We start from the raw sequence: 72,089 nt of genomic DNA, 5'->3' as shown, positions 1-72,089 counted from the left end.
AAGAGCTTATAAAGAAATATTCATCTGTAATAATAAAGTTAATAGTGTTGCAGAGACACGCACTACAAGCTTATAAACTACATTTTTTAAGCGTTTGTTCATATGCAGTATTTACATTTTGCATTAAACTATACAATTAAATACATTATATGTATGCATATATGCATCCTATAATAAGTAGTATTATATTGTTATAATGCAAATATGTGAAAAGGATAATTACACGCCTTTTAATAAATTAACAGATTTGTAAATAAATTTATTTAATAAAATATTTTATATAAAATTAATCTAATTTAATCGATAAAAGGGGGAAATTTCCGGAATATGCGTGAGTGTGTATTTGCCTCTACCTCTTAATATTTCAGAGTAGGGTAAAGATGAAGGATGTCAAATTCTCATAAGGAAAAGAGACCAGTTAAAATAGACACGCATACACTCAACTCTTCGTGTTCACTTTTCAAAACATAAACATACAGCATACATAAACATTACGAAAATTATATGGCTGGAAAGGATTATTTGTAATTTCCTTCTCCATTTTCACATTTGGACCTCTTTCTGTTAATGATCTTGATTTTTGTCTGAATTGCTTCTGTCGAAAGAGGTTCTATTATGGCCGTATCCTTTGGTAATTCGAACTTCCAATATTTCGGAATTTTTCATTCTCGTTTCTGCGTGGGTTCCTTTTTTTAAATGGATATTAAGAGGGAAAGTCTCACAGCTACAAGGGCCCCTTGAATCGTTCGGAGGCAACGCTCGTCGCCTTTTGGGACCAGTTGTGAGATCTACGACGAAAACGAGAGGTGATTACAACAGCATCTTTCCAGCCATATTATCAAGTAACCTTGCTTTACAGGAATCGTCCATTAATTACGTGTAGTTTTGAGACATTTTATACTCCCTCTCTGTTGTTTACGATAGTTCACGAACTCCCGAGATTGACGAAATAAATTTAAAAAGTTTTCCAAATATTTCCCAACTCTATATTAGAATACGGGAAATTTTAACTATTTAGGGTCATATTTATAGGCAGATAATGAGTTAGATGTTGACAAATAGAATAAATGTAGGAGGGAAAGAACTCAAACAGTATTTAATATTATTAGATATTGGCAGTAATAACGAGGATTCGTAGCAGGGAGCCCAAACATTAGGGCACGTGCCGCCCTTTTTTCTCTGGATTGTCCTTTTCCTAATCACCAAGAGGCCCCAAATTTCATTATCAAGAGACAACAGAAAATTTATGACTTATACGTAGACTATTCTGCAAATATAAAAGAAACTAATAAGCAGTATTTGTCAATTGTCTCACGGAACTTCGTATGTTGAACAAAACCACAATCCTTGTTTATAAGGCCAAATTAACCCCGAGTGCAATCAGTGCCATCAGCTGATCCGACGTTGAGTCATAGTTTGAAGCTTCTTACATAATGTACGATGTCCTTTTTTATAGCTTGTACTCTTTTTTTTACTCTCTCGTACTTTAAAGACACATTACTTGGTATTTTAGTCATATGCAGTATATATATAAACAAGGAAATGTGTTAGTAGGCTATCAATAAATCTGCATTCATATTCTACTTGTAATGGTGCAGAATCTCTTTAAACTACTAAAATATGTAGACTCAATGTGAATGTCATAACAAATGTAATTTCTCACGTCAAAGATTATCCCAAATACTCTCAATTCAACTAATACTGATAGAACTGGATGAGTCTATTTCATTCGGTATGTATAGTCTACCAAGAAATATATTTTTGTAAATATAAATTCGTCCTGGCAATTTTTTTCAACTAATACTGTTTTCATTGTACCGAATCAAGTAAAATTGTATACTTTAATATTATAACTAATAAGTTTGTTTTTATCTGGGTTAAATTTCTATGACTGTTTAAATGCATCAGAGCAGCATAAGCTATGGTTTTCACAGTTATATTGTTATAGATGAGCAATAAAACACAACAGAAAAATACAAATGCGCCTATTTATTAAACAGATATACTATGTACAAAAACAGAACATTGAATGTAGTGTCTAGCGTGGCTAGAAGCTACATGCAAGAACTTTCGAATGCCACTTTTAACAACATCCTAGAGATGTTCAATGGGATCGAAGTTAAGGTGCTTGGGAGGATTAGGGTGCATTCTAGCAACTTCAGTTCAATGACACTAAAGTTTCTTGAATGTTTCTCCAGCCATATTTGAACCCACCGTGTGTTGTGTGGAGGTTATTTGTCCTGTTGAAAGAAACAATTGCCATTCACGTGTAGGGTCATATGCATATGATTTACAAGAATGTCCAGGTAATTGTTTCCAGTAATTGTGGTGCTAAGAAGCTTCAGAACCAGTATCCGTTAAACTAAAGCCATTCCATATCGAAACACCATTCTCAGCAGTTTGCACAGTTTCCTTGTGGGATGACAGGTCCATGGCTTTACGAGGTTTTGTTCGGATGTGTATTCTAGGATAACTACCAGGATAGCCCAGGAAATGTTTCATTAGGTTGCTAACAGCTCTTCACCGTGCTACAAGGTACGGTGACGAGCTGTTAGTAGGGGTACAGAATAAGATAACTTCCAAATTCTAGCATCGTTATAGACATGAGCATCCGCAGAAAATTTTCCAGGGGGAAAAGCTTGATGAGAAATAATTACAGCAATAAATTTTTATTTAATGTTTTGTTTTATTTTAAGACAGAAAAAACATCTCATGGTCGAGGATTCAAGGTTACAAATCTCAATCACTTTTACGATACGACTTTTTATGGAATTTTTTACTCGATCTCGTGGGAGGACAAGTGCTTCGTTTGCCTCCTCTGTGCACAGAATTAAAAATGGCTATGATGATCTGATAGTTTTTAGAATCTGTGACAACCGACGAAAGCCTCGAACATCAAAGTATTGTATCCGAGACTTTTCACCAGATATCAAATAATCATTGTATGCTCTTGATGTAGTTGCACAGAAAAACCCAAATATAGCAGTCACCTCTGACATAGAGTAGCCAATCTGTTTTGCACTTAAGTCTGCGATCAAAGTCACATTTTGTTCTTAGCCTACTTATCTTGATCTGTAACTTAAAAACGATTTACATGTTATTAAATTAACATTAATAAATAGCTCAAAATTTTGCAGTAATGTTAGCTGACTCATCTAAGTAGCGGTGTTTCTATTTTTCTGGCATGACAATGTATATACGTAATTGTGATAAAACGCTGTATATTCATTTTACAGCATATTTAATCGATTTAAAAATGTGCTGATGCACACATACTCAGCACATTCTTAAAAAGAATACGTTGACAAAACTAACGCACATTAGCAGCTGTTTTTAACATTTTCGTTGTTAATAATAGTATAATATTTAAATTTACGTCAAATTTTTAATAATTTACTAAATGTTACAATCCAAAGTGTCCTTTGTTATTTCACGGTCTGAAAGTCATGCTCGTTCCTCTCTCTCTCTAAATGTCTCCTGTTTCCAGTAATGTCTTAAACTTATAGATAAAGTGCAAATATCAAACGGAAGTTTGATGTATTTCCTTCAACGTTTTTCTGATTCACTTTCCAGCATGAACGGCTCGCTAGAGATGTCAAATTGGAATCAAAGTACAGATTTTACTAATGTTACTCTGTTTATAAATGATTCTGTTTTAACGAACGACAGTTCTGTCAGTAACGTAACAACTGTTCCGCTTTTCGAAACGTATCCAAAGGAGTTACTGTACTTCGCAGCAGCTGCTTGTATTGTGTTCGTCTTTATTGGAGTGCCAGGAAACTTCGTGACCATCGTAGCCTTACTTAAAAGTCCTCGATTAAGAAATGTCACCTCGGCATTTATCATCAATTTGTGCGTGGCAGATGAACTGTTTTGCATGTTTAGCATTCCGCTAGCAGCATCCCTATTCATACACAAGACGTGGATCTACAGTGACTTTCTTTGCAAGATTTTCCCTCTATTTCGTTCCGTAAATGTTGCCGTTTCTCTCTTCACCATTATTGCCATTACAATCAACAGATACGTCATCATCGTCCACCCCAAAAACTACACTAAGATCTACACTAAGGTGAGCATTTCTGTTATTATCGCTTTTATCTGGTTGGTATCCTTTGCATTGTTGATACCCACTGCTCTTGGAATTTGGGGAAAATTCGCTTTCGATCCCGAAGTGGGGACGTGCACCGTCGTGAAAGTCAATGGAAAATCGTCGAAAACTTTTATTCACATCCTGGCATTTGTTATACCGTGCTTCACTTTGGTGTTTTGTTACTCCAGGATATTCTGGATCGTTAGAAAATCGGAAAGAAAATTAAAACTCGGGCATGGATTAAAGAAAGAAGGGAATGATGGAAAGTTTAAATTAAAATGTTGTGGAAAGAAAGAGGCAAAATCGGAAAACGAAGGAAAGCAGAAGCAATCTAAAGATTTAAAACTGTTAAAAGTGATTCTGGTGATATTTTTAGCTTTCGTGTTCTGTTATACTCCCATTATATTTGTGAAAATCTTTAAAAAGGAGAAGAGCCTTCCCGCATTGAACATTATAGGCTATCTTGGAGGTTATTGTACCGGTTGTATCAATCCTATTATTTACGTCATCATGAGCAGAGAATACAGACGAGCTTACTCAGAGTTATTCAAGTGTAAGAAGACGGTTCACAGTGTTGCAGAGACACACACTACAAGTTTATAAATTACATTTTTTAATGCTTTACATAGATTTCATTTACTGTTTTTTTTATGTAAAAATAGGAGTTTGTACAGCAAACCCTGGACAAATGTATAGAATAATTAATAATGTAAATATAGAAAAAATAATTAATAACTTTGTAATAAATCAATTAATTTGTAAATAAATTTATTTAATAATCACTAAAAAACATTTTACATGAAAATTAATCTAATTTACTGATAAAAGGCTATCATATGTTACTGTTTCCTGTCCGTTTATCATTGTATAGTGAGTAAGGGTCATTGCAATTAACTCAACGTTAAGTATTAATCATAATTATAAAATTATACAAAGTTTAAATATATTAAATATAATTATAAAACATTAAATTAATCTGAATAAGACCGTTGCAATGACATGGTCTTTCAGTGTCCACCAGTAGCGGAGTGGATTAGAGTGACCATATTGTTTATTGAGCAAACCGGAAAGATGAGTCTAAAAGTGAGAAAATTTAGATTATTTTTAAAAATTTATTTATTTATTAACTTATAAATCGGTTTTATTACATTAGAAGACCTATAAAACGCTTCTATTTAAAGTTTTATTTTATATTTGAGGGTTAAAAACGTGAGAAATGCGTTACTGTCCCGGGATGTATGGTCACCCCAAATTTAAACCTCCAAACACTGGTAGCTGGTCTCACGAAAAGTTTTCCAGATTTTTTTTCACGTGTTTAACACGTAAACAGAGGTCAATTTTCCACGGAAAGGCCCTGAAGGCCCCAGATATTCCTATCAAGTTATGATCGATTGCCAAATGATCGTTTGAGAGTAGTGTCTTCGTAAATGTCCGTAAATTTACTGTACAGCACCGAAGGCTGGTACCGAAATGATCGACTTTCCATCTTATTTCGCTTAGTGTTAGAGAAGGCAAAACACGTGGCGCAGCAAAACTATTTAACATAAAATTGAAGCAGTGAAATACAGATTTAAAACAAAAGATGTGGAAGCCAAACAACACTTAGCAGCATTATTTACTACAAGATTTAAAGAGTGACTTTTTCAGCTGTGGATTAATATCCAAAAATGTTTGCTCTGCACCACTACTTGTACCCTTCAAGTTGTTCATTATCATATCCTTGTCCAATTAAGTTTCCTATCGGAAAATGACATCTTTTCTAAGCTCTTAAGAAGTATTTTAGTTAGGTTTAGCATCAGTGTCTCAGTAAGAGGAACAAATATCAAAAATGCTCTTTATCCATTGAAAATTTTCCCGGGAGGCAGATCGCGCCATATTGAGTTGCCTTAATCAAATCGAATAATCTATATTAAAAAAAAAATTAGTATATTCGTTCTCTACGGGGGAATGTGTGGAATTACGTCGAAGGCTTCGACACACACTGACCTCTATTGCTAGAACTATGAACTATCATTAGGTAAAAGAAGAAAATATTCGCTAATAGGTATTGCTTGCATGCAGGGGCGGATCTAGATTTTTCGGGGCCTAGGGCTTATTGAAGTCTAATGTGGCTCCATTTTTTTGTTAATATAAATAATACTATAAATTTTCATTATTATTATATTATTTAATATTAACTATTTTTTTTATTTTACGATAAGTGCTCATTGTTAATGAAAAAGTATTAAAAATTTATGATAAAAATTAAATTTTTTTGGACTCTTGACACTCGGCCAGACCCACAACGGGCAGCCGGGTGGTGAGGGATAGGATCCGACATTGTTGTAGAAATTATCCAAATCATCTTATAGTAGTAAACTAGTTAACAAATACGTCCACCTCCGGATTACGACGCTCAGGAGGCCACCGAATTCGATCATATTATCGTACCTGAGAGAAGTACTTGTCTCTCAATCTCAATATTGTGATTCTTGGTAATATGTTAACGTTGTGATTAAGTAAAGGTATTAAACTTCCGTTTGATGTACTTCCTTTAATGCTTTCCTGGTTCACTTTTCAAGATGAACGACTCGATAGAGGTATTAAACTGGAATCAAGGCACAGATTTTATTAATGTTAATCTATTTATAAATGACTCGGTTATAAAAAACGACAGTTCTGTCATTAACGTAACAACTGTTCCGCTTTTTGTTCCGCTTTTCGAAACGTATCCAAAGGAGTTACTGTACTTCGCAGCAGCTGCTTGTATTGTGTTCGTCTTTANTTATCTTACATTTTATTTCTTGTTAAGATAGTATTTAAATTAAAAAAATGTTTTCATAAATAAAATAAAACGTAAAAACATTATTTTATGGTTTGAATTTGTTGGTAATACTGAACACCAGGGGAGTTGGGTTTCATATTAAAAGCACCAATGGGGTCCATATTTCACGCATCTCCATCTTGGGTTAACTTAATTCCTATCGGCACCAAACTTTAAAAACGTGAAAATCAAACAGATTAATATGTACCCCTAAGTCTCTGGAACGGAATACATGCACCAGTGAACTTACAACTACACGATTTATATTTTAAATGCGGACAACCGTTTAACTGAAGTAAAACGGGTTTTCCCCTTGCTATGGATGTCTGCCTAGTTCAGTTCAGCCACATTCCGCTACAGTTCGCCTTTATTATCAGTTCGAAATGGCGTGGTTCCATAATACCCGCAGTGTTCCATAATACCACCTTCTCTTCTATCATTACTGTGAAATCACGTTAAAAAGTTCTCTTTAGATGAGGGTTCATCTATTAGGCGACAAATCTGCAGAGAAGTTTGCTGTGTGCTAAAAAACTTTTGCGTCTCGGTAATGGCAAATTCACTGAAGATCCAGATACTAATTTGATAACACTACATAAACCACAAATGGATATGCCAGAGAGCAACATTCGCATCTAAAAACAAATGCGTTGCCGAATGTACTGTACCTAGTAGAGTTTTTAAATTCCTTGGATCTAGCTGCATAACCACCTCATAACCTAGAGCTGTAGGTTGGAGCACACTAATGGTCTTGCGAAATTTGAATTACTAAAGTTATGCAACGGAACGAGAATGATCTTTTATCTTTGTCCTGCTATCTTTGAAAGACAGAGCAATTTTTTCTTTTTTACAGTTTCATTATTATAAATACTCAGGTCAATAAATGACGTTTTAGTTACTAGGGCCATTGTTTTATCACACTCTCTCAATTCCGCACCCCCTCAAAAACCCGAACGTCGGGCACACATTGCTAGTATGTAATACATAATATATTATATACAATATATATATTGCATTTGTAGGCATTTTTAGCATAATATACGGCTTATGTAACCCATTCAATTATGCAAATGACTAAAAGCAGAGTTGAAAAAATTGCAAATTTGTTATAAAAAATAGATTCGTTTTGTAATGATGGATTACGTAAACAATTTACATATTTAAATTATTGTGCAATTTAAATGAGCAAGTTAAATTTGCAATTTTTTTCCTCCGTTCTGTGAGCATTAATATAGCTTTTTTCCTGTTCGTTATGGTTTCTGCCAGGCCCACAATGGGACGGGTTGGTGGAGAGGGATGGTGGCCGAATTATCCGGGAAGATCACATCTATAAGACTTCCTGGAGCTCTCCTACCGCTATTAGAATTAATTTATTATGTATATTTTCTAATTTCAATCTTCGGTTTGGTTTATTCATATACAGTAACGCGACACATGAACGATCTTCCAAGTGGGATATCTCCCGGAAATTTTTTTATGAGGAACTGCTCCTGTTTAGGCGTTATTAACGTGAAGAGAACTCGAAAAACTCCACATGGCCAGCTCGTTGAAGTGGCGCAAACCGGCGACTAGCTACCAGTGTTTAGTGGTTTATCCGCTCTGCCACTAGTAGGCACCAATTCTCGAAAATTCAAATAAATTAACATTAATGAATCGCGATGCGAAAATTGTTACATCCGTTAAACACAGTTCCTTCTCGATTTTACTACATTCATTCATCCTTCTACATAGTGGTGCACTCAGACGGGGCCACTGTGTAGAAAGATTGTGCCGAAGAAAGTCGTTACTGGGAGGGCCTTCCGAAAAGACTCTCTTCAGAAAACTGGCCCCTGTTTAGGTGCTAAATATGCCAAGAAATCCTGGAAAACTTTGCATGGTTAGTCCATTAGTGAGGAGCAGACCCATGATCAGTATTCAGTGGTTTTATCTAATTTGCCATTGGTAGGCTCTCGGTGGGATTTCAAATTTATGCCACAAGAAGCTTCAAATNCGGAAAGATGAGTCTAAAAGTGAGAAAATTTAGATTATTTTTAAAAATTTATTTATTTATTAACTTATAAATCGGTTTTATTACATTAGAAGACCTATAAAACGCTTCTATTTAAAGTTTTATTCTATATTTGAGGGTTAAAAACGTGAGAAATGCGTTACTGTCCCGGGATGTATGGTCACCCCAAATTTAAACCTCCAAACACTGGTAGCTGTTCTCACGAGAAGTTTTCCTGATTTTTTTTTCACGTATTTAACACGTAAACAGGGGTCAATTTTCCACGGAAAGGCCCTGAAGGCCCCAGATATTCCTATCAAGTTATGATCGATTGCCAAATGATCGTTTGAGAGTAGTGTCTTCGTAAATGTCCGTAAATTTACTGTACAGCACCGAAGGCTGGTACCGAAATGATCGACTTTCCATCTTATTTCGCTTAGTGTTAGAGAAGGCAAAACACGTGGCGCAGCAAAACTATTTAACATAAAATTGAAGCAGTGAAATACAGATTTAAAACAAAAGATGTGGAAGCCAAACAACACTTAGCAGCATTATTTACTACAAGATTTAAAGAGTGACTTTTTCAGCTGTGGATTAATATCCAAAAATGTTTGCTCTGCACCACTACTTGTACCCTTCAAGTTGTTCATTATCATATCCTTGTCCAATTAAGTTTCCTATCGGATAATGACATCTTTTCTAAGCTCTTAAGAAGTACTTTAGTTAGATTTAGCATCAGCGTCTCAGTAAGAGGAACAAATATCAAAAATGCTCTTTATCCATTGAAAATTTTCCCGGGAGGCAGATCGCGCCATATTGAGTTGCCTTAATCAAATCGAATAATCTATATTTTAAAAAAAATTAGTATATTCGTTCTCTACGGGGGGAATGTGTGGAATTACGTCGAAGGCTTCGACACACACTGACCTCTATTGCTAGAACTATGAACTATTAGGTAAAAGAAGAAAATATTCGCTAATAGGTATTGCGTTCATGCAGGGACGGATCTAGATTTTTCGGGGCCTAGGGCTTATTGAAGTCTAATGTGGCTCCATTTTTTTGTTAATATAAATAATACTATAAATTTTCATTATTATTATATTATTTAATATTAACTATTTTTTTATTTTACGATAAGTGCTCATTGTTAATGAAAAAGTATTAAAAATTTATGATAAAAATTCAATTTTTTTGGACTCTTGACACTCGGCCAGACCCACAACGGGCAGCCGGGTGGTGAGGGATAGGATCCGACATTGTTGTAGAAATTATCCAAATCATCTTATAGTAGTAAACTAGTTAACAAATACGTCCACCTCCGGATTACGACGCTCAGGAGGCCACCGAATTCGATCATATTATCGTACCTGAGAGAAGTACTTGTCTCTCAATCTCAATATTGTGATTCTTGGTAATATGTTAACGTTGTGATTAAGTAAAGGTATTAAACTTCCGTTTGATGTACTTCCTTTAATGCTTTCCTGGTTCACTTTTCAAGATGAACGACTCGATAGAGGTATTAAACTGGAATCAAGGCACAGATTTTATTAATGTTAATCTATTTATAAATGACTCGGTTATAAAAAACGACAGTTCTGTCATTAACGTAACAACTGTTCCGCTTTTCGAAACGTATCCAAAGGAGTTACTGTACTTCGCAGCAGCTGCTTGTATTGTGTTCGTCTTTATTGGAGTGCCAGGAAACTTCGTGACCATCGTAGCCTTACTTAAAAGTCCTCGATTGAGAAATGTCACCTCGGCATTTATCATCAATTTGTGCGTGGCAGATGGACTATTTTGTATTTTTAGTCTTCCTCTCGCAGCGTCCATGTTCATACACAAGACGTGGATCTACAGCGACTTTCTTTGTATGATTTTCCCTCTATTTCGTTCCTCAAATGCTGCTGTTTCTCTCTTCACCATTATTGCCATTACAATCAACAGATACGTCATCATCGTCCATCCCAAAAGCTACACGAAGATCTATACTAAGATGAACATTTCTGTTATCATCGCGTTTATATGGTTGGTATCCTTTGCATTGATGACACCCACTGCTCTTGGAATTTGGGGAAAATACGCTTTTAATCCCGAAGTGGGGACGTGTACGGTGGTGAAAGTTAACGGAAAATCGTCGAAAACTTTTATTCACATCTTGGCATTTGTTATTCCATGTTTCATTTTTGTGTTTTGTTACTCCAGGATATTCTGGATCGTCAGAAAATCGAAAAGAAAATTAAAAATCGGGCATGAATTAAAGAAAGAAGAGAAGAGTGTGAACCTTAAATTAAAATGTTGTGGAAAGAAAGCGGAAAAATCGGAAAGAGAAAAAAAGCAAAAGCAATCTAAAGATTTAAAAGTGTTAAAAGTGATTCTGGTGATATTTTTAGCATTCGTGTTCTGTTATACTCCCATTATTTTTGTGAAAATCTTTAAAAAGGAGAAGAGCCTCCCCGCATTGAACATCTTAGGCTATCTTGGAGGTTATAGCACCGCTTGCATCAATCCTATTATTTACGTCATTACGAGCAGAGAATACAGAAGAGCTTATAAAGAATTATTCGTCTGTAATAAAACAGTTCACAGCGTTACAGAGACACGCAATACAAGTTTATAAATCAGCCTACATTTTTAAATGTTCTTTAATATTTTTAATGAAAAAATTATTTTATTTAATTTGAAAAATGACATTAATACTTATTTTATTTTTATGTATGTATAACGTTTTAAAATATTTTTTCATACATTTTAGTTTAAAAATATTCAGTTATTAATTGAATAAATAATGTATAATAATTATTTACGGTATATAAGTAGCCTGTAATAAATATTTAATGTTGTATTGTTATAATGTATATACTGTATGTAAAAAGTAATTATTAATCTTTTCAAGTAATTTGTAAATAAACTTGTTTAATAATCATTAAAATATTTACATAATCTGATTATCGATAAAAGACAGTGTTAAATTACTGTTTCCGTCTGTTGAATCATTCAATGGTGATTAATGGTGGTCTCATTTGACTTAACGTTAAGTATTAGTAATTATTATAAAATATACTCATTGAGAAAAAATTTCGCACAAAGAAAAGAGTGTCAGTCGGTCTTAAGTGATTACAGTATCACAGCAAAGCAACAATTTTGTACAGAGTGACGGTACAATTTAAAAAAAAACCTTTCGTACCATTTAGGACATTCTCTTTCCTGAATACAGGCGGTGTCATAGTAGAATGTGGAGGCATATAGATATCATCCTGCTACAGATTTCCCACAGAAGTTGCTACTGCAACTCCACTATTAGTCGAATTTGACGTTTTATTTGGTCCCATAAATGCTCAATGATAACAAATGTAGAGTCTGGACAGGCCGAAAAGGGTGTAACGTGTAGGACACTTTTTTGGAAAAATCTGTGTGCGAAAATTATCTTGCTGGAAAATTGCTGTTTGCAGTCATATCATGAATGACAATACACGAGGGCGTAGGATTTCTTGAATATACATCCTGATAATATTAGGGATGATCTAGTCGTACGAAATATAGTAAAACCTCGGGTTTTGAACTTAATTTGTCCCTAAAAGTTGTTCGAAAACGGATTTGTTACTAAAGACAATACATTGCCAGTCGGTAGTAATCCACACATTTATAAAATAGCATTACAGTACTGCAAAAAGACGACAATGCTAATGACAGGAATCGCATGCCAAAAGGGTTCTGTAGCGAGATTTGTACCTGTCTCTAAATGGCGAGGAAAAAACACTGTTGCAGCTGTTAATGCCTGCCTCAAAAGCTGATTATCTCTCTTGATAGGCTGTCTGGACTTACAGCGCTCGCTCGCTGCATGTGTGCCCTAACATATTCACAGCCCTAACTGCCCACAATCAAGTCAGAACGATCAGACGATGGTCAATTTGAATGGCCATCCTGTTTCTTTCAGCACGATGATGAGACCTTTCCCAAACTCCGTCAGCTGTATGTAACGTTTTTTCTGTGTCGTATAGACATTCCAACGTTCGAAGATCACTATAACAACATGTATACTGAAAATTCTGAACACAGAACCTCTGAGAAGCTATCAGTAAGATGCTTGGTTAGCGATTTTAACAGATAAGTTCTGTTTTACGATCTTACAATCGCCAATATGAGCCTTATATATGTATTTACACTTACTATGATCTTAAGGAAAACATATAAATACTTTCTCTCCATCAAATAACGATAAACACATATTGTGTTTGAGAATCATCGAGGCCTCTCATAACTTAAAACCCTAAACTTTAGCTCGTTTCAGGTTTTGCTGTAAATTTTTATAAATATAGGCTTACTATATAGAAACAAAAGAAAAATGTACAACAGATCTCGCTTTAAACCTCAACCGTCGTAAAGCGAACCTTTTATATTTCCCTTAAGTTCGATGTCAAACAGGATGATTAATTAATTAATTAACAATTTAATAATATTAATTTGATCATTTACTTTTCAATAAAATTAATTTATTTTATAAATCTTTTCGTTGTTTTGAAACTTCCTTCCTTTATCAGAATTTTTATGTCTTTCACGTAACATTATTATTCAGCAAACGTTACTACATCCGTTAAACACATTTCCTCTCATATATTTTCATTTTCATTTAAGTTTCTAACATGAACTACTCGCAAGACTCCTCGAGTAACAATTATAATTTGAGTAATAGTACTATCGTTATTAATCTCTTCGATAAATATCCTCCTGAGTTACTGTACTTTGCAGCAGCTTGTTGCATCTGCTTCGTTGTTATTGGAGTGCCTGGGAATATCATCACTATTATCGCTCTTCTCAAAAGTCCTCGATTGAGGAATGCAACGTCAGCATTCATCATCAATCTATGCGCTGCCGATGGATTTTACTGTGCCTTCACTCTTCCACTTGCTACCTCCACATTTATACACATGACATGGATATATGACAACTATCTCTGCATGATTTATCCGTTGATACGTTACTCTAATGCTACAGTATCTGTTTTGACAATTATGGCCATTACCATTAACAGATACGTTATCATCGTCCATCCGAAAATTTACTCTAGGATCTATACTAAAATTAGCATTTCTATCAGCATTGTCTGCATCTGGTTGGTATCTTTTCTCCTTTTGGTGCCCACAGTTCTCGGTATTTGGGGAAAATTCGCATTTAATCCCCAAGTGGGCACTTGTACCATGGTTAATGTGAATGGTAAATCTTCCAAAAACTTTCTTTTTTTTATGGCATTTTGTGCACCCACTTTGGTGTTTGCATTCTGTTATTCGAGGATTTATTGGGTCGTCAGAAAATCGGAAAAAAGTTTGCAGGCGAGAAGAAAAATAATAAAAGAAGAAGAGAGAAGCATCTGCAGCAAATTAAATTGCTGTAGAACAGAGAAGAAAACTTCAAAAATTCAGGAAAACCGGAAAACTTCGAAAGATTTAAAACTGTTGAAGGTAATTCTGGTGATATTTTTGGCTTTTATCTTCTGTTACGTTCCTTTGATAATAGTTAAAATCTTTAGAAAAGAAGAAAGTTTACCTATTTTGAACATTATAGGATACATTGGATACTTTTTTACCGGTTGTGTTAATCCTATTATTTATGTCATCATGAGCAGTGAATATAGAAAAGCATACAAGGAACTATTCATTTGTTCTGAAAAGACTAGAAGAAATAGAGCAGCACATATGAGTCACTTATAAAATAATCTATAATTTATACAATATTCTATATATTTGATAAAAGTCGAGTGATAAATTCTTTCTAATAAGATTTATAAAGATGAAAGCGAATGTAATGGTATCAGATTATCTTGTTTCTTGCTTTCTAGTTTCTCGCTCTCGATAAAATTGCCATACAATAGCCTGAATTCTTCTTTTTCTTTCAAGGTGTAAAATTAAAATGGTCAGAAGACGACGTTCAATACCTTTATTTCGAATAGTTTTAAATCGCTTATTCTATATTTCTGATTACTCGGTAACGGACTTGTGAATTAATAAATCTCTCGCGAAAGAAATTTTAATCGTTTTTCTTCTCTCCCCTAAACGCTGAAGAAGTTATGTTTGAATACTTCAAACACCAGAAATGAGTAAGAAACTAATGCACAAGCGCAGTATAAAGCAAAAACCCTCAAACCGCGATAAAAATCAGTGTCAGATATCTGAGAGAGCGAGATTTTTTGTCCCGCGACTAAGCGATTCCATTTCGCGCGATGGTTTCGCTTTCCGAGAGCAATGGTCATCTCATTGGAATCTATCAAAACTCGTGAAAGCCTTTATAAGCTCATGCCTGATATAAAGGCTATCTTGTTACCTACGGGACGGAAATTTAAAAGGAAATCATAATTAAAGTAGCTCTATTTAACGATGTCTTGAAGAAAATTCTGCAATCCTAACCTAACCAAATTTACCATGTTGATATTCCAGAACATGCACAGAACCAATCCACGAAGGAAAGTTCAGTTCAAATACTCACTACTACGGGATATGTGGTGCTGAGAACGGCAAAAAAAACTTCATAAATTGTCCTTAATTAAACAGGCGTGCATCATGCATACGATACTCTTTTGTCGCTCACACCGTCACATATTTCGTATTGGTGAGTTTGCATGTAATAGAATGACTAAAACCTACATTAGAGGAAAAACCAAATTAAAACGTCAGCAAACCTGTATTTACCTTGTACTACTATGGATAAATTCACTAGACTGTGGATGAATAATCAACTCTTAGGTATTGTATTGTGTATACATACGTATAAATACGTTTGCCACATTCAAATCTTTTCCCTGAACTTAATTGATTTTTTTCTTAATTTATTTACGAAGCTAAGGAGCTCGGGGGACCGACCCCTCCCCGGTTACGCTAATGGAAATCTCTTCCGCTATGTCTTGCAATCACTCATGTGTTGCGTTACTTTATCCCATTAATTAAACCATATTGAAACCAAACTAAAAAATTGTTTGTTACAATGTTATTTTTCAATTGTAATTAAATAATTTTTGAAATCTAATACTGTATCTATACATCACCAACTCCGCGCAAACCGCATTTTATCGGTAGAATTTTTGAATTGAAATTTCTCTTAAAACAATCCGCCATTTTTGACGAATTTAACAGTTGTTTTAATATAAAATTGTAACTTAGAATTTTATAGTTGAGATTCTTTTGGCAGGATGCATCTTTCCGAAATTTCCAAATTTGTGTATAGAAAATTTCCTCATAAGTAATTTCCGTTTAGTAACAACTGGAAACAAACCTTCATATTTCACTACATTGTATAATTATAATAAATAAAATTGATACTGAATGCTAATATTCGTTTCTAAGCTCGAATTCGCGTAGACACACCGACAGACAAACAATATTTATTTTACTTACTGTTAATTTATCGTTTCTTTATTTAATAATTCTTCGAAGGATTCCAAATTCCCTCTTCGAAACTTCCAATTAATCAGCATTAATGAATCATAAAACGAAGGTTGTTACACCCGTTAAATATTTCCTTCTAAATTTTATTACATTCATTTGTTCTTCAACATGAATTACAAACAAGCTTCCAGTGATAATTATAATTTCACTAACACCACTGTTATCTCTTTTTTCGATACGTATCCTCCTGAGTTACTGTACTTTGCAGCATCTTCTTCGTTGTTATTGGATCTTTACTGTACTTTGCTTGTTGCATCTTCTTCGTTGTTATTGGAGTCTTAGGAAACATCATCACTATCATCGCTCTGCTCAAAATTCGTCGACTGAGGGATGCCACCACAGCATTCATCATCAACCTATGCACTGCCGATGGATTATATTGTGTCTTCACCATTCCACTAGTTACCTCCATATTCATATACCGAACATGGACGTACTACAGTTTTTTATGCATGATCTATCCGTTAATACGTTACTCCAACTCTATAGTATCTGTTTTGACCATAATCGCCATTACCATTAACATATATATCATCATCATCTATCCTAAAAGTTACTCCAAGTTCTACTCTGAGATCAGTATTTCTATCATAATCTCCTGCATCTGGTTGGTGTTTTTCTCGTTTGGATGCCCACGGGTCTCGGTGTTTGGATAAAATTCGAATTTAATTCCGAAATAGGCACATGTACTGTACCATGATTGATGTGAATGGTAAATCTTTCAGAAATTTTCTTTTCATCATTACAATCGGTATACTTGCTTTTCCTACTTTGGTAATTGCTTTCTGTTACTCGAAGATATTCTGGATCGTCAGAAAATTTCAGAAGAATTTCAGGTATGGTCAGCAACCGATTAAGAAAGATGATAAAACATCTTGTAATATCTTGAACTATTTCCAAGTAAACATAGAAACATTAGAAATTGAAGTAAAGCTGAAATCATCGAGTAATTTGAAACTGTTGAAGATAATTATTGTGATTTATTTAACTTTCCTCTTCTGTTACTTTCCACTGCTAAGTGTTAATTTTTTAAAATACACAAAATTCCACCTGTTTTAAATATTATATACTGCATTGGTTACTTCCTTACCGGTTGTATTAACCCCATAATTTATGCTATCATGGATACCGAATACAGGAAAGCATACAAAGATTTCTTTAGTTGTAATAAAACGACAAACATTAATTCCGAAGCAATAGTCATTCGCTTATAGATTGGTTTAACGAGCTATATTTTAACCCGTTTGTATATTAAATTTAAGCAATTTCGTGTTTCTTTAATAAAAATTATTGGAAATTCATCATCTTGTGAACGTTATTTCTACTTTGCATAATTCAATAACACGTGTAATCAATTATAAAACGAAAATTAGTGAAATAATTATTAATTTATTTGTATTGTCCATGATTTATTATTTCCAAATTATAATAAAGATTGAATATGACTTCGATTGATGCTAATTTTAATATTGAATATTGAACGACTATCTAAACCACACGAGAAACTTTGAACGATTTTCCGAACCAAACCGAACAGTCAAATCTCGGTTTTCGAACCACTTCACAAACAGAATTTTTAACGCCATATTTGCTCCGGTTTCCGTACCATAACTCGATTTAAGAACAAGCAACTCGGCAGAGCAGGCCGAAGAAGGTCAACTTCCTATACTTCCTATGTTAAGGAAACTCGAAGGCCCGACCAATCAGCGACAGGAATGCCAATTCAGAAGTTAGTGCCGCTGAGATTCGCATGGTGTCATTAAACGTCACAACACAATCATCGATGATGACGTTGTTATTTAAATTAATTTTCAATGCACATGAGGGAAAGATACTTGTTGGTTCAAATCAATTCTTGTTGGTTTGTCCTTTATACAATTCTTTATTCTTAAATCGATCTGGACCAAAGTTTATATCAGTATTACTTAGACTCTGGAATCGACACTAAGCTATGTATTACCCTAAAATATAAGGGTAATACATAAATTAAGCATCTTTAAATGTAACACCATCTGTTGGAAAAATAATAAATAAATGCTAATTGTTGGTTTGTTGATAATACATTGTTGATTTTTGCATTATTGATAATAAAGTGTTGGTTTTTTTTCATTGTTGATAATGGATTGTTGGTTTGACTGCCGACAACTGCCGAATAGCTAAATGTCTGCCTAAAGGTAGAGGAGAAGGTGGTATTATGGAACCCCAATTACATTTTAGTGAATTGTAAACAAGGTATATGATAACTACACCCACATTTTTTGTGCAAAAAGTACTTGTAACTATTAAACTAAATGTTCCTAATTGGATTTTTCGTTAGTGTAACTATAAGTATGGTTTTTGAAGGCTTTTGTACAAAGAGGCAGAAAGTAAACTTAGAGAAAATCGGGTGGTAATATGGAACCTTACTGTATATTTTCAAAAAATGCTTTAATGTAGCCAAAAACAAATAGGAAAGTACAAAGAATGTTAAATAATTCGAAAATCATTTACTCCAATGTATTTTAACGCAAAAATGAAAAGTCATAAGATGGCAACTACTTTAATGAGAAAAATAGTCTAATGTTTTTATTCTCAGCAACTACAACATTTGGTAAAATATAGACTAGTAGTCCACAAAATTTAATTTTTGAAAAACGTTTTTAAAAACAAGAAAATTTAATATTTTAAAATTAGTCTATATGTAAATGCACCATCTTACCCCACCTATGAGGTAAGATGGGGATTTTATTTTTATAGACTATAGACTACAAGAAGGACAAATTAAAATGGTTAAACTATCGCTTTCTTCAATATTGGCACAAGAACAGTGTGCCCATTTATCACAACTGCTACATTTATTGTTATTTTTCAAATAAATAAACATAAAAGTTTGAACTTACTTGTAGACTATTTACTTTACCAGACGATACTGTCACTTCGCGCATGCTCAGTTTCGCTATTTTGTAAGCAGACGATATTTTTTTTTATGAAAAAAAAATCGTATACTTACAAAATAGCGAAATAAACATTTTTCATGAAAAAAATGCTTATTTCGATTGTTATCTTACATTTTATTTCTTGTTAAGATAGTATTTAAATTAAAAAAATGTTTTCATAAATAAAATAAAACGTAAAAACATTATTTTATGGTTTGAATTTGTTGGTAATACTGAACACCAGGGGAGTTGGGTTCCATATTAAAAGCACCAATGGGGTCCATATTTCACGCATCTCCATCTTGGGTTAACTTAATTCCTGTCGGCACCAAACTTTAAAAACGTGAAAATCACACAGATTAATATGTACCCCTAAGTCTCTGGAACGGAATACATGCACCAGTGAACTTACAACTACACGATTTATATATTAAATACGGACAACCGTTTAACTGAAGTAAAACGGGTTTTCCCCTTGCTATGGATGTCTGCCTAGTTCAGTTCAGCCACATTCCGCTACAGTTCGCCTTTATTATCAGTTCGAAATGGCGTGGTTCCATAATACCCGCAGTGTTCCATAATACCACCTTCTCTTCTATCATTACTGTGAAATCACGTTAAAAAGTTCTCTTTAGATGAGGGTTCATCTATTAGGCGACAAATCTGCAGAGAAGTTTGCTGTGTGCTAAAAAACTTTTGCGTCTCGGTAATGGCAAATTCACTGAAGATCCGGATACTAATTTGATAACACTACATAAACCACAAATGGATATGCCAGAGAGCAACATTCGCATCTAAAAACAAATGCGTTGCCGAATGTACTGTACCTAGTAGAGTTTTTAAATTCCTTGGATCTAGCTGCACAACCACCTCATAACCTAGAGCTGTAGGTTGGAGCACACTAATAGTCTTGCGAAATTTGAATTACTAAAGTTATGCAATGGAACGAGAATGATCTTTTATCTTTGTCCTGCTATCTTTGAAAGACAGAGCAATTTTTTCTTTTTTACAGTTTCATTATTATAAATACTCAGGTCAATAAATGACGTTTTAGTTACTAGGGCCATTGTTTTATCACACTCTCTCAATTCCGCACCCCCTCAAAAACCCGAACGTCGGGCACACATTGCTAGTATGTAATACATAATATATTATATACAATATATATATTGCATTTGTAGGCATTTTTAGCATAATATACGGCTTATGTAACCCATTCAATTATGCAAATGACTAAAAGCAGAGTTGAAAAAATTGCAAATTTGTTATAAAAAATAGATTCGTTTTGTAATGATGGATTACGTAAACAATTTACATATTTAAATTATTGTGCAATTTAAATGAGCAAGTTAAATTTGCAATTTTTTTCCTCCGTTCTGTGAGCATTAATATAGCTTTTTTCCTGTTCGTTATGGTTTCTGCCAGGCCCACAATGGGACGGGTTGGTGGAGAGGGATGGTGGCCGAATTATCCGGGAAGATCACATCTATAAGACTTCCTGGAGCTCTCCTACCGCTATTAGAATTAATTTATTATGTATATTTTCTAATTTCAATCTTCGGTTTGGTTTATTCATATACAGTAACGCGACACATGAACGATCTTCCAAGTGGGATATCTCCCGGAAATTTTTTTATGAGGAACTGCTCCTGTTTAGGCGTTATTAACGTGAAGAGAACTCGAAAAACTCCACATGGCCAGCTCGTTGAAGTGGCGCAAACCGGCGACTAGCTACCAGTGTTTAGTGGTTTATCCGCTCTGCCACTAGTAGGCACCAATTCTCGAAAATTCAAATAAATTAACATTAATGAATCGCGATGCGAAAATTGTTACATCCGTTAAACACAGTTCCTTCTCGATTTTACTACATTCATTCATCCTTCTACATAGTGGTGCACTCAGACGGGGCCACTGTGTAGAAAGATTGTGCCGAAGAAAGTCGTTACTGGGAGGGCCTTCCGAAAAGACTCTCTTCAGAAAACTGGCCCCTGTTTAGGTGCTAAATATGCCAAGAAATCCTGGAAAACTTTGCATGGTTAGTCCATTAGTGAGGAGCAGACCCATGATCAGTATTCAGTGGTTTTATCTAATTTGCCATTGGTAGGCTCTCGGTGGGATTTCAAATTTATGCCACAAGAAGCTTCAAATTGCAAAAATTCTGACAAATTATTTAAAATATAAAATATAATTTCTTATTTACGAACTTTGTATATCTTAATGGATCATATGTAACCCATTTAAATAATTTTAATATGGTATCCCTGAAAAATTAATGTATTTGTAAAAATTATATTTTTTCCATTTATATTCTAAGTTTTGTTAAATTCATAACATAAAATTTCCTACAATTTGCATTAGAAAAGGGAAATAATGTAAATGTAGCTGTAATTCTCGGGAAGGAAAGGTGGTTGTAAAATGTTTACTTCCTTATAATTACAAAAGAATGCGATTTTTCTTAACATTTAAATTTATTTCCTGTAATTAAACTTAGTAAATATTTTAAAAATTATACATTATAAATTTATAATTAATCTTTACGATCATTTTTCTTGTGTTATACTTAACATATCTTAAGATTACATATTTAAAGGATTGCCTGTATAAGTAATAACAAAATATATAAATGTTAACATTCTTAAGTCTATGCTTCAACTAAAGTAGACTTATATAAGTTAAAATAGTACAAAATATATCTTATATACAAGAATTTGTACTGTTATGTAAATAACTAAAGGCATTCATTGGCAATTTTCTTGCAAAACAAGAGCTGAATATACAAATTATTCAATTGCAATTATACAAGAGAATTATGTTATTGTCCAATGTCCAAAATTTCACACATTCTTCACAGGTTTCATGCTTTGGCATTTTTTTCGTTGTTTTTGTTAACCAAATCGTCACCGTTAATTCCTGATTTTGAATTGAGAGTATGCATGACTGTCCCCATTTGAGTCGAACTATCTTGACTTGTATAAGAGGATATCTTGGTTCCGACGCTCAAAACTCCGTCTTTCATCCAGATTAATATGCTTTTGTACGCTTTTCTGTAATGTTTGTTAGTCACACCATAGATGAGAGGATTGATGCAAGCGCTCATGTATAAGAAAATGTAACTCACGATGTGCAAAGCGGGATACTTCACTCTTTTATCAGCCACCTGTTATAATATTTTAGGAAACGAATTAGTAGATTAAATGCTAAATTATCTTAACAATTACTTAATTTTAAACTTACCTTAATAATTGTAATAGGTAAGTAACAGATGAGAAACGAAGAGAATATTATTAGAACCATTTTGGTGATTTTCCAATCTTGCTGCTTCTTGGGATCTTTTTTAACTTGTTCGTTGCTATCTGAAGTACTGTGCTTTCTGACTCTAGTTTTGCTTCTAACAATCACCCAGAAGATACGGATGTAGCAGAATACTATGACGATACATGGCAAAAGAAAACCGAAGATAAACAAGAAAGTTTTAGGAGATTTTCCTTTGACTTCTAAAATGGAGCAGTTCATGATCTTCTCGTCGAAGCCGAATCGACCCCATTTTCCAAAGAGTGTCGGTAACATCAACGATATGGAAAACACCCAAAGTGATAGTATCATGGAGAAAATATATTTCTTCTGATAAATGCGCTCATACCAAGATGGATGAACGATGAAGACGTAACGATTTACAGTGATGGCAGCTATGGATAACAGTGATAAGCCAACGTTAACGTAACGCAAAAAGGGGAAAACGATACACAAACTATCTCCATGAATCCAAGTATGGTGTATGAATCTTGAAGCACTAAATGGTAGATTAATGGAGCAGAATAAGAAATCTGCAATGGATAAGCTCATAATAAATGCGGATGTCGTATGTTTTCTCACTCGAGGATGCTTATAAAGCGCAATTATGGTCAGCAAATTCCCAATAATTCCAATTATTGTGATGATTATAGTAAAAACCGCTGTAGCATACAGCATAACAGACAGGTTACATATCTTCGGAATCGTAGCGTTAGAACTCGAGTTAGACATCATTTCAGCTCGTTGCTACAATTTATCTGTGAACATTTAACTATTTTATTTTCTCTCGGACTACATCTAAACCAATGTTTTTCCGGAAAAAAGCTGTGATCTTCCGAAACATTGACTTGTTCGACTTCCTTTTATGAGGTTGCATCCTCCCAGATCTACACATTTTATCAACTGTCTAGCAATCTACACAGGATGGATGTTTCCTGTGCTTAGTTTCAGCAATTTATGACCTTTATGAATCATTTGTCCGAAAACTGACAAATTTATAAAACTTTCTTACAAATATTTAAAATATTTTTTAAATTTAAATATTTTATTATCTGAATTAATAAATGTATAAATGTTTTTATCCGCGAGGGGGTGTTTGTTTGTTTGAAAACGTGGTTAGAAAAGCACGTGTTTATGTTTTCTTGGAAGAAACTCGCCTTTTCTCTTAGTACAGCTACAGCTGTTATAGGTTTGATTTATTATCGTTAAAATTAATAAACTTTTCCATATTTTTTTGTTTTATAAAAGTAATTTTGAGTCTATTTTCATGAAAATTTACTTCTAACACATTTGCATTTCTTGCTAGCGACTCAATACTCACTTAACATAATGCCTGTTTTGTGTTATTAAAGTATAATTATGGCTTAGAAAATATAAAAATGTATACGACTTAATAACAAATTTAATTACAGGTGTTGTCTTGCTATATAAATTTTTTAGAAGGAAAAAGGGTTTGCATCATAAAATTTATATCTGTAGTTGCTTAGAAGATTGGGAAAAGATTGAAGATGAATTTACTTCAGCATGCATTACACNTTCAGGACTCTATTTTACTTTGAAAAATATTACAAATTATTTTTTTTTATAAACTTAATGAACCCATTAAAATTTTAATGCAATCCATAGTTAGAGAAATAAAAATAAATTTAAAAACTCATGCCAATGTTGTATAACTTATAGATACAAATTCACTGAGTTCAGCGTTAATAAAGTTCCTTTAGTATTAACACGAGTACTTTCGACGAATGTATAATCGCCGTCTTCAGGTGAAAAGAACAAATTTTAACAAGCCAAACGTGCAGGATGTTCCAAAGAAACAAAATATTTAAGTTCAAACAGGCATCCGGAAATTCCGTTAAGAACATGCAAATAATTTTTGATATGTTCGAATTTTTATATTTTACGATGTTAGCGGCACATGCGTGGAAATGCTACCGCATTGGCGATATGATGTTAGGCGCGTTTCGCTTTTTAGGCGCCGATATAAGGCAGTCCACACCCCGGGTAGATCGAGGGTGGGAACATTGCACGCTTCTGAAGTAGCCGTGAGAAGCACTTCCCAGATAAACACAAGCCTTTGATTGTTGCAGCATTTAATTATTTCCGTTCTGGACCATAACGGGTTGTAGCCTTGCTCGAGAACTTTTTTAGCGAGCTCAGTAGAACATCTTNCATAGAGCTCGTAAAATTGAACTCTTTCTTATATTGTTGATTATAATATAACTAAAAAATTTAATGTAGTATATATAATTATGTATTTATAAACTAGGTAAAATATGCTGCACAAGATGCTATAGTTTCTGCACGAATATTTGAAGAGATAATGAGGTGGAAGTTGTCAAAAAACCTACCACAACATTCAAGTTCAAAGACAGAAGCAGATATGTTATATGAAGAGGCTCTCTTTATTTGTTCTGATATTATTGATCTACCATATAAAAATAAAAGTAAACCTTCTTCAATGGTTAGTCATTATTTAATTTTAACTTTGTTAAAAATTTGTTTATATTAATGTTTGGATGGTTAAAATAAATTAATTCTGAATTGCAATTTTGATTTGTTTGCACCTATACATTGTAGCTAAACACCAATACAGTCAACTCGCGTTAATACGAATCACTATGAGAACAGTAGTTAGTTTGCTGTAATGAAAATTCATATTAACAATTTTCAGGGTCAAAATCAAGGATGTGTAATTTATGAAGTTAAGGCTTAGATGATAAATCCTCTGAAGTATATTTTGAATTAATGATCTACTAGATGATTTTCAAATCAAATAAAATGAAGAGAAGACGGTATTTGCCATTTAAGTGTGGAGCAGTATGTCAGAGTTGTTAAACAAACCAAAGCTAAAAGAAATCTGTGATGTTTTTCTGATGAAGATTGATTGAAAAAGTAGAAAATATTTTTTGGTGCTAAAAGAAAAAAGACCCAAACTTGGCATCACTATATGCACCCTTAATAAGCAAACTAGTATGTGTTTGCATCGGACTACATTCATATAAAGCAGTGTTTTTCAATCGTTTTTATCTCATACAGTTGAACCTATAATTAAATTTCTGTAGAAAAAATCACATGATCTAAAGTTGTGTTTGTAAACACAACTTTATTGCCATATTACTTGCCACTTAACCCAATTTTTTTTGTCTATATTTTTTGTGAATTAAATAAAACTTTATTATTGTTCTTTAAAATAGCAGCAGGTTACAATAGTTATTAAATTAATAATTTTCATTTACACAAGAAGCTTTTCTTATGAACTTAATTAACATAGTCTTGATTTGCATTTAAAAATGACATGATAATTGCCTTTAGAAACCTGCCCAATGTCCCACTATTTCTGTTAAAATAATTTGTACTAAATATGGACAATTATGGATACATTTTTTATTTAAATATACGTTTATTTATTATAACAATGAAAAACTTGTATAATCAATTTAAAGAGGTTTTACTTTTGACATATACACTTACTGTTCTTTGGGCTCCTTTCGAAAATAATTTATCTAATAACCTTCAGAAATTTTTGCAGCACACCAGTGTGCTCACAGCAACATCTTTATATCAGTGATTTTCAGCTGGTGTTCCATGGCACATCATCTGAATATAAAGGGATGGGCATCCTTAAACTTTGATTCTTATTTTCTGAGTACAGTAGAATGATCTGCTAAAACCAGATGTTTGAATTACTCTACAGTCAGGGGTTGTACTTGTCTTTGCTTACTAGGAGAAGAAAATTGTTCTACTCAAAATAGAACATTTATTACCATACCATTTTGCTTTTTACACTTTTTGACATGAATAATAAAATCATTATTGGAAATAGGGTTATTTCTTCGGGAATGTGAAGTTAATTTACAGTTCAGTTTAATAAATTCTTGCAAAATTTTTGTTCACTTTATGCAATAAAGTGGACAAAAATAACATTGTGACAATGGCAAAATTCACTTTATTGGTGTTTATTTTAAGGTGAGTTGACTGTATTAGATTTGTTTTATACTATCAGGTGTATTGAAGACTTTGAAGGTATTATTTATTGACACAGTTAAAGAATGGGGAATGATGCATCAATCTAAATGATCTACAGTAACTCACAAAGTAAAGAGTGTGCTCATATTAAAAATGCCAGCACTATGCATGAACAAAGACAGAACCTATTCCTTGGGGACATGACATAACAATTCTCATTCCTTTAATTCTTATCACTGATCCTAGAAGCTTTTCAATAAAAGTTACTCTAAGAACAATGGATAATCACAACTAATTATTTATTATTAATATATTCTGCATTTCTCAAACTTTTTGCTCCTGCGACCCAATACGTTTGTAATGGTTCCTCAATCCAAATGTTTATAATATAAAATTTTTAAAACCCTGGTAAACTGGAGTCACTGAATATTAATTAAGTAACAAAATAGAAAATATCATCAATAATGCATAATTTTAAGTGTAAAATGTNATCTTGTAAACCCCTGACTTTTCTAAAGTGGTTAGCCTGTCCCGGTCGTTGCAGATACATCTGCGCAGGTTTGGTAGGGGGGTTATGGGTAGTATGAAATTATGTCGTCGAAATATGTGGCTGACGCGTATAGAGATTGGTCCAAGATACGGCAATGATGATTGGATCACAGATGCTTTTTCCTTTCTGTACAGCCTGGTACATGGGTATAGGGCCTCTTTTACTTTACGGAGCACATGCTCATATTTGCCATATGTAAATCCTGCAAGAGATACCGCCACTCTAATGATGTCTAATTCCATTTTTGTTGCTAGCTGTGTCGATGGAAGCAGTAATGCTCTTCTAACAAGTGCAGCAATGGAGGCATTGATGTACTGCGACAGTTGGAAAGCATCTTCCGGGATAATATACGGTAACAGGTCTGATTTGTGGTGAACAGCAAATTGCGGCCCCTCAACTGACTTTTGTATACACAGATCCAGGAACGCTATTGAATCCTCATGCTCCCTCTCCCAAGTAAAACTGATTGTAGGGTATATGCTTGAAAGTTGCTGCACAAATTTGACAAACTCTTCCTCTGTATTCTCCCATATTATTAGGATATCGTTGACATAACGTAAGTATAGCGACGGATAACTGATGGTAAGAGGGGAGTCGAAAATTCTATGCTCGACTTCTCTCATAATGAGCTCGGCCAAGACTGCGGATAGTGGGGAGCCCATAGGAACTCCTCGTTTCTGCAAGTAGATGCTCTTGTTAAAAAAGAAATAATTGTGCTCGGTGATGAATGTCAGCGCATTACGTATGTCTAGCACTTGTTGTATGTTGAATCCCTTTTTGATGATCAAGGAGTTAGCAAGCATTATGGCTTCAAAAACAGATACCGATGGATATAAGGACACCACATCCAACTTGTAGAAAGTATAGGAATCTTCATGCATACCCCTCATGCTGGAAGCAATGGTGGACTTGGCAGCTATAGACGACGGGGTAACATATGGTGATTCCGGAAGAAGTTCATGTAAAAACTTTGCGAGCGCCTTTTCAAGGAAATATGTAGGATGCGATCTCTTGTTTACTAGTGGGCGTAACGGCCAGTTTGCTTTGTGCGTTTTTGGTTGAAAGAATAGCCTAGGGCATGCTACGTTGGTGGGAGGATCAAGGCAGCCAGTTAGAATCGAAGCTACTCCTGGTAAAGCTATTATTTTCTTTGTCCTTCGCAGTACTGTTGGTGTTGGATCATCATTTATCATCTGTGATTGTGATTGCGATAGGAACTCATTGGCTCTAAAGATGAAATCGTCCTCCTTGCACAGAACGAATCGTTTATCCTTATCAGAAACCAGAAGCCTCAAGTTATTCGTAACTAGGAATTGCTTTACTGCTTGGTGGTTTATGTGGTACTTAGGCGCGCTGGACACTTGCTTCGCCACCGCAAGCTTTGTGACGATTTCTAACTCCATTTGTGGGTACATGGCTGCTACCTGGCAGGACTTCAATGCTGCTAATGCTGCTGGGACTAACTGGTTAAGATCGGTATTATTAGGAGGGGAAATATATTTGGGTCCCTTTTGTAGTATGCCATGCACTTCGACGGGCACGTCCTCTTCCGTATAATTATAATACGGAGTGGTTATTACCAGCCTTCTTTGTATGCGCGACGAGCTCATTAACCATTGAAGTTTTTACTTAATTTCTTTCTTATCACCTGCGTAGAATTAGATGCTATGCTCTGTATTTTTCCTAATTTGATGTATAGCGTAGCAGGGTCACACGCTTTACAGAATTGCAGATGCGTCTGATATGTTTGTAGTTCCATTTCCACGAGGCACTTGTGTTTATTCCTGATTAACTTAGCTAAGAAGGATTTTTCTACCTTCGGAAGCATCCCTCGCAGGCACACCGGGAATGCCTTGCGTTTGAGTTAGAGAAATGCTGAATATATCTATAATAAAGTATGTAAGAAAATTAATTGCACCTTACACCCCAAATAATCTAGTACAATGTTATGATATAATAGACTTTGTCTTATGGCATTAAAACCAACATTTTATTCAAAATTGCAAGTACTTTTGATAGCTTAAAACTATCCTCATCAGACTGATTCAAATATAATTGAATTGAATCAAACAAGATTCCCAAACTATGAATATTATATATTTAAAACTACAGAAGATTATAAAAAAGTGTTTCAATTTTTTAATAATATTCTGAAGTTTTAAATATATAATATTCATAGTTTGGGAATCTTGTTCTATTTGATTCTAATAACTTACAATTTCAGATTGATTCAATCAAAAATACTTGCAATTTTGAATAAAATGTTGGCTTTAATGCCATAGGACAGAGTCTGTTATATTGTAACATTATACTAGATGAAGTATATATGCATCCCTTCAAAAGTCAATACTTTTCCCTGCCAATATTGGGAACAATGCTTCTTCTATATAGTCATAACACTGCCCATAGTATCTGATTTAGCATTTTCAAGCTATTTGTGCTTTCTCTTCATATCTCCAGAATTGTTTAGAATCTTCTACAATCCTAAAATTAGAATCTATATAGAGGAGTATGATTACAAGAAGAGATTTTCATCTACAGAAATGAGACTTTTAAAACTTGCGTATTGGTACAATAAATTATGAGAGTCCGGATGACATTGAGATTCTTTCCTCAAACAATGTTAGAATGATTCGTTTTATGTAGTTTCTAATCAACGATTTGTACTTTCATATACAAAAATGTTATGTAGTACATTTGAATCATTATGAGAAGGAATTATGAAAATTACTATGAGAATAACAAATGACTTAATTTAAAAATAAATTTTTTTAGATTTTAAAGTTTAAAAATAATAATTTAGTCTCTAGATTTTGCTTCAGAATGATTTATGTTTTAATTTATTCTCATTCATCATTATTCAATTTATTGGGTTGAATTAATCAACGTATCGTTTGGGTGAAGTTTAAAGAACACTCTGTTAGCATTTTCAACTTGGTTAATGAGCTGTCTTCAGGCATAGACAGTTGAAAGTGCAATGCTAGTGACAGTAAGAAAGAATTATCACCATCCCTTTTTTTCTTAATGACACTGGCATTGCATTTTCAACTATCTACCTGAAGATGAAAATGTTAGCATTTTTTAACCTTATCCTCTGTTAAAGGTGCATTGATTAATTTAGCTGAATAACTCTATCCTTATTTAATTTATTTTACACAAAAGCAATTATTTAGTTTTTCCCTTGCCTTACAGTTTCATTCAGAGATTAATTTTATAGGATATATATTAATAAATTTAGTTATTGTCAGTGATGGATTGAATTGTTCTGCATACAAATGTATGCAGATATGGATATATTAAACTTATTTGAAACTATAAATTCTGCTTCAGCTTTTTCTGTAATAAATTCTACTGCAACACAATGTGGTCCAATCTAAATTTAGATGTAATATAATATTTTATAGTGCTTTTGCAACTACCCTGAAATAAATCATTATATAAATCAGTTAATTTTACTGATTGAGTGATTACTGATACTGCTTCACTGAAATATGGAGTCTTCCAAGATGAATGCTACCATTTTAAATTTTTGTAATTATGTTGGTTATTATCCAAGAAGTATGTAATCTATAGTACATGTATGGTATATCAATTAATAGAATAACTATCCAAGTTTTGTCTCCCATGTGCATTCAAACGTCTTGTTGTTACCTATCTCTAGGATACGCCATAAATGAAAATGGCAACTTCATATTGGAGAAGGCACTTTGTGTTCTGCAGCTTGCAAAGTCAAAATCACATCATTGTGCAACACAAGTAACCTATGGGAGCTGAAGAATTGCGACTGTCTTGGGAAGAATGATGACAGATATGTCATGTCATAGAGAGTGTAGGAAGAATTTGAGTATTGGTCAGACATACACCATGTGACATGAGGTGCACACATTGAGAAATTTAAATGGGCAAATGTAAAAACCTGGATGGTTTTCCAATGTTTTAAGGTACATTATGATATTCTCAGAGAATAATTAATATTCTATAATTACAATAATTTGAAATGGTAGAATTCTTTTTGGAAGACACTATATGTACTTCTATACAAACTAAAGAAAACTTAGAGGTTATTTGTGGATTATCTCAATTATAATAGGTTTACAGTTAGTCTTCAATTCTATAAAATTAAGAGATACAGGCATAAACTCAAAATTACTTAAATAATGTTTCAAATACTTCAAAATTGCATATTAATGAAAAATTGAACTCTAAATTCTCTCATATTCTATACAGAATGATCGATTTGTTAATATAAGTTATCACCATATTACAGCTTTATGTCCAATTGTTTTTCCATTACTGGCATTGATTCACAATTGGATCAATCAAGATGAATAAAGGATGAACAACAATACTGTACTGTGATCTATGTTTTCCTTGGTAAATTTTGGTGTGCAGTTTGAATTCAAACTTGGATGCCTACAGCTATGACCAACATCTTATTCATCTAGCCAACCTATGTAGGAGGAAGAAAGTAAAGAATTGTTGGATTGTAGAGATACAAAAATTAAATTTATTCAACAAATTTAATGAAACAAAGATCTTGCTGATCTTTAAGCTATATTATTTTGTACTTTTTGAGGAAAAAAAGAGGATTTAAAAAATCAATTATTAACGTCAAGGTTTGATTTTCATTGAAAATTCTTTTAACATTGAATATTAATAGTTTAAAATTCAGTTTTTCTAGTAAATATACTATATTTTGAAAACAAAAGATAAGGCCCACAACTGTCTATTGGCATTTCAGAGACATATCTTTCGTTATTAGTATCTGGCACGTGTTGTTATTTATATATTATAATTTAAAAATACTGTATTATATTCAGTGCTATATTCTTTATTCTTTTTTTAAATATTTTAATTTCAGACATCTCAAAGTAAGGATGGATTAGTGAGAAAATTTGATGAAAGTAAAGGCTATTCCACACGCAACAAACCATTTTATCATAATTGTCAATTGCAAGCACCTGATGGTGAGCCTCTTTGTGTATGTAATACCAAAAAAATCAATTGGTACTTGAGTAAAAATTTGGCAAGTACGTTCCTTTCTATTTACATTATTATAGAAAACAGTAAACAGTTTTATACTAAATCATACTTTGTTTAAAAGTTAAAATACAGGATGACCCTTTAATTGTTCGTCTCAACTTTGAACCTGCCGGAAGACCTATATTGGATAATGTTTATTACACTCACGAAAAAGAAAATTGTTGTGTAGTTTGTGGAAAATCAAATTCTTTTATTAAAAAGAATATAGTGCCTCATGAATACAGAAAGTAAGATATAACTTTTATACAGAATTATTCGTACAAAACAAAACCCAAATATTTAGCCATAAATCAAGAAATGATAGACTGGAAGTAAAAACTTTGAGTTCACTTCTATCTTATTATATACTGAAAGTGCCAAAAGAGATCTTGTATGAAGTGGAAGTGTCCTCCATTTTGCATCAGACATATTGTTGTATGTTTTTAGGAGAATGTCTTAGCATCCACCTGTCAGTTTATCTGATTCTACTTATGATGTTTTCTTTCAATGCATTAAGTGTGCAGGCTTATTACAATGTACTCATTTCTAAAGAAAAACTTCACAAAAGAAATCAACAGACTGTTTTCTTTTTGTTGACTGGACATTCTAAAAATTGTTTAACCCCTTAACACATGCTTTTCTTGAAAAATATGCTAATTTTGAAGTCAGCAAACCGTGCTTCTTCAGCTGCTGATGATCCCATCAGTGGCTGAATGAATAAAACCATTAAACACTGATAGTTGGTCATAGGTTTGCACTTGACCAACAAACTACTTAATAAACTATGCTCTACATATTTAGAAATATTGGACTAAAATGCTATTCATTATAGTTGATAGTTATATAATTGTCTGGGTAATCAGTGGAACATAAATTTATAAGGAATTTTATTTTATGCACATACAATCCCACATAAAACAAGATCATACTATATTTTTCTGGACATAATCTCTTGTCAGTTCCATATCATCCAACCGTTCCACAAAACATAGAATTTGTAATTTTGTCAGAAAAATGAATGCATCAAATGCCACTCCAGATACAAGTACATCATGAATCAAATGATTCCTGAAATAAGAACCTTGGTCCATCACTCTTGCTTATATCAAATATTTGTGTTTTGTTCTGTACAAATCACCCTATAGCTCTATTATGATCATTAAATTTTATGAAATAATGTTTTCTTTCCAGATATTTTCCAAATCTGATGAAAGATCACTTGTCTCACGACATCTTGTTACTATGTGTTAGTTGCCATAAAAGAAGTAACGCTTACGATCTAGAGTTACGTAGACAACTTGTAAAAGAATGTGATGCTCCCCTGGGTTCTCAAGATAACATCAGACTCCAAACAGATCCAATTCGTTTAAAGGTTCATTCTGCTGCAAAGTGAGTTCTTCTGTTTATCAATGATTTAATTTTTTAAATTGAATTAGTAAGATTATATGTATTTTTGATAGAGCATTGGTCAGGAGTGGAGCTAATCTCCCGAATAATCGAAAAATAGAGCTAGAGAGCTTGGTCAAAACTTTTTATGAGTTGGAAGAAATCACCCCCGAAATTTTAGAAGAAGCAGCGAATATGAATACTAAGTAAATTTAATTTTCATTTGATATATAATTTTGCGATAAAATGTGAATTTTCTCTTCGAATATTAAAAATTTAAATACAGTAAGAACCCGTTTAACGTTCCTAGACGACAAAGCGCTAAACGAAACAACGTTAAACGAGGCCATTTTAAATAGAGTAAATAGGGAAAAGGGAACACTCGACCGACCAAAAATAAAGAGATTTTACTTTAATTTTAAGTTATTTTTATATTAATTTGCATCATAATATGTGTTAAATAACACATAAACATATGCACGCAGAAATGTAAAGTTAATTTTTTGTGATGAAGGTCCTGACTTTTCTGAAATTCTTGTTTTTTTTTTTTTTTTTGCAATAAAGTCGTAAAGTTTCACTTGTCGCTTTTTTCTTTTTTTAAGCAAATGTCTGTAACAGAAGATCGCATCCAAAACGCTCGTCTTGCTTTTGCACTCCTTTCAAAATCTGGATCATTCGCTACAGTTTGATCAACGATTTCGGTTATCGTTACCAAACTTTTATTAAGGAAATCTGTAGAGAAATTCTTTGGGTTCTTCGTTTTCAGAATCACTATTTTCCAGTTCTACATGAATTCCTTTTTCTGCCAGTTTGTGAAGGTTGTCGTTGGTAGGGCTCTCACCAGAAACCTGCGGTAACTTCTCAATATCCTTCTCGTCTACATCTGCTGTATCAATTAAGTTGACCAAATTGTCAATCTAACGATACAGCGGTAGGTTCTTCTCGTTGAGATTCTTGGATACCTTCAGCCATAAATTCTTCCACGCTCCGTTCATGCATTTATCAGTTAATTCTTGCCATGCCAAGTCAATATTTGGTATGGCATCTATGATGTTATATTTTTTCCAAAATTACACAAAACAAACATAGATTTAAGGAAAGTACAGCACTTCGAAGAATTTCCACCTTTTGCTGATTGGTTCGTGTTCGTAAATAATCATACTATATACGAATCAATGAAATGCCGCGATAATTTGAATCGGCCTAAATTTTGAGCATTTTTAGGCTTCGAGTAGACCGCGTTATATCGAATCAGCGTTAAGCAGGTCTTATTGTATTAAACTTTAAGTATAAACAGACTTTTATAATTTAAATTATCTCTCACTAACTCTGATTGGCTAGATAAATGGTTTTCTTAACTCTAATTGGTTGAAGATATGGTTTTCTTTACGGAAGTTCATTGTTTTTATTTTATGGCGATTTATTATTGCTTTCTTGCTTACGGAATTATTTAAAGATAAAATTATTTGCAGAAAAATTTAAATAATCAATCACTATTTTTTTTTCCTACGGGCACTAAGAGGTTTTTTTTCAGACCCAATAAAGTGGCTGGGTGGAAAGGAACGGGTCCCGATATATCGGACGGATTATCCACAAAAATCTTTTGTGGATAATTCGATTGAGAAGGTAAAAGCTTGTTGTGAATTGTAGCGAAGGTAAAAGCATCACTTTTACTTATCAATCGCTATTAAAAATGTCGTTATTATATCTTGTTTATATTGACGAGAACTGTCTATGTTAGCAAGGATATTTCTCGCTTGTGATATATAGATATTTTATCTTTTATTTCTCTCATTTTATTATTTTTTATTAATGGATAGACTTTTTCTAATATTTTAAGAGATATTTACAATATATTTTTATCGATTTTAGGGTTGAGAATCAGAATTATATACCACATGGTCAAAAAGTGGTTGAACACGTGTCGAAGAACGGGGGTTTAATAGCTTTCGAAAGTAGGTGGAGAAAACACTTTCTGGACACAATGAAACCTGAATATCTTCCACAAATGTGGTCTGTGGATCACAATCATCAACGACTTTTACTTCAAGTTAAGAAAGGAAATGTTGACTTTGACTTATCCGTTCTTGGTATATCGCAAGATGATATCGATGGCATCCATGATGGTGATGAATGACTGTTTATCCTCATCAAAAAACTATAATATTTTAAGTTGTACAAATTTTGTTTTTTACATATAATTTATTTTGTATTAAAACGATTCGGCATTAAAATAAAATCATTTAAAAAAAATATATAGTCGTGTTTTTGGTTTAAAGAAATCAGGTGGCGCTACCGTTCTTAACCACGTGGTCGGCGGAAATGGCGAGCAGTTTGATCGTTAAATCGATAATTCCCTTTTTCTAACTTTGCTGAAATTTAAGCGGCGCAGTTTATATAAATTAAAAGATAATAATAATAATGCGCGCTATTGTGCAACGAGTAACCGGAGCTGCCGTTAAAGGTAAGCTCTTGAATTTAACACAAAATTGATTTATAGAAACTTAATATTTATTATTACAGTAAATGGAGAAATTATAAGCTCAATCGGAAAAGGGATATGCGTGCTCGTTGGTATAACACGCGTCGATACGAGAGATGACCTGGAATACATGTAAGCATTTTTGATGGTAAGCACTCCTATACGCGGTGAGAATTAAATGCACTACACATTATTTGCATTACTTCAATTATTTTTTAATGAAATCTATATATTGTTATAAAGTTGGCTTAATAGCTTGCCAGATAACGTTGCCAAGCTATTAGGGTATTAGGCCCTAGTTCTCTCTCTCTCTGGATGGACCTGAACAGTTGACATTTCCAGAAGGATTATTTTTCCATTGAATGCCCCTATATGCATTGAACAATGTTGAGTATCACATTTAGTAGCAGAATTCTTTTATGCTTTCTTTCCTTTGATATCTTTAACTACTTATAGATGACTGCATCCATACAACACAGTGAAGTAAATTTTTAAAGTATAAAAATGTGCATTATGGCAATAATGTACTTACAAATCTGCAACTGCTACTGTAAGTGCTAACTTTGTTTTTCCTAAAACAACTTAATCTGAATACAAACAGAATCTATAGTATTTGCTAATCACTTGCTTCAACTCTAAATCCATCTACTATGAATATGTAGAAAGAACTATTTCTAAGATTAACAGCACAAAACCTTTCTCACTAATTTCTAGCCTTATTAACTGGAGTACAAACGTTTTCGGCCTTCTTAATAGGCCTTCCTCGGGTACACTGTGGAGCGTCAGTTAGAAGAAGTTTAAATGCTGCCAATGTATCAACAGCAGAGATGCGGACTCGCTCTCCTCCGCTTGGAAATCATTCTTCGACAACCCCTTGAAATAAATAGACCATCCCACCCTCACTGCGTGCAACCGTTAGCGCTTTTTACTTGTCGTGTTTATTTCCAATTCTACCTTTTAATCGTAACCACCTTCCCATCCCCTTCTAATCGTAACCCCCCCTCCCTATCCACGGTCGTTCACACGCCTCTTCTTACCGTAGCGTTGAATATTTACAGCCTCAACTATGACGTCACTCCCCACTAACCCCCTGTTGTGACTGTGCATCTCCTGTACATAGCGCGCTTACTCTTAAATCTTTTTCCCCAGCTTTAGCAAGTTTCCTATCTGCACACCTCCCTTCTTTACCAAAAGTCTGTATTTTTCGCCCTCGGTATCGTATACCTATCATCGACGATGACGTCACTGGTAAGACGATGCCTGGGTAAACATTGGCAGCATTTAAACTTCTTCTAACCAACGCTCCACAGTGTACCCGAGAAAGGCCTATTAAGAAGGCCGAAAACGTTTGTACTCCAGTTAATAAGGCTAGAAATTAGTGAGAAAGGTTTTGTGCTGTTAATCTTCTAAATCCATCATTTGGTGCTGAATCTATTGAATGCAACCAATGAACAATTTCTGCATCAGCAATCTGTCTTATACTGTATAAATGTTTTCAGTTTGCTTGTAGAGAACAATAAGAATGATTTAGAGAATTTTCAATTTTTATTTTAAACTTTTATGAGTCATTCAACAGTACAAGAAATAGATTTTGGAGAGTGTATCTTTATAAAAATCATTCAGATGGCCATCATATAGATTTTGTTGTATTGAGATGTGTAATATCTTCATTAAGATTGTGATGATGATTACCTTTTATAAGCGTCATCTTAAGACATTGTTTACGATAACTAATTTGAAAGAAACAAGACAGCTTACAATTGATTGAAATGTTATTTGCTTACAGAATTGTCAGTTCTTAAATTGGGAAAGACTTGTTTTAATTTGCTTAACTTATATAAAGATGCAAATGAATATTTTGACCAAGTGGACACTGCTTTGGGCATTAAGATTCAAATCAGACTCCAAACTTTATCAAGGCAATACTGGTAGGTATTCCTATTCAACACCTGTACTAATCTGATGTTAAATGTGGATCCAACACTCAATAAGAAGCTAAGTCTATCAGTAATGGGCAGAATTATTGGCAACTACAATGTTCAATATGTTTCCCATGCTGATGTTCAAGCAGCATGGGAAACATATTGATGGTGCCAGTGCCTATGAATATAGAGAGACTGATCCTTCTGGTTTCTCTGGAAATTTTCTGATTTCCCGGTGGCCCTATTTGCCACTTTGTATCACCATTTACAATGCAAAAGTGAGATGATGTAAGAGACTGCATCTGTTATAACTTAAAAAATTTAAGTTGTTTAATGTCTTAATTTCCAAGAAATCTGTTGAATAGATAGAATAAATACAGCATTTATTATTTATAACTGCAGATTTGTTTACATACAAAATTAAATTTATTGACAAAGAAACCATCAACATTATTAAGTGATGACTCTACTATAATTTTTAAAAAACAAACTGAAATGATTGTCTTTATCGCATTTAATTTTCAATTTTTTATTGTGTTTTTATCATCATATTTTAAATAAATTTATAAGTTTCTGAAAATATTTCAGGGTGAGAAAATTGTTAAATTTAAGGATATTTGAAGACGATAATGGAAAGCGTTGGAGCCACAGTGTAAAGGACAAGCAGTATGAAATCCTTTGTGTCAGTCAGGTAATTTTAATTACATTATAAGAAATTGCATGACAAAAATTATAAAATCAAAATAAGTCTATATTTGATTTTATTGACGAATTGCATTATACATTACATTAATTATATAAATTGCAATATAATTAACAGTACAGACCAAGGAAGTTACAAATGTCTCATTGTGAAATAATTATTGAAATGGTCTAAACAAAATTCTTGTTACTACATTGGTCAAAGTCAATTAATTAAGGAATATACATGAAAGCCTGAACCTAAGGACTACCTCAGGCATTCATGTATATTCTTTAGGTTCACACATTCATCTTTTAGCAATTTACACTTTTAATTTACTGACTGTGTGCTTTTATACATTTTTCAGCTGTTGCAATGGCACTATTGGCCAGTTTTGGTTTTGATAACATCAAAATCATCTATAAAAATAAATTTTTATTGTCTGTTTTACGGTTTNAGACGAAATTATTACGAAGGTTTTTTCTAGCCCTTGATATAATTATATTAATTAAATTATCAAAAACCGTGAGGCAGATAATAGTGAGGGCTTATCAGACCAATGATGGGCCAAACTCTCAGGGATCAAAGTGAAAACAATTTTAATATACTCAAAATTTATTACATAAGTGTGAAAATGAAAACCCAAAGTGCATAGTTTAAAAACATGCCTCACGGTTGTTCATAATTTAATTAATATTTATTACATAAGTGTGAAAATGAAAACCCAAAGTGCATAGTTTAAAAACATGCCTCACGGTTTTTCATAATTTAATTAATATTTTATGTGAGAAAAGAATACTTTCTTACGTTAATAAGAGATTTAAAATTTTTCTGTTAAGCTCTCTGCAATTAGAGGCCTTTTCATAACATGCAGCTCTATTGCTCAATACTTTTTTGGAACACTTTATGCCCAAAGATTAAGGATCACCCTTAGGTGTTAATCTTTGGAGCATTATGTTCTAATGGTTACAAACTCCCAAAATAATTATTCTTTGAATACAATCATTAATTATTATGTATTTCTTCTGTACATAATTTAATGTGAAAGTTTATTGCTATTCATGGAAAAACAAATGAAATGCTTAACTATTGTGCCTTATGATTGATTGAGGTTGATAAAGGTTCATAAGACTTGGAAAAAGTTAATTTTTTGATATGAAGTTAAACATGTAAGTTCTTAGAACTCTTGTATACACACGTAATTTTTTTAAACATTCCAAATAATGTGTTTAAGATTAGGTTAGCTTACCCGTTGCGCATTGCTGCGATCTCAGAAGAAACGAAATTCAAGCAAACTCGTTATGATAAAATTAAATTTACATTTTATCATTTTTATTGAAACTTATTATTATTCATTTTCATTGGGAAAACATTTCAAAGCGTTGTTTCAATTTTATTTATTTATTTGAGTGCTTTTGGATACATGATATGTTTTGTTTTTCCGTCTGGTGCATACACGAATAAATTGGAAGGTTTTCTGGCGCGTGAGCTGGCCACATACAGTTGTACATGTGAGAAGCACGGATTCTTTAAATTTAGCCCACATACTCGCAGAGATTGTTAGAAGTGTGGTATTCCCCATTTTTATATATTTTTTAAAATCCTTTATAATTTTCCTTCCTCTCTTCCTTGGCATGTTGTGAAATTTCTGATAGTTGGATAATAAACTGTTTTATTGTAATTTGTCTTTTTAAATTATTTTGAGTTGATATTAAAATTTGGAAAAGGGGGGATCCCTAGATCGGTAAAATAGGCGAATTTCCTTCTACAACTTCGGTTGTTGTTCGGGGTACAGTTAAGGTTTTAACAAAGTTCGAGCGAATACATAATTAGCAAAAAAAAAGTTGAAATAAAGTGATTAAACAAAATTATTACAAATATCGTAAATAACAAATGCATATATAGAGATATTTTTTGGAGGGGGGAAATGGTCTTCACAATTTGAAATCGATCAAACACACAGTAAAATGCTCGTATACACGCGCGCCATATATCGTAGGGTAAATGTACTATGCAAGAAACCTTCGCAGGAGTGTATTAAAAAACTTCCTAAAGCTTCGTGGCAATCGGATAAATGGTGTGGTAATGCATGAAGGACATACACACAGACATACATTCATTTTTATATATATAGAAGATATAACTTACATACAGGTTGTCCTATTTAAAATCAGCTCAATTGAGATAACAAAATATTAGTGATGTAAATTTTATAAGGAAATTTAAACTGATGAAACATTAGTGATGAGAACTTTATAGGGGATATTTAAAAAGGAAAAGTGTATAAGACCAATCATGGAATTGTGTTTTACTGAAGGAAAGCATCCACAGAAGCATTGAGGCTGTCACCATCAATAGGCTGTTTTCTGTAAGATCAGTAAGAACAATTCCATAGCCAGGAATAAATCATTGTGGGTTAGAGGGTAAATTGAAAAAATTGTGACCAGTATTTTTATTTTTCCAGCCAACACTAGTTTGTAAAAAGAGTAGTCTAAGTTTACAATCAATAACAGTAGACTTAAGTTTACATAATGAAAACAGAAGCATATATTATATATACTGCATATGGGCTCTACCGACTAAGCTGAGTGGCTTAACTGTCTTATTGCCCCCCAAAGCTATGGATCTGGTTGAACATTATTACTAGTAGATGCACAAGAACATCACTTTTACCATCACCGTCATCATCTGTAAGTTTCTGTATGTTTAAGTAATGTTAATATAAAGTTTCTAATGAGTGTTCTTTGCTTAAATTCATCTATATCATTTCCAATGGGAGCTAATTTACATGGGACACCAGTATTTATCTATTAAGAATTATAGCCTCTTAAAATTTGCACTTTTTAATTATAGCCTGTCCTACAATATCAGTTTGATATCTTCCTTTTATATTTTGTATCTCAAGCCCTTTTAAAATAAGATAAATGAAGAAATTAGTTTTTAAATACTATTTCTTAAACTTTCTTATGTATATATACAGTAAAACCTGCTAATGTGTCAACCTGTGTAAGATGACCACTTTGAGCTGGTCTCTTCAGTGGTCATATTAGCAGGTTTCACTGTAATTATTAAAGGTTAATATCTTTTGTGAGTTTCATAAAGAAGCTGAATATTGGTGTTATTGATTTAAACTCTTGTAATTTTGTAACTGAAATTTGTAAAAGACAGTTTTATAGATAAAATAATTTGAAGAGTTCTGGATTTTTATCCCAGTTTGAGAAATAATTTGGTATTTCACAAGGTATTATGTCATTTAAATTTTATATTTATATTTACAGTTTACTTTATACTGCACGTTAAAAGGTAACAAACCTGATTTCCATCTATCGATGGCACCGGACAGATCCCAGCCATTTTATGAAGAATTTGTGGAACGGCTAAAGAATTCTTATAAACCTGAACTTGTCAAAGGTGCATTATTCTGAATATCCAAATTTTTTATAAAAGTTTTATATTTGAGGCATTAAAATGCAAATCATTAAAGAACAAAGTTAAAATTTAAAATTTTGCTTATTTTAAATATGTAACTTACATAATCATGAATCATTACTATATTTCAAAAAGTATTTGAAAATGAATTAGTTATTAGATTACCAGAACATCAAAGGGACATTTTTAACAACAAGAATCAAGATTTCCCTCTTGCTTGTAATTTAATTGTGTTCTGATGATTGTGAATGGACGTTCTGAATACGTCAAAACATGTTTTTTTGTATTTAACCTTCAACATTGTAAACTGTAATCTTACTTATTTATTTGGTTTTTAATGATTCACGATCATGATATTTATGAAAAATAAATCTGAATATAATTTTCATTTTAGTGCTGATAATTCATAAACGATGCTTTTACTTTCTCTACATTATGGCTCAATAACTATATATTTTGTCTGCATTGTAATCTGTCAAACTTATTTTTATTTACAGATGGAAAATTTGGGGCTTTCATGAATGTCGAACTAAAGAATGAAGGACCCGTGACAATACAGATTGAATCTCCATCTAATCAACCCAAGGTAAATTTATAAAATGATATGTTTGTTTAGTAAAAAAAATATTAAAAATTACTATAGTGTCTGAAAAAAAAATATTAAAAATTACTATCTATAATGATAAGGAACAAAGCTGCTTATTTACAGATATTTCTTCTCCATCAATTCACAGCATGATGATCTTGATTATATTATGGATGCATTTTTACATTCCATTACATGCTGTTGAATCAAATTCTAAAAGACCACCAAATTGGCAGAAAGCTCATTACAATCTTCCTTCCAATAGACCTTTAATTATTTTTGCATAAATTTTAAATTATGACAATGAATAAAATCTTCCTTAAATAAAAATGCAGAAAAATTGATAACAATTTGCAACATGTATTTTGTTGCAAATGTATAATCACACTCAACAGTGATACACTGACTTTTTTTTTTTTTTTTTCAGTGAAGAGACTACTTGAAAAAATCAAATGATATACTTTATTGAGTACTGTTTGAATGCTTATAAATCTTCAGTTGCAAAATTATGGAAGCAATACACACTTTCAGTGATTATTATTATCGATAAACTTTATATTATTAATGCCAAAAAAACAATAAATTAATTTCTGAAAATGCCATAAATTCTTGGTTAAGTATCATATTTTATACAAAAAAATTCATTGCTTGAAGATAGACAATTAAACAAATTTCTAATAAGAATTACAAAATGCTAACGGAATTCATTTTTTTCTTATTTTAATATGCTGAAAGAAGTGCTATGATGTAAAATATGTCTGATTGACAGGCTGTCTGCTAGGAGTTTTCCAGAGCTTCACATGTCTGACACCTAAATACGCATTGGTTTTTCATAGAAAGTACTCCTTGGGGCATAATCTCTTGACAGACCACTGTTATGTTGCACTATTCAAGATTTTATTCAATATTCAAGACATATTAAATAAATTGTTGTAATAAATATTTAGTGTGGCTACACCTGGCCGCAGAAAAATATTTTCTAAGAATCCCTAGACCAGAATATTCAAAAAAAAAAAAAAAGAATAAATAATAATTGTCTGATTACAAGTTTATATATCAATTTGATATTTGGTCAGATATGCTTTTAGTATACTTCATTTTTAGGATTGATATGACACATATGAAGTACTCTCTCTTTTGAAATTCTTATAACTTATTTTTTAGTTATAAAATGGAATCAAATGAAGACAAATATGGGAATTTGTGTAGGTAAATTTCACAAAATACAATAGTACAATCACAGTTGTGACAGTTGTCAGCTTTTTAATGAAAATAAGTTAGAATTTAAAATAAAATTCTATGAATAAATACTGAAAATTTTGAATTTTTTTAATATTTGTGACATTATCAGATGTTTTGCCAATTCATCGATTACCACTCTTTTACTTTCATTGTAATGAATCTTTGTAGGTTTACAAACTACAAAAAGTTTCCTTAGTTGAGTTTGGCATTCAGATCAAGAGTGAGAGAATTTTAATGTAAATTATTCTTACTTTCAATAATTTCAAATTCAGTCATTTGAATTTTTTGTGTAAATGTTGTTTGAACATTCCTTTACACATTTTATTTAAAAATATATATATATATATAAGAAAATCATTGTATTTGGTGAGAAATTCTTAAAATTCATTTTGTTTCTAAATTTATCAAAGACAGTGCATTACAACTACATCTTAAACGAACCACAAACTCCATCATCCGCACCCCACCCACTGTCTATATTTACGGTCCATTTGATCCCCTCCTGCTCTGTTACAAATGAGTATAAACTTGACAGACAACAGCAAAGGGACTGTCACTTGTGGCACATTTTGTTACTTTGACTTTCAAACTCTTGTCCTTTTAAATTGAAGTCATTTTGTTCTTATTCCAGTACAGAATGAGCAGTTATATATACAAGTAATGCTATATTTTCTCTTGATTTAAATAAAATAATTTAAAAATTANAAGGGACTGTCACTTGTGGCACATTTTGTTACTTTGACTTTCAAACTCTTGTCCTTTTAAATTGAAGTCATTTTGTTCTTATTCCAGTACAGAATGAGCAGTTATATATACAAGTAATGCTATATTTTCTCTTGATTTAAATAAAATAATTTAAAAATTACTACACAAAATTAATTTGCTAACTTGAAAATGTTTTGTCAGGACATAACAATCAATCTAATCATTTAATTATTAAAAATATTCATATCTAAAACAATTAGCCAAAATTAATAAATTGATAGTTCTAATGCTTGCCTCATACTTGTGTCAAGTACTTCATAATGTCAAATAATTTTTAATTAAATTATTATATAATGTTATTTGTACATTATATAATAATTATTTGTACAAATATGGTCAAAATATTGTTAATCAAATTTTTAAAATACTTGATTCTCTCAGACTATATTTTGATTAAACTAATAATTAATGATATCAAGTAATTTGGTTGTACAGCTATAGAGGTGAGAGTCATGGAAGGTTATGGGCCTCAATTGAGTCACTTATTGTTATTTTTTTCCCACTACTATCCCATGACAGGAGTGGGTAATTTGCATGGCTGCTACCTTTCCTGGATGTGGTAGCCAGGTTCCTTCTCCAGAATTGAATTATGATTTCCCATTACCCATAAAGACCAAGGTAAGCATCAAAGTGCTAATGTTTTTATATTCCAGTACCATAAAAATGCATAAACATGTTAATACGTTTCACCTCATAAATGCCATATAATATATCAATTTATCAACTTCTAATAAAGTATAACACCAAAAAAGTGAGAAAAGATATATTTAAAAATTATTTTGTATAAACTATTCTTTACTTTGTTAGATAATGTNCCATATAATATATCAATTTATCAACTTCTAATAAAGTATAACACCAAAAAAGTGAGAAAAGATATATTTAAAAATTATTTTGTATAAACTATTCTTTACTTTGTTAGATAATGTTTAGTTGTATACTGCAACATGACATGGGCAATCTGCTGAAGGGTATCTCTTGGGTGGACTTTCTGTACAAAACTGCACCTATTTAGATGTTGTGAATGCAATAAAAACCCAGAAAACACCATGTGGCCAGCATGTTGAGGTGAGAACCCACAAGCAACCACCAGTATTTAGTGGTTTTATTTACTTGGCCACTGTTGAATAATAATGAAACAACAATATGCAAATACGAATTATACAGGGTGTAACTAAACTCCGTGTCAATATTTTAGGGGTATAATCTAAGGCTAAAAATAAGACAAATCCTCTATAGAGGATCAGCTCTAGAATGAGAAATTGATATGGAGTTGATATAGATCAACTCTATATCAACTCTAGAATAAGGAATTTAAAATAAAAAATATCATTTTTGGCAGGCCATATCACAAAAACAAAGCAGATTTTGAAAAACTTTATAAAGGATTTTAGAGGGTTTTTTTATTACCTTAGAATCAATCCCTAAAATATTAGCACCAAGTTCTGTTACACACCATAGTCTCTTCCCCAGGAATAAATCATTGAGAGGCTAGAGGAGCAAACCAAAAAAATTGTAACCAGCATTTTTCTTTTTTTCAGCCAGCACTAGGCCTATTAGCTATTGTTTAAGTGTAAAAATAAGTAACAGTAACCTAAGTTTACATATTGAAAGTGAAAGCATGTTATATGTATTGTACGTGGGCACCACCAACTAAGCTGAAGGGGGATTAGCCACCTTGTAGCTGATACAAGTCTGATTCTATATACAACATACTATCAGCACATATTATGTTACATTTAGTTGATATACAAAACAGTGAAAGACTGCTGCTTGCTGAGTGTTATCTGCTTCCAGTAAAAACTTTGAAAAATATATATAACAAATTTAATTACAACAAGAAAAAAAAAACAAGTTTTCTTCAATCCAATCAACCATTAACCAACACACAAAGATGATATGCTAGTGTTTATACAGTCAAGAATAAACTAAACTAATCAGTTTTAAGTGGGAGTTATTTATATATAAAATAAACTTTTGAGTTCTTTAACTTGTGTAAAGATGTATCATTAGCATCGGTGGAAGTGGAAGTAATTAATTTGTTAAGGCAATAAACAACGTGCAGTCATTTACATTTTCAACAGAGTATGTGGTGAAGTGTTATTTTACTGTTATTATTTAATTTTGAGTGTATAATTATGGTAGAATCAAAATCATAGATAAAAGTCTTTTTTTAAGCCATTTTGGAGCATCTGTAGAATGTGCATTGAATGCCAGAAACTTTGCTTGGCATTAAAGGTATTTTATTACTGTAAATTTTTTGTTTTAATTGCAAATTTCAAAGAGAATGAAGCATAAATGTACGTCTTATAATAAATTTTTTTGTTTCGGGAGATTTTTATACATTCTTATTTTCTTTTATCAGAAATTGGAGTATGTAGAGACGGCATCGAACACCGAAATAGAAGAAAAATGAATCTGTAAAAATTTAGTGTATACGACAATGTATTTATTTCAGAACTCGTGTAATGAAAATTAAATAAATGAAAATTTAATTAAGAATGTCTCATTCTTAATTAAATAAATTTAATTGAATTTTCATTATATTATTTTAATTTTATTTTTTTAAGTAAATAATAAACTTTCCACTTATCAAATTTTGTACTATTTTAAGTAATTATAAGTTCTGCACCCTCACTCAAGTAATTGAAATAAAACTAAGATCATCATTGGATTATGAAGGAGGAAGATTTGTTAAAGCTACATGTAAGTTTAACTAAAAGTTCATCTGTCTAAACAATTTCTATATTTAGATTATTTTCATTTAAAAATTAAAAACAAAACAGTTTTTTAAATATAAAAACCACATTATACATCCAAAAATCATTTTGAAATTTCATGGTGAAAACATCATCTGTGAATGGTGATTTTTTTAAGAATAATTTGAGCATTTTCAAGTAGTTATGAAGCCAATAAAGAAAGGTAAAGGCTATTTTAGCATTAGTTGTGCTAATTAACTGAATGTGTAATGTAATTTTTTACATTTAAAGGATTCTCTCCCTCCCTCTCTCTCTCTCTCAAAAAATCATCATTTGCATGTATTCTCATATCATTTCACTATACACAGTGAAACATTACAGCAATTACATGACTGAAAATAAATATTAATTCCATTTTTTTAGATTAAAACTACACATTATACATATGTTTCCTAATTGATTCAATCCTAAAAGCTTTCCTTTAAGTATTATTAAAGTATATCATTAATAAGATCTAAATGTTTTAAATCTTTAAATACATTATATTTTTGTACACTGTATTTGATAAATAAGTAAATAATGACTTCAAGAGAATAGAATGCTGATTATAGAACTGATAAAATCTGAGCTAATCTTGTAATTCTAGAAACTAACAACATGAGAATTATTTGTGTCACTTCTTTTATTTCCTTTTTATTTGAGTCCACATATTTCTAGGATTACTGTGAGATAAAATTGTATGTTATTGCTTTGATATCATAAAGTTTTTGTTTAACGTTTTCAATGTAATTCTCGGATGTTCTTTATCAGTAGTCTTACTTCCAAGATGGAAAATAAGGTGAGATCTGAAAAATAAAATAAAAAAAGGTTTTAAAAGGATTAAATTTTTGAGTCTTTAGTAGTTTTCTTCTGCTATAAAGCTGAAAACATTTATTATAATTTACGGCAAGCTATAAATTAAGAATATACTAAATCACATTGTACAACTTTGCAATGTATTTTGTGTAAAATGCAAAGAAGTGCCGATGTTTACTTCTTTGGAGAAACTCAAAACTAATTTATAAACTTGGTGCAAATTCAGGATGCATTTGTATCTGTAATGTGTCAAGATTCCTGTCTCGACTCAGGGTATCTTTTTGTAAATAAATAAATTGTTTAGTAAGAGTATCCACATGACCTATTGTTCTGATATTTGATAGTTAGGAGCCAGCCACATTTTTGTTACCAGTTTATTTGCTCTTTCTCATCTCTGCCAAACCTACGGCTATACTTCCATATTTACTCAACACAAAATCCTCTTATTAAGTAATCAAACCCAGAAGTTTAGCCAGAAATTTTAGCAAGGGAGTGCAACTAAAAAAATAAGAAATATCAATTATTGTTTGAATAAAACTGCAATGCAAAAATATACAAATTATGCATTTACAGTATATGTTATTGTATATGATTGGTTTATAGCAGTGGAATCCTGTTATATTAATAATAATTACATGAAATCCCTGAACAAATTGCTCACACACAGGTCTGAGTCATTAGTTTCATACAACCCTATGGGAAACAGGATGGGCCCTGGTAAAACTTTCAGGTCTTTGGCTCCTGTAACCCCATTTCCCCATCTGACCAGCCAATCTTTTTATTTGGTCCTTCCTTGCGAAGAAACAAAGAAATTTACTTTGAAAACTAGTTATTGGGCCCATTGCTATAGCAACATTATCCCTCTTGTCAGGGCTGATTTCATATGAATCTCATTTCCCGGAATGTGAAAGGGGACAATATAATTTTCCCCTTTCGTATTCCGAGAGGAGGTCAACGACTACTAATGAATATTTGAAAAGTGATCCGTGTTATACAGGCACATGATTGAAGTTGCTAACCTTAACGTCTGAAAGACTTTATATAAGACTTGTAAAAATCGGAGATTAATTGCTTTTATGTGATAAGAAAGTGTTTATATTGTTGCAACCGATTGTATCAACTACGTGGGAAGTATGTTCTCGTAAATATCGCGTTTATAGAAAAATTATTGGGCTGCAGTTAAAAAGAACTGTAGGCCTATAAATTTCCACTGTCTGTCTTTCCGTAATATCGAGAAAAGAGTTAGATAGATGAAAATCGAAACCAAATATGGAAAGCTTAGGGTAGGAAATCCAGATTAACTATATATGAACTTCCGGTTTGGACAGGAAGTCACGTTACTTCGATTCAAAAGTTCCCACTTGACAGAGTTAGATAGATGGCCAGCACGACTCTATTGCTAATGGGAAAAGTATGATGAGCAGGGGCAAGATGCCAGTAAAAGAATTGAGAGAATTGTGACGATATCACAATAAATAATCACTTGTTAGAATTAATTCGGTTTTATTTTGTTAGGGCAACGCCACACTTGAGTGATCAGCCGAGGAGAATGGACGGGAAGACTTTTATGTAAAAGTGGCTCCTCGTTAGGTGTTACTAACGCGAAGAAAACTGGAAAACTACAGGTGGCCAGCACGTTGGCCATGCCCGAACCCACGACAAACTTCGGCCGTAACCTCACTACTAATTATCGGTGTTCCGTGGTTTTACCATTCGATACTGGAGGGCACTTATGAATATTAAGAAAGTATTATTCAGAAGTGAAAAAGCCTGACTGGCAAATGCTGTATGCTACCTGTCGCAGTAATATTAATATGTATATTTTTTAAATTATATCCTTTTTTGTAAGAATTATATTTAGTTTATGACTTTGTTAAATTTTTTCCAATAGATGGCGATACGTGTAAATCGGCAAATTAAATGTAGATAGAAATTAATTGATTTACAGAAATTCGGTAGATATTTTGGAGTGTGATGTACGACATTTTCCGAGTTAGAAGTATGTAAACGTAACCGCCGAGTTTCGTTGCAATTGGTTGAACAGTCTAGGAATGTATAGCGAACAAACATCGTCATTTATATATATAGATAGTGACTTATACTAGGTTACTTTTACTCTTTAACAAATTTCAATTGTTAAAGAAATGGATATTACTAGCAGGAGATGCAATTGCTTCCTTGTATCTCCAAGGTGTGCCACTGATATAACCTAACAGTTACTTCTCATTAACAACAGATGTGATAATCCTGCCAAATATGTTTAAAATTTGTCTACTCAAATTTAAACACAAAATAAACTTTTTTAGAAAATTTTAGACATTTTTTTCCATGAAGTAAAGAATAACAGTTGAAATTTCACATTGTTGCTATCTAGAATAGTTTTGTCAGAACCAGGATGATAGAATTATAGGTGTTGTCACATGCTTAGATATTGTTTAATGTTAATAAGTAAACAATGATCACTAACAAAAACTAATTGTAAACTGCTTATTGTTTAAAGGATAACAACAAATAGGATCAGTGCCAAAGGGTTGAAAATTCTGTCAACACACATTACAAAACCGATGAATGAAACAGTTAAAATAATAAATATCAGCAAAGGAAACTGAATGGAGATTAAAGAATAATTTCTAGTTTAAATTAATGTTACATATCCTGCTAGACATTCAATACTTCTCTTATTCTATTACAATTATGTAACAAACCCAATTATTGGCCATCTGCCAATTTAAATATTGTTAAAAACCTAATAAAGCTATTAACTAGTTTAGTAAGGGGGAGAAGAACACTTTAATGACATTCTTGTGTCTAAAATGCAGTTAAGTCAGAATTAAAATGGTATATAAATGTTCATTTCTGTCCACAGGATGGCAGTTTGAATTGCATTTGGGAAGAGATATTTTTATATTTGCTATCCTCTGATGAAGTTTGCCAATGGGTTAAGCAATTCATTTCAATAATAGTGAGTCACTTATATCAAAATTAAATGTGTTTTTTCTGCAGATAAGAATGAAAAAACAGTTACAAAATATTGATTTGGTGTGTGGTAGAAGTCCTGAAAACCAATTATTTACGCCATGATTTATCAAATGAATAATTCTAAAAACATGAAAAAATGTAAACACATTTATTTACAAGGTGAGGTGGAAAAAATTAATATAAAAACAAGCAGAAATCTACCAAAAAAAATTATATATATATATATTTACTTGATAAATCTGAATCATAAAATTTTATGAAATATAAGGAACATGTCATGTGTTTTTAATGAAAAGGAAAACAATTATAACTTCCTAAAGCTATAAATTTAAAAAAAAGGAGGTGATAACTATGTTTTATTCCCTTTAAATTACATTATTCTTGTCAAAATTGATAAAAATATAAAGAAATGTCCCCATTGAATCAAAGAAGGATTTTTAGAATTGTTTAATGACTAATCGAGTTAATTTTCGATTTTTATTGCTCAAAAGAATGTTTTCCAAGTTTATTTTCTTTAAAGGTCGTGTTTATAAACGAGGAAGAGAATCTACAAAGAGTATTGTCATATGCTAACGTCCTTAACGTTACTTGGCAGCTTATCTCTCTCTTCTATAATTAAAACACTTGCCATAAATAAAGCTTAATGTGTCAGTAACGGATGGGCCTTAACAGATTACGGAACGTTTATTGTTTAATTTATGAAGTTTCTCTACTAAATTCAAAATGGCGTCGAAGTTTCTGCGTGTTTTAATTATAATTTACATCACGTCTCGTTGTAATTGTTACGTTTAAGTTACGTAATAAAGAAAACGCGAGAATTTAAAATTCAAACTTTCGTGATAACCAATAGCATATAGACGGTGCGAATTTTTGAATCGCGCACGACTGTAATTGGTTCTGAATCTTTTACATCATTTTAATTTCGTATACGTCACGTTATTTTAATTATTACGTGAAATAAAAACGCGAGAAAATGAAATTTAAATATTCGTAATATCCAATTGATTTGTTTTTTTTTAAGTGCGATTGGATGTTATTATTTAGTTTAAATTGTAATGTTTTTACGAGTTTATACTTTAAGGCGATGTAATAAAGTTTACGTGGTGCGTGCAATTATTTATACAGATCAGTAATGGCTGAGTCAGTATTTAGTCATTAATAACTTGTTTACGCGACTGGATGGCGATGTTGGCGGGGTTTCACCTGTCACCCAGTAACTCTATACGAAACATCTCTGTTTGTTCACCAGTTTGGTTCGATAAACATCATTTGCAGGGTTGAATTTACGTCGTGACGTACAATAAAACGCATTAACAACATCCGCTTGTGTACGAAGTAAACGAACAATTAACGATTTAAATCGAACACAAGAAGGGCAAAAAAAAAATCGACCCGACCTTCGCTCAGTAACTATTTTGAATTGTAAAGAGTATAAATTTAATTTTGCCAAAATTTCTTTTTTTAAAAACCCTATCATTCAAGGTTATGACACTTTTTAACCGCTTAAATTTTTGCCAAAATGTCTTCCTTTTTTTTATTTTGATTTATTTAATTAAAGTGGAAAGTAATATGCGCAATTAATGTTTGGAAGTTTGTCAATAAGTAAATTAATTAGTCGGTCGGTACATAAAGGTGTCAATGCTTCGATTATCGTCATCGTGGAGTGAGTGCCAAGTAGAGTAGTAGTGAGTTGAAGTGGAGTAGTGTATTATTTTGGTGGTTCTCCAACTTTAAAATCTTGTTTTTCGCTTTATCTAGGAATGTCTTTGACGCAATTACTTAACACAAAGAGCTATGAGAACCCGCAAGTGCGTTTGTACTTAAGTTCCACATCCCTTAATTGCCGTAGACTACCTCGCTCCTCGTTATTACATCGATGATGATCTTTAAAGTGTGTTTTGTTCTCGTTTATATTTGTTTAGTGCGTGAAGGACTTTCCGAGATTTTTAAAATAACTTTTATAAATACTCAAAAATTCTAAATTCTATAAAGAATCTTTTGTTATCGCGCTATTTCGAGATGTTCGGAGGTTTTTTTTTACATCGCAACGAATTTTAATTGTTACGTTGAGTGAGAATTAAGAAATTAACCAATCACGTTTCGAAAATTTAAAAATAATTGCGAAACACCAATCGGCGTGAAGATAAACTATTGATTGCTGATTGGCTATTTAAAAAAAAAAAAAAAAAAAAATTAAATGGTGACAGATTTTTGCTGAGTTTAGATGAGAATCGGAATTAAAATATGCGAATTTTAATATTGCAAATTATGTTTTCTCGGTACCGTTTTAAAATGTAAAAGATAAAAAAAAATCCAATCACATATTTGTATATTTTTTAAATTTATGTAAATTGTATATTGTTATCTTTGTTCCTATTGGATAATTTAAAATTTTGAATGGATTTTTTTTTTAATGACACACATACGACTTGACGTGATTCGTGTTCAGGGTCTCTGGCACTAGTACTAATTTTGGAATCATGTCTTATCGTAATCGTCATCCGTAACGTCCCCCGTTATAAGAACAATATAAATTTAAACTATACAAACAATAAAAATGTCTATAATTAGAAAGTGAGGACGAAATTTCGTAGAAAGAACCATTTCTTTCATTTATGTACCGAGAAAACCGTGATTAATTTTGGTTAAAAAAAAAAGAAAAAAAAAAAAGGGAAAGTTCTCGTGTTACAAGCTGCCCTCTGTCCCTTTAAATGCCAAATATAGTTAAAGAGGCAAGGCACGTGCCATTTTTCTCCCCATCAGCCAGACAACGATAGAGACGGATTTTACAACGCCCCCTACTAAAATGACTTTTTTTTTAGGTTTTTCGTAATTAAAATATTTATGGTTTTAAAATGGAGGATGTTTATTGCAAAATCCGAACGAAATGAGGAAAGAATGCAAACAAGGAAGTTAAAAACAAGGATGAAAACGTAAACGATCCTAAATATTTTTCCTGTATATTGATAACTGTAATCGTTATTTTCGTAATTACTTTCGACCGACAGGATGTAAACAATATCTTGTTTCGTTCCTCAGCCTCGTGCTGCGTTGTTTACGTTATTTTTTTTATAGGCCAAAAAAATACTAAACCCGATTCTCCCTCGATATTACGCCGTTCGTGTTTAATGTCGAATTAAGAAGAGAGACGTTAAAAAACAAAAAAAAATTGATTTTTGGACGCCGATTCAATGTCACGTTCTAACTATATCGCTAATCTGGCGAGCGATGTTTACTTTGTAGCGATTTTCGACTTAATTAGTGTCAGAGTACAAACGGCTTGTTTGACTCCAGAAAATCGGAATTGACTCGTTAAGGAATTTCGGATTTTTAGACTTTCGATTTTCGGGACTTTGACCCTCGTTGGCACTAAATTTATACACTAGAAACGTGTTGATGACTCTATACAATGGAGTAAACGTTTCGACTTTTGGCAACCGTCCAGTTTAACGGAATGACCGTGTTTAATACTAACGTCGCGTTCATTTTTTTTTTTTTTTTGCGATTGTTAACGCGTTCGATTATATGATCATTCAGGTTTCGGTATAATATATTCTATAGTTTACGTATCGTGTAACGTAAATGTTAACGTACAGTACAAACACCACCGCGTAACGTTTGCGTTGTTCGAAATGACCAATCACGTAGTCAGTACTATAATACACTGTTATTATACTATAAGTACTGATTATTTGGAAGTAAATCTTTACTCTAGTAACTCATCGTTAATGCAAATTTAAATCTGGTTTAATTTCACATTTAATTACATTAAATGGCGCCAGAAAATCAGTAAAAAACAAAAAAAAAATCCGTTCCTTCTCCCTGCCGTACCCCATTTTAGTGATTTTTTTCTCGTCGTCCGTTCATAGATGTGGAGCGTTCGGAAACGGAGCCTAAACATTTAGGATTTCGTCGCGTCGCGTCGCGTCATTTCGAAAGCGAACTAACATTAATTACGCTACATTAACGTTAAACACATAAATTATCCTTTTATCTGTCAACGCAATTCATTAGATAACACTAAAAGATTAAGTGAGATTATCTGAGAAGGCCACTGTGACATCACGCGGCATTTAGGAACTGCTCGAAGTTCACTTTTATAAATACGTGATTAAATTACACTTAACGCATCCGCTTTACAGTTGCAAATAACACGAAACTCCGAGTTCGAATACGATCCGAAAGACAATGCACGAGTAAGGCGAGACACTGAAGATATAACAATAAACTGCGTCACGTAATCGAGAATCGCGTTGCAGAAGGGTTAGAGTTGCGATGAGGATGAGAGAAAAAAATTATTTTCGATCGCGATCGATCGCTTTCGAGCTATAATTTCGGAAGAAACGCCATTTACTATGGCGAACCTATAAATACCCGCTCGGAGTGTAGGTCAGCGTCTCTCTTATCGATTAAGCCGGGAAGTGGGAAAAGGTGTCACGATCAACCCATCGACCGCGTTCACGAACACAAGGATCGTAAATACAACTATACCGCGATCGGAAACGCATTCGCGACGCGTTTTGCGGTCCCGTTAACGTATAACGGGATCGTTAATTAATCGCAAACAATAATAAAATCGCATTGAAGGCAAACAAAAGCGGACGAACGAATCGATAAACGGTTGGCAACGCCAAGAGGACATTGACGCTTGTGTGATGTCACTCTGGCAATATAATACACTTAAACACAGAATAAAAATTTAAAAAATAATAATAATAATTCGGTCTTTTTTGTCTTTGTATACATTGCGAAACGTTTAAATTTTTTTACGAATTTTTAAATATTTTTACATTTATTTTTTTCCGAATTTGTACGGGGTGCTCGAGTGTACGATTTCGGGACGGGTAGGTAACAATCGTTTGCACGTATGTAAAAGAGGGTTGCTGGTTGCTATGGTAACACCCTAGACTGGCCGCCACCACTGTCTAGACGGGGGTGTTCATCGGACGGATTGGGAGGGGAGCGCGGGAAAAAGCTGGTTTTCTGGTGGAGGTCACTGCTTCGCACACGGCTTTTCGTTCCCCTCACGGATAGTATTAAGTGACGTTTCTATCCTTCGTCCGGTGTTGTGTGTTGTATGTGTTTTATTAATTTTTTTTTGGTTGGTGTGGTTCTCGCTAGGAGTGTGAAAAGCGGTCGGTGTGTTACGTGTTGTGTTCGTTACGCGTAACGAAAGGTAAGTCCTAGTGTCCGACATTCTCTTGTCTCTTCTATCGATTTTTCTCCGGCTCTTTGTCTCATTCATGTAATTTTTTTTCCTTCTCTCCATCTCTTTGCCGGTTAACAAAGGGTGAGATCTGGCTTAACCTGTCTCCCATAAACCAAAGAAACGGGTACTTCGACTCTTATTTTAGGGGCTTTATCCCTTCTCTAACATAGACGAAATCGATTAAATATCGTATATTTGCAGATAATAGACTTTCGGCAATATGGCTGTCACTTTTATGGCTCATATTTAATTGGCTGGTGGGTTTTTTTTACTCTCCTTTCCCTTTTGGCATGAGTCCCTTTGAGTCATCCATTACACTCTTACCCTAGGAGTGAGTCACGTGATCATCGATCGAGCGCTTTTGCTCGCGGCGATTTTCGGCTCGAACCTTATATTATTTTTATGCGAGCGTGCGTGTTACGTCATTCGATTGCGTTAAATCGAGTGTTATGAGTCATTAACTATAGTCGCGCTATCGATTACCCTGCCGTTACTAGAAGTGACGCGTAACGCCACGCTCACTTTGACATCCGAACGCAAACGCGCCGAGTTCTTCGAATAACGTGACCTTGACTGTACGGAGAGAGGTGTTGACCTCGAGTTATACCGACTGCTTATAACAGAATGGAATGTAAACGTTCGACATACTCCGCCTGAAATCCGTCGCCCTCTTGTTGGTAAGTTCGCTAAAACGGGAGAATTTGGCATGGCGTGCCCTGAACGTTCTCCGAAATCATGAAGTAACGTAATGCTAAGAACACGCGAATCCCGATAACAACGCATCCAAATCTGAGTTCGAAAACCCGGCAATCGCACTGCTCTAGAAGCCGTTTTCGAACACTTTATGTAAATTTAACGGACAGGAATATTGACGGAAACCGTTTACTTCCCCGTTTTTAAGTTTTTTTCCCTTTTTACTGAATGGTTGGTCGACATAGCGGAACGAGGTGTGTTAGCTATAAACGGTTCAAAACAAACTGCGGTGGCAGCAAAGAGTAAGAAGTGTTCCTTTCCACTACTTTCCGAGCAAGTAAGCACGTAAAAGAACCTCATTAGGCGAAAACCGGTACGTTTAATGGCAAAAAAAAATCTCATTTGTACTACAAAGAAAAAAAAAGACTACTACGTATTTCGTTGTGTAGTTCTTTTTTAGAGGCGCCTCTAGCGGCTAATTGCAATACTGAATTTGAATTTTTTCCCCCTAAAACCGATATCTTTCGGGGGAAATTAAAGCGAAATAGAAGATAGACTCGGGAAATTATCCGTTTTGGCTGCTCCGAGGTAATTTATAGACTTGTCAGCCAAGAATCTCGAGTAAATTAAAAGCGGAAATTCTTGACTTAATTATAGTAATTGGGGATTGTTTAAAGTTGTTTTGTCGTCTCTGCCTTGTTTGACTTGAATATAAGTCAAGTTAATTCATCTCTTCTGATTAACGAACTACCTACGACTTTCATTGAAAAGTTCGAATAAAAAAAAAACTAAATTGTCGTTAATAACATATTTGGAGTTTGGAAACCAAACGCCTGTAGGGTAATTACGTAAACCTTCGGGGAATGTTAGGGAAATTTTTTTTAATTGAAAGTTTTTGCAATTATTGATTCTCACTAGTTTTTTTTCTTTTTCTCGTTGTTATTGCTAAACTGAAATGTCATTAAACTTCCGTCCGTAATCAGAAATGTCTAATGTTCGTTAAAAAAAAAAAGGAAATTTGGTAAAAATTTCCTTCATTAAAAACGTTTCGCTTTTATGATGACACTAATGTAAAAAAGGGTTATTCCAAGACGAGAAAAATTCCCTAAGTATCCCTAATTATCCTAATCTTTAATTATGGCTTTATTTAATAATTTTATAAGAAAAATTCGAGCGTTGTAAATTGCAGTGGAGCTTATCGGAAACTGCATTTGGCATACACCCGGCCTTTGTCCTTGATGACTGAAACCAGGCCATCTGCCGATCACGTGACCGGGCCTCGCGCACGTGCTGGCTTCGGGAGGGGAGTCGAACGTTGACCCGTTTCGTCTACTGAAGGAAGGTTCCCCCCTCTTTCTACATTTCTGTTACGGAGGAGTTTGGAATCTCGAGAATTCTCGTCCTTCGACGCGAACGGCGCCGGGAATTTTTTTGGAAAAATTCCCGATGCCGGGAAGCCTACGTTAAAGGGTTTTGTTTTTAAAGACCACAAGACCAGCTACCCAAAAGGATCCCCTCCTTAGCGTCTGGTCGTCTGTACTTGGAAGAGGCGACTTGGACCGGTTGTAAGGAGACCCTTTAAATTCCCCGAGAAAAATTCAAGAGTTCATACAACCCTCCCCCGATTCGGGATTTTTTCCTTTTTTTTTTTTAGAGCGACGAATATCAGAAATTTCCCCAGAATTGCCGTGTAATTAAGGGATTAAAAACTCCGTGGCCGTGTAGGCCTTCCGAAACGTGAAATTCCAAGACTTTTTCGAAATTATTTGTTCAGTTAACTTGTCTCTTTCCCTCTCGACGCGGGTTAAGTATGGTGCAAGGCCAAATAACTTTCCCTCTTCGCCTCCCGGTTCACAACACAACCAACCCCCCTCTCGTCTTTTTCCTTCTCGTCCCGATTTATCTGGATTTCGTCCAAAATATTTCCCTCGTAAATATTTTTCCAAGCAGGTCTCTTTCGCTTCTCTAAAAGCGGATTTTGACATCGCAAAAAAGGGGCGCAGCTGCTCCGTGCTCAAATTTTTACCCTCCGCTCTTGAAAGAAAATCTCCTAAATTGCGTTCGTGGGGAGCTTCTCGGCATTACCTGGCCGGATCACGTGACAGCTCGGACAAAGGGGGAGAGGAGACCCGGGGCTAGGGCGGGGGTGTGTATGCTAGATGGATCTTGATGATTCGACCAGCTGCACCCCCTCGGCGTTGAGTCATCCGCTGACGGACAGGAAATAACAAAATGGTTTTCGATCGACGACGACGACCAGAGAGAGGGAGGGAGAAGTTTAGAAAATTAGTAACGCTATATTCCAATTACGCCTCACTCCACTGACGCGGATATTAACTTGGCATGGGCCATGCGAGACCTTGAAACTTCGAAAAATGTACATTTAGTAAATATATATAGATCGGGGTGGGCGAGAGAAACCGAGTTTTCTGTTCCAATTTCGGTTCAGTTGAAAAGGGGGTTCGTTGTTTTTACCAGTTTCTGCTAACTAGAATGGAAAGCTGCACCATCAGGTGCTTTACAAGATAGTCACATGAGTTTGGATATTCTTAGAGTTGTTTACGACACACACTACGTCTTTATTCCTTTTTTTTTTTTTTTTTAAAGATTATTACAATATTTTTTTTTTTTTTAGTTTATCTAAAAGATGGGAGGTCGAGCAAGTAGACAGAAGGCGGACATCACTGCACCCCCCACCAAAGAGAGCAAGAAGCTCAAACGAAGAAAGAGCAAAAAGGAAAGCATAACTGCAAACGGAGATTCTGGAATCGAAGAAGTCTCTATTCAGGTTTGTATTCCATGCCTCCTGAGAACTTTCTGGCCATATTTTGTTGATACCACAATAATTTTGGATATTTCTCCCCATCTCAAGGGAAGTGGATCAGTTTGGGTGTTTGTCATAAACAGTAGCTAATTCCATCAATTATGAGTTTAAGGAATATCCTGTGTGCTTCCCATTTTGGGCAGTGATGGTCTTCTTTCCTAAAAGGGAAACAACCGTGACTCATTCTTTGAGATCTACTTTGGTTTCCTAGCTTCTGGTTGGTGGAGTGTCTTGATTGGAGGGTAGTATATCTTGTCAGAATTTTGGGTGGAACTTACTCCTCACTTCTCGTGGGAAAAGTTTGTTAAACTTGGCATTTTATCACAAGATTTGGAAGAGGGGAAAGCTTACAGAATTTGCTTCTGTTGTTTTATCTGAAGTTCTTGTTCAAAGTCCAGAATGGTAGGCTGTAATGTTGAGAATATTTATCTAAATAACCAACTAGAAATTATTTTATGCTTTTAACCATTCACTTTTATTAATTTGTTTGTTTGGGAGATAGTTTCGTTGAACTGTTTCCACTGCGTAACTTAAATTCTGTTTTTTTTTTAATTTTATTTTCATTTAATAGTTGTTTACTTTACCATATTTCAAATATAAATTGAGAATGAAATCAAAAATGAAAAGACCAGATGACAAAAATAGCTGTAATTTATTTCCACAAATGTTATGTGATTGCTTTATTCATGTTCAATTTTTTTTTCCTCCAATTTACTTGAAGTAATATAAATTTATTTCAAGTATAAATTGATTTCTGTTATTTTATTCTCAAATAACATTGTTATAATATTCTAATCAAATATGTTATTTAAGAAAATATGAACACATCTGCACAGTTAGTTATTTAATTTCTCTTACTTTTTTCATGTGAAATAAAAAATTATTTTAGTATATTGTAGAATGGTTCGTCTTTCATTGAATTAAANTAAAATGGAAATAATTTAATGTTCATTGGGCGACCCGGTACCATTTGATCCATGGACCGGTACCGGCCCGGGGGTTGGGGACCACTGGTTTAAAATATGACTAACACTACAGAAGAAGAAAAAATATTATTTTGTCCTTCTAATAATTTAAAAACATTTTTGTAATGGAAAACAAAAGTAAATATTGTATATACTGATTATTATTATTACAATAACATTCAGTTTGTATAACATTTGTTCTTGTTTCTATTATGTTTCAGTTTTTTTACAAAAATATTACTTAATGTCAATTAATGTAAACTGTTTGACTAAATTTTGAATTAAATAAACAAGAAAATTACAAATATTTTTATATTGTAATATATTTTTATCTCTCTGTTAAAGTTTTCTTTTTTAATTTTATTTTCATTTTCTAAATATTTTATTAAATTAAATTATCTTAAATGAAAATGAGAAAGTTGTTGGTACAATATTTAAAATATTATTTCTCCCCCTATCTAAGGGTATGAAGCAGTATTTAAACTGGTTAAGTGCATTATTAAAAACTAATTTCCTTCCTGTAAGTCTGATATTTAATGAGGAAAGCTGGATAAATACTTTTCCTATTTTTAGTGCATGCGTGCTCTTCAAACTAACGTTATTACCTCGCTGTCTATAAATTCTTCCAAATATTTATCTGCTGGCTTGTGCCAAATTCGGAATCTGTGTCAGAAATGAACTGCGTATTAATTTTTTTAGATGGTTTGATTCTTCTAATTAACTTTTAACTTTAGAGAATTTTAAAAAAATAATTTTAACTGATTTTAAAAGACCATTTTTTAGAATGTGACAGTACCTTATAATTTTTTAGAATTTTAAGTATATATGGGAGTTATTTATGTCTGTGCTTTGTGGACTGTGTACCTTCATAAGGAAACTTCTTGCTCAAAAGGTAGCATTTCAGTTATCTAGTAAAGTTTTTTAATTATTTGGAATGTAATGATTTTAATGTCATAGAAATAACTTTTTAAAGAAGGTTTATTTTGATATCCAGTCCCTCTGACTCCATTCTAGAATTATTTTTTAATATGCTGCTTTGCTTTTGTAACAAATTAATACTTCTGACACTATTAATCAAGCCAGTTTTTGCTTTTTCATTTTAAGATTTTACTGGATTGGCTTTTTGGCTGCTAATTAAATTTATTTAAATAATTGTATTAATACAATTAAAAGTTTTGTTTTTTAAATTTTTCCTTTATAGAACACTGAAACGGATTCTATAGTTAAACCAGATGAGATAAAACCTGAAGAGGCTAACGAAGCTAAGAAAACAGAAGCGGCACCCCCGCCAGATACTCCTGTTGAGCAAAAGTCTGATACGAGCAATAAAGAAAATGCTTCTCCCAATTTAACAGAACAAAATCAAACGCAGACAAAACCACAAGAAATTCCAGCTGAAGTACAAAAGGAAGTGGTTACCAATGAAGAACCAAAAGCTGCTCAACCTGCAGTTGCAGAGAATGCTCCTTCTCAAGAACCACCACCTGAACCTAGTGTTGCTACACCAAAAGAACAACCTGCACCTGTTCCAGAAACACCAAAAGAGGAAGCAAAAGTGGCACCGGACGCACCAAAACAAGAAGAACCAACTGTTATTCCAGCTGAAGCTCCAAAAGCAGAAGAGCCACCATCTGTTCCTCTTTCATCCCCAGAGACTCCCAAATTAACAGAACAACCACCTTCATCTCCTGAAGCAACTAAAGTAGAAGAGCAAACTCCAGCCCCACCATCAGAACAACCAAAACCTGAACCTGTACAAGTGCCTGAAGTATCCAAAGAACAACAAGAAGTTACTGAAGCACCTAAATTAGAAGAACCAGCACCTGCTGAACCACCTAAAACAGAAGTAAGCACTCAAGAACCAGCAAAAGAAGAAAAAGTGGCAGAACCAGTGGTACAACAATCACAAGAGAAGCCTGTAGAAGTACAGGAACAACCTCCTGTTCCTACTCCAGTGATAGAAGAACCAAAGAAAGAGCAAGATGCAATTACAGAATCTCCAAAAGAACAAGAGAAAGTAATTCCACAAATTAAAGAACAGCCACCAACTCCCATTCTAGAGTCACCCAAATCTCCAGAAACTGCACCGCCCACTGAGGTGCCAAAAGAAGAAAATATAGCTCCACCAGTTTCTGAAGCTCCAAAAGAACAAGCACCAGCACCAGCAGTTGAAATGGCACCAAAAGAAGAACAACCTACTGTAGAATCTCCTAAAGAACAACTTGTCAATGGTGTTCCCGAACAGACAGTCGCACCACCTGAAGTGAGTTCTCCCCAGAATGTTTCAGAACAGGTTAAACCAGAATGTGTTAAAGAAGAAAGCACGATAGAACCTGCAAAAACTGTTGCCGAAGAAGCTAAAACGGACAATGTAGCAAATAGTGAACATGTTAATGCAATTCCAGCGGTCCCTGCAGAAAGCAAACCCAATAGTGAAGTTGTAGAGAAAAGCCCTAGTGAACCTGTAGCTGAATCTCAACCTGTAAGTATCACTGTTATACAAATTTAAGATTATGCAGTTTTAAATTTAATAGCTTTACTTGAATTTTGTTGGTATTAAATGCATAAAGCCAATTTGTAACGGAAATGCTCTGTTTATTCATATGTATTCTAACTGTTTAACTTTCCTGAATTTAAAATTTAGAATTAAGTCAGTGTTTCAAAATAGTTTATTTTTCTACAGGTGTATTTTTAGAGTTGGAATACTGGTGACAAGTTTTTTAGTATGTAAAAATAAATACTGTAGTGTCTTTTTGATGTTAGAGATTATTGTTAGGCATGTATTACTAAGAAATAAGTTGAAAAGGTGAATTTTTGAATTCTGTTTGCATGAAAATAGATGATGTTTGACTTGTTAAGAATCCAAGAATTTATTTATGTCACTTCTCAAAGATCTAGTGTGTTATAGATTTGGAAAGTGACAATTTATATTTTAAAAGTTAGAACTTTATGAATCCTAAAGTTTAACAGGATTACTATTTTATATGTGCAGGTTCTTTCTTTTCTGTTTTTAACATCTGTTGAAAGAACATCACTAAATTCTGTTAAACTATTGAAATCAAATTTGATGCTAGATTTTTCTGGTTCCAATAGTATTTTTCCTAATCTATTTTTTAATTAGAATGATTGAATAGACAATTTTGGTCAAAGAAACCAGTTACTCTCAATATCCAGCTGTTAAGATTTATGTACTTACTGATGAATTAATATACTTTAAAAAGTTTGTTTTTATGATCATATTATTTTGAGATTAAATATGAAAAAAGTTCAGATTCAAGGTTTTATTTTCCGGATATAGTGGCTTAATTCCAATCTGTGTCTGGCTTTATGCCAAACGGTTTGTTCACTGTCTCAAAGTTTTGACTATTTAAATCCATTTTGACAAAATTAAGCTTATATTTTAATTTAAATATCTTGATTTGGTTGATTAGTTTTACAATTCTTTTTTCATATTAGTTATGAATATATTGATGTAAAATATGATCAGGTTTTTGATATACTTTAAGTGCTAATAAGACTATTTTAAAATTGATGCATTATTCATAATTGGAATTTTGAATTATATAAAATTTTACATTACATTAAAGTGGTAAGTTTTTAACATTTTTGGATTAAATTTAATAATGTAAGATAACTTTTCATTGCACTTTTAAAGATAACTCTAGAAATAAATGTTTTCTTTTAAATCTAAAAATATCTGATTTTAATATATTTAAATATTTTATACTCTTAATGTTTATGTATATATGTAAACTTTATTATTATATAAATGTTTCTGTACATATATACTATGCCTGAGATATAAATTGTTGTAGAAATCAGCAGCTGCAAAGATTCTAACAACTTTCACTTGGGAACATGGAGGAAAGGAAGTTACTTTATGTGGAACTTTTACTAATTGGACAGAACAGTTAACTCTAACAGAAAAGTAAGTTTTTTTTTTATATTGTTATATTTTTGAATTATCAATTTAAATATTTTTCTAAATGAAACACCAACTTTTTAATAGTCTGACAAGAACCACAAAACTATTAATTTATCCTTTTTATAAATTGTATTTTTCAAAATTATGTATTGTCTCAATTTGTCATAGTCATTTTCTTAGAAAAATTCTGGCAATGTAGCCAGAAATTTTTTCAGAGATTTCTTGATTCCTATTGGAAATATAAATTTGTATTCTGAATCTGGCAGGAACAGTCATGCCATATACAAAAGAATGTCGGATTAGAATGAACAACTGTGTAATTAATGTCATGTTTTTGTAGTAGCAAATCCTTTTGTTTTCCAAACTATCCAGTTTCCTAATCATGAGTTTTTTCATAACTTAAATTCTTAAAGATTGCAGAAATTTATATTACTTATAAATTAATCACAAATTACTGCTTTATTCATTTTGAATGAGTAATTTTTTAATGATTAAACAAATTTGTCATCTGTTATTAACAGATGCCAGTCTCTAATAGCCATTTATTACTAATAATATTCATAGACATTACATACAGTATATAGAATAAAAATGAATTATTATTATACTGATTTTTGAAACAATAATTTAAGTGTCAAAGATTATTCCAAAACTGCATGTTATTAACACTGAAGGCCTAATTATAGCATTTAGCAATATTGTTGAATCTATTATCCATTACATTAATGTTTGTTAATTTGCTATTTTTCACAAGTTCAAAGTCATTAATTACTGTTACAGTCTGAGCAGTCTGACTCTTCCTTTTTCTCTTAATCAGATCTTTATTCAGATGCTTTAGACTGTATATTAGTTTTGAAATCTTTACACTGCAGTTGATATTTTTTAAACAAACAATTAATAACAGCTTATTAAGCACTTCTTGCTTTTATTCAAGCAGTTACTGTTGGAGCACCACTTTTTGGCTAATTTCATCTGGAAGAAAGTGACACATTTCTATAAACAAAATTTATACACAGTATATAGTCTTCCTCCTTCATTTTTATGTATTTGACTCATTTATTTTTTTTCTAGTGTATGCTCTTAAAATCTCATGAATTACTGAGACTATAATAAGTCATATTTCATCTTGATGATAATCATTTAGTGTGTTTATGACTTGTAAAACATGCAAAACAAATTATTTCCATTGCTTTTTTTCAAGGCATTATCAAATTAAATAAACTTGAAGTCTAGATATTGTTTGTAAAAAGGGTAGTCACCTGGTTGCATATTAAACTCTATATAGATAAAGTATTTTGAGATAAACTTTGTGATGTAACTTTGTAAATATTAAATTTTTTATATGAAGTGGATTTTGAATATAAAAACATCTAGAATATAGTGTTTTGCAATGATATTTGGAACATTCAAATATGTGATATAATCTTATATTGCATTTTGAATTTATTAAAAATTCAGTTTCTAAAGAAGTTAAGATCGAATTCAGACATTTTGGAAAGATGAAGAGTGAAAAAATATTTATGGTTTATACAAATGTTAGTCTTAGTCCTCCATTTTGCTTTCATTGTTTTGACAATAAAAAATTTTTAAATAAAAACTGAATTGTGATATACTGGTATGAATGTTAACTATAATTCTTAAGTTATTTTATATAAGCATACATAAATTTGAAGTGATATAATTGTGAATATATCAGACAATATAATAAAATTTGTTTTTCCGGCTATGAGTTTTGCACTTTAAGCAAACAGCAGAACTAACATATAAAGTTTTCAATGCTAAAACTCTTCTATGTTGGAAGATAATTTCAAATTGTAATTAAAATTTTTCTTGATATAATCTAATTACAGCAAAGAAATGAAGTAATAGTTTTTTTTCTGGTGAAATTTTTTTATGTACAGTAATTATATTTATTTTCTGCTTGAATAATTTAAGAATAGTTTAAATCATTTTACAAATTTAATGCTCCACCCATTTTTTAATTTAATTTTATTAATATGAGTAATAAATAAAGCAGATCTACATTTGTCAGATGATTTCCATACAAATACAAGACTGAAACCCATCTTAAATATGACATTATTTCATCAATACTTGTCATGGTAAATAGTTCATATTAAAGAGCCTATTTAATAGAAAATAAGTCAAATTTAAATTGATTTTACTTATCATCTGTTCCTTTTTTATGTATGAAGCAGTATTTCTTACATTGTAAAAATTTACCTTGTTGTTTATCATTTAATTTCAAATAGTGTATATTAAAATACCTGCTTCAGTCAATATTTTCTGTTAGCTAACTCAACTTTATTATTATTTGTACTGTCAGTTTTTTGACTCTAGTAGGTCATATGATACACTGATGTACAGTACTCTGTTCATAATTCTAAATATAATATGTTTACTGAAAGTGTAATCTTTCAGTAATACATACTTCTAATCCAATAATAAAATGAAATTTCTTGTTTGTGTTCATATTCTGATATTTATTCAAATATTATTTCAATTACAGTTAGTTTTTTACATTATATACAAAATTAATAAAGAGGAGGTATATAATGATGACCACACTTAGGAGATACATAATGTAAAAAAACATTAAATCTATCAGGGATCTTTCATCACGGGAGACAAAGCAAAGCATTTTGTTAGATTACCTTAATGGAAACATGATATTTCATTATGGATACATAATAGCATGCATAGAATTTTTATAAAATTCAATATGTTGTCCTTTAAGATCAAATATTTTCAGTTTTTTTTTCTATTTCATTCTACACTATTGCAAATTGTATTGAAGCAATTGCTTCTATTTAGATATCCTAGCTTTTAGAATAAATTTAACTTTCTGCTAGCTGAAACTGATAATGACTTGATCTAACACTATTTAATTTATTTTCTAAAGATAATTGTCAATGCCAGAGTTTTGCTAATTTTTAACAAACTCTGGCATAGTCAAATGGTTGCTGTTGTTTGTTGTTGTTGCTGATCTTTGGACATGGTCAAAGATTAATTGGGCCAAAACCAAATTTTGATTTGTTAATATTAAAATAGTATAAATTTCACTAATCAATTTTCCTGTTTACTTATTAACATATCATTTCCAGAACACCAATTAAGTTAATTTTTAATGCACATTCTTGGAAAATTTTACATTAATTCTTTTGAATAATAACTTTAAAATTGTTAGCTCCTTCATTGATGATTTCTGCATTACTTTCTCTTTATACCCCAGAGAAACATGCTTGTCACCACGGCTGTGGAGTTAGTACATAAAACTGTTTGCTGGTTCTAGCTCCTTTTTGATTCCCACTATTCTTAAAAGCTATATGTATATATGAGGGTAAATGACATTTTATCACCTCCATGTGAATCATCAAGCTATTTTTTAGGATTATACTTAAACATACTGAATTCAAGTTATAAGTGTATCAAAGTCAGAGTAAGTAAACTTTTTATTGACTGTTACTCCTCCCAAAACTGCTTCAGATGTGGACTCCATAACTCTAGGGCTGCTTTCAGATGGTTGACTCTCAGATGGTTGACACTCTGAGTGATGCCACTCAGTGGCACCACTCAGTCATCTGTGTGAAAGATGTTCTGCAGGAACTTGCCACTTTTCTACTGCAGTGCTATAACTTTTTATATATAAGATATTTATATTACTTTTCTTAAATAGTATACTTAAATTTAAAAAAATTTTCAATGAAAAACTTTTATCAATTAAATAGTATTTAAATTTTATATTTCCTCATAATGTAAAGCACTATATTACTTTTCCGACTTTTCCAATGATTATCGACATGACTGTGTGCCAGAAATAACCGTTACCTAATGGGTACTTTATGCGGATTCACGTTAATGTGCCAGACCTGGACTTTAAGCGTGCACTGAATTAAATAATGACAAAGTTAATCAAAAACAATGCAATATTTAATAATATTTCTAGTAATAACTATATACAAAATTTAGTAAAAATCAAATAACAATTTATTCAACATAAATCAATAAGAATCCACCCGACAAAACTCCAATCAATCTATTTTCTAACTTAACTCTATTTCCCTTTGGAATTCGACAAAAAATTCAAAGACTTATGTACAATAATTCTTATGAATTAAAGGTCCTAATCGTCACCTCAATATACTAGGAACCTTTTTCCTCAACTCTCAAGACTTTCTCTAACCTTCGATCCACAAATCGAATAACTTCAAAATTGCCTTGGAACTACTTTATCCTATCAGACACCTCTCTCTTGCTCGCTGCTATGAAGCTCACCACGCTCGTTGCTAACAGAAGCTCACCTCGGTCATTTTCACTTGAGGTTCGGTCTTTATACTATGAAGTGACGTCACAATTCTGAGTGAGATCACTCCCCTCATTTACATACTTATTGCTAACAATAAATTTTTCCTGTTTGCCTGGCAGTCTATTTTCCAACAATACTCGCTAACCTTTTACATTATTCTTTTTGACAATTTTCAGGATGTTTTAATCTATAAGGTTTAGCAAGTTCCTAAGTTGTGCTTGTGGGGTCTCCCCCCTCTTTCTCGGTGCGGACTTACTTTTTTTTTGCTTGGGAGCGCAAGTGTGCGCGAGTTTTATCTACGGTGCTTTTCTCTCATCGGTGAGTTGGTTTCTCTTCTTCTATTTTTAAGTTTCTAAGGTGAGTGGTGAGGAAACCTTCATCCTAACAAAACATAAGCCCCCAAAAAAATAGAATAAAAACAAAAATAAAAATAACGCTTGGACTTGGTTCCTTACAATAATAGCTAAAAAAAAATTAAATTATTATATATCTTTGAGATTTTAATAAAGAATTTATAAATTTTGTTATACAAATTCAGCTTTTAAATGTCATTAACTGTTTTTACATAAAAACTAAATCAAAATAAATGAGATAAACAAAAAAGCAATAGAAATTATGATAAGTTTAAAAATATATATATTGGAAAATAGCATGGACAAGAAACCAACCAAACAAAAATACCAACTGACTGATGACAAAACACACAAGCCTTTGTATAACCAATTGGTAGCTTTGTCAACGTCACCTAATAATCTAGGATTATTCACCTGCTGTTGCCACCAAAACTAGTCTGTGTGGAAAGCTGGCTAGGAGTGGCGATTCTCACAAATTGCAGCCATGCCAGAAGTGGCCGCAACTTGTGAGAATTGCCACTCCCAGCCATAGATATGTACCACTAATTTATGTCTGAAGCATATCTTCAAAATACATGGATTTCAATGAGATGATGAGGGGTGTCACTTGGTGACATAAACCACCTCCTCTGAAAGCAGTCTTGTTGTAACTATAGGCTAAGCCAAATGTCTGAGCAGTGAAGGTGGAGCGCTACCACTCTTGGGACATGGAATCAAATCCAGATGGGTCAATAAAGCCCAGGTATTTTCCAGTTGATGGTCTGTCCAACTATGTTGGGCCCTGTCCCTCACCAGTCCACTGCTGCCACATTGTGGACCTGGTCAAATTCATAATGGGCTTGCTAAAAGAGGCCCTCTTAGTGCCCACAAGGCAGAAAAAGTTAAAAAAAAAAAAAAAAAAAAACAACTATAAGCTAAATCATACTGATGAATTCCATTTAAAATTTTGCACGTGTAGATATATCTTAGCTTAAGGTCACACCCAGATAATTGTTCTTAGTTGAGATATAAACCAATATTTTGATTTAACAATTACAAATTGAATGTATTAATAATTGAAATACTGAAGACTGCTGATACTATTAAATTTAATAAACAGCATATCCAAAGTAAACATTAATGTAAAAATATATCCTGTAATTATTAAGAAAATAAAGCTTTATAGGTAAATTTTGATAACTATTAAAGACATTTTTTATAATTGAAAATTGTTAATACCAAAAACAGTTCTATCTAAGCATCATCAATTGAAATCTTAAACAAGTCTTACATATTTCTTCTTCCTAAGAAAGACTTAACTTACACTAAAGTGCAGATTAAAATATTTATTTTTTAACATCTTAAGGGTGCCTTTTTTAGCAAATAAAGTAAAATAAGGAATTTCTTATTTAGTAGAAATCTTTGCTGTCATTTTACTAAAATTAAAAAAAAATAAAACTGTTTTCAAGGTGATATTCTCATCTTCATATCTTAAAAGCATCAAATTCTAATTTGTTCAAAATAAATTTAAGCAGTACTTTGTGATTAATGTTATGTTTTTAACTGCGGAGTAATCCATAATTAATGTTTTGGATGTAGACTAATCTTTTCTAGTTCCTGTTGCTGCTGTTGTTACTAAGAAATTTAATATGGAACTTTATTTGTATGCATGTTTTAAATATTCTTGTGCAATACAAAAGTTTATAAAATTTTATTTCATAATTCAGTAACAAAGGCTTCAGTATGAATACTAAAAATGTGTTAATGTTAAATGTATAGGAAAAAATTGTATATAGTATCAATAATTTTTTACACATTAAAGATGTTTGTATGTTTTCTAATTTGAACTTATAATAATGTAAAACTTCTAAAAATTGAAGATTGGTGATTTGATCAACTGAAAATATTAGTTGTTGTTAAAGTGTGTGTGCTTATAACAAACACAAGAAAATAGTCACATAAGCAGTATTTGAGATACCAAAGTATGTTGAAATTTCAAATGTACTGTACAATAGGCAAGACTAATGTTTTACTCTTGTTATTTAAGACAAGAATGGAAAAGGAACATAGTTGCAACACTTAAATTAAGAACAGTTTTCAAGGAATCATCATTCAGGTTTGAAGATTTTACAGTTTATGATCAGTGTTGCAACCAATATTCAATGACAGCTTGTAGAAATGTGATATGATATATCCAAACATTCAAGTTTTTCTATTGTCTCAACACCATTTGATTTGCATCAAAACTTCTGTATTGCTATATCTGTCCATCTGAAGATGTTTTGGTTAGGTTACATATCTTGCTGTCTTGTATAGCTTATTTGACAACAGAGATCTGGGATGGGCACATTTATCATTCAATAAGTGTCTCATATGTCAAGAAACTGTGCCAAATATTTTCTGTTTAATTTATGGTTTTTACACTTAAGTGGTAATATAGATTGTAATATGTAATATGGTAAAATTTAATTTTTAAATGACTAGTATATGTAATTCTTATAATTTTTAGTTCTCTGAGAACATAACTATCTTTTTATAACATGCAACATCATAAACGATTTTATTCATTCATTCTTGTTTTTTTTTAATTGACATTTTTACAGAAATTGAAATGAATTATTTTAGTACTGTTTATTTTGAATGGAAATATGAATTAGAAAATTGCAAAGTTGCTTTCCTTGTGAGGACTAAAGGAACTGACTTTTTTTTTATTATTTGAGTGGTCACTTAAGTGCTTGTCTCTATATATGA

At 32.5% G+C, this 72,089-nt stretch overlaps 8 protein-coding genes and 1 pseudogene across 11 annotated transcripts in view; 8 read left to right on the top strand and 1 right to left on the bottom strand.

Moving 5' to 3' along the window:
* The window catches only part of LOC111642325 (G-protein coupled receptor moody-like), a gene marked incomplete at its 5' end in the record, with an annotated part of 1,209 nt that extends 968 nt beyond the window's left edge, over positions 1-241 (top strand). Inside the window, one exon of the mRNA XM_023388658.1 lies at positions 1-241. This exon is cut by the window's left edge and continues 968 nt beyond it. Within this exon, the coding sequence (XP_023244426.1) occupies positions 1-76 (76 nt within the window).
* Positions 242-3,350: 3,109 nt separating this feature from the next.
* On the top strand, positions 3,351-5,313 carry LOC111642323 (G-protein coupled receptor moody-like). Its single transcript, XM_023388656.1, has one exon. It carries the CDS (start codon positions 3,536-3,538, stop codon positions 4,691-4,693), a length of 1,158 nt encoding a protein of 385 aa, XP_023244424.1. The 5' UTR covers positions 3,351-3,535; the 3' UTR covers positions 4,694-5,313.
* A 4,715-nt stretch (positions 5,314-10,028) lies between these two features.
* On the top strand, positions 10,029-11,560 carry LOC111642324 (G-protein coupled receptor moody-like). Its single transcript, XM_023388657.1, has one exon. The coding sequence runs from the start codon at positions 10,376-10,378 to the stop codon at positions 11,492-11,494; it is 1,119 nt and encodes a 372-aa protein (XP_023244425.1). The 5' UTR covers positions 10,029-10,375; the 3' UTR covers positions 11,495-11,560.
* Positions 11,561-13,512: 1,952 nt separating this feature from the next.
* On the top strand, positions 13,513-14,625 carry LOC111642327 (G-protein coupled receptor moody-like). Its single transcript, XM_023388660.1, has one exon. It carries the CDS (start codon positions 13,518-13,520, stop codon positions 14,580-14,582), a length of 1,065 nt encoding a protein of 354 aa, XP_023244428.1. The 5' UTR covers positions 13,513-13,517; the 3' UTR covers positions 14,583-14,625.
* A 1,758-nt stretch (positions 14,626-16,383) lies between these two features.
* Positions 16,384-17,559, top strand: LOC111642326 (annotated as a pseudogene).
* Positions 17,560-21,706: 4,147 nt separating this feature from the next.
* Positions 21,707-23,473, bottom strand: LOC111642319 (G-protein coupled receptor moody-like). Its single transcript, XM_023388651.1, has 2 exons — positions 22,460-23,473; positions 21,707-22,382 (listed from the first exon to the last, which is right to left on the bottom strand). The coding sequence occupies exons 1-2, from the start codon at positions 23,249-23,251 to the stop codon at positions 22,080-22,082; spliced, it is 1,095 nt and encodes a 364-aa protein (XP_023244419.1). The 5' UTR covers positions 23,252-23,473; the 3' UTR covers positions 21,707-22,079.
* Positions 23,474-23,604: 131 nt separating this feature from the next.
* On the top strand, positions 23,605-35,696 carry LOC111642318 (exonuclease 3'-5' domain-containing protein 2-like). The gene is made up of 8 exons (XM_023388650.1): positions 23,605-23,705; positions 23,929-24,062; positions 24,786-24,980; positions 31,897-32,065; positions 32,140-32,305; positions 33,249-33,446; positions 33,518-33,649; positions 35,316-35,696. The coding sequence occupies exons 1-8, from the start codon at positions 23,651-23,653 to the stop codon at positions 35,578-35,580; spliced, it is 1,314 nt and encodes a 437-aa protein (XP_023244418.1). The 5' UTR covers positions 23,605-23,650; the 3' UTR covers positions 35,581-35,696.
* Positions 35,697-35,736: 40 nt separating this feature from the next.
* Positions 35,737-47,025, top strand: LOC111642320 (D-aminoacyl-tRNA deacylase 1-like). The gene is made up of 6 exons (XM_023388652.1): positions 35,737-35,907; positions 35,967-36,057; positions 38,436-38,538; positions 41,808-41,940; positions 42,456-42,544; positions 46,917-47,025. The coding sequence occupies exons 1-6, from the start codon at positions 35,865-35,867 to the stop codon at positions 46,965-46,967; spliced, it is 510 nt and encodes a 169-aa protein (XP_023244420.1). The 5' UTR covers positions 35,737-35,864; the 3' UTR covers positions 46,968-47,025.
* A 9,020-nt stretch (positions 47,026-56,045) lies between these two features.
* LOC111642329 (protein PELPK1-like) overlaps positions 56,046-72,089 on the top strand; it is a 17,411-nt gene continuing 1,367 nt past the window's right edge. The window contains exons 1-4 of one of the 4 annotated variants that reach the window (XM_023388661.1): positions 56,046-56,260; positions 59,622-59,774; positions 61,977-63,257; positions 64,591-64,703. In XM_023388661.1, the coding sequence (XP_023244429.1) occupies positions 59,634-59,774; positions 61,977-63,257; positions 64,591-64,703 (1,535 nt within the window). In that variant the 5' untranslated portion in view covers positions 56,046-56,260; positions 59,622-59,633. Of the gene's footprint in view, positions 56,261-56,444; positions 56,971-59,621; positions 59,775-59,986; positions 60,213-61,586; positions 61,668-61,976; positions 63,258-64,590; positions 64,704-72,089 lie in introns of those variants that run through there. The other 3 variants (XM_023388662.1, XM_023388663.1, XM_023388664.1) reach the window with 3 other exon arrangements.

This window comes from Centruroides sculpturatus, unplaced genomic scaffold, assembly GCF_000671375.1.
Source record: "Centruroides sculpturatus isolate CEXI.00-Female unplaced genomic scaffold, Cexi_2.0 scaffold1696, whole genome shotgun sequence".
In the NCBI taxonomy this organism is placed as follows: domain Eukaryota; kingdom Metazoa; phylum Arthropoda; class Arachnida; order Scorpiones; family Buthidae; genus Centruroides; species Centruroides sculpturatus.
The sequence above is the reverse complement of the archived record's forward strand: the minus strand, read 5'-3'. Positions and strand labels throughout refer to the sequence as shown.

Coding starts and splice junctions, on each gene's coding strand:
- LOC111642323 (XM_023388656.1), top strand. CDS start 3,536: ATGTATTTCCTTCAACGTTTTTCTGATTCACTTTCCAGCATGAACGGC.
- LOC111642324 (XM_023388657.1), top strand. CDS start 10,376: ATGAACGACTCGATAGAGGTATTAAACTGGAATCAAGGCACAGATTTT.
- LOC111642327 (XM_023388660.1), top strand. CDS start 13,518: ATGAACTACTCGCAAGACTCCTCGAGTAACAATTATAATTTGAGTAAT.
- LOC111642319 (XM_023388651.1), bottom strand. CDS start 23,251: ATGATGTCTAACTCGAGTTCTAACGCTACGATTCCGAAGATATGTAAC. Junction 22,383..22,459: donor TACCTATTACAATTATTAAG/GTAAGTTTAAAA, acceptor ATATTATAACAG/GTGGCTGATAAAAGAGTGAA.
- LOC111642320 (XM_023388652.1), top strand. CDS start 35,865: ATGCGCGCTATTGTGCAACGAGTAACCGGAGCTGCCGTTAAAG. Junction 36,058..38,435: donor AGAGATGACCTGGAATACAT/GTAAGCATTTTT, acceptor AAAATATTTCAG/GGTGAGAAAATTGTTAAATT. Junction 41,941..42,455: donor TAAACCTGAACTTGTCAAAG/GTGCATTATTCT, acceptor TTTTATTTACAG/ATGGAAAATTTGGGGCTTTC.